The following is a 71,663-nucleotide window of genomic DNA, read 5'->3' on the forward strand; positions in this document are numbered from 1 at the left end:
GCCAACTATATTAGTCAATCATTTAAAAAATAAATAATTTAAGATGATAAAAAAGCTAAGTTTTAGCCTTGAACAAAGCTTTAAATTCAGGGGTTGTTTATGATTGGCCTGGTATGTCAACAGCATACCGTCCCTGGATTGGCTGCGCAAAACCAGACTCCGACCAATGAGAGTAAAGAGCGGGGCATGGAAGTAGCTCGACAACAACATCCGACCATGTCAAAAATCATTAGCTAGTTAGCCAACCAAATATATATTAACGTTACCAGCATATGAAAAATATTCTCAATAACTTGCTAGCTAGCTGACTCACTTTACTATGAGGTGAAAATGCTTGTTCTTGTTGCATACTAATGTTAATTGTCATAATCATGTCGCTAGGTGCGTCAAGTATGTGTCCCACTCAGAAAAGGACACTCTCGTGTCTGCTCGGTAAGTTGGCTAGCTAGCGGTAGCTTTGCACCACAACCCAAGGTTTTGAACTGGGTAGCTAGCTGGCTATCTCTACTACCCCATTCGTAGATGCGAACTGTTTTAGCGCCTATTGACGATAGTAGCGGTGCTAATTAGCTATCTGCGTCTCCAAATATTTGTGTGTAAACGGAAGACGGACGCCACCAACGTGTTGTCATCATTGTCACTGAAAAATACTGTTGACTGCAATGTTAAAATCCGAAATTATTTTGATGTGATATAAAAGTAGAGGGATTTATGTTTCTAGAATCGTACCGCAATTGAGAATCGATTGAGTATTTGGCTGTTTTGGCAAGTTTCAGAGCTAATTCGTCTTTATTAAACAGAACATGTAAGGTCATTGGACTATAAGGAGTAACGTTAACGTCACCGCAATAATGGACTACATTATACCCTATCTACTTGCCAGGTCTTCCTCTCTCCTCCCGTTCTATTCTAATCTCTTCCATTCTCTAGTTTATCTAACGTTATTCCGTAGCCTCAACTTGATCTTGACCCATGTCTTGACTGAAAACCCTAACCAATCCTTCATTGTCAAAGACTTTACCTGACTTACAGATTTTATGATGATAAAAGAACACAGTGTTGATCCTCCCACAGCAGGGCGTGTTGGGAAGAGGCCAAAGCAGGAGAATGTACAGGAGCTGCAGGAGGCAGCAGTCCAGCTTCTGAACAGACACCAGAACCTCTCAGATCTGTTTCTGGAGGTGGGGGTGAGTGAATGAGTCCAGTCTAGACTGGGATGGAGTCAGTGGACTGGTAGCAAGGGGCACTATAACATTTTGTGCCCTAAATTAGACCTGTCAGATTTAGACAAGTTACTTACTTTATCCTTCTTCTAGAGTCCAAATCCTTGCAATTTAATTTGCAAGGAGTACTCTGGACAGAAAAAAGCAGCCAGTGAAAGTCCCTCACCTACAATTGGGGGTTCACTTCTGGGTGAGTTTTCAGGATATCTCCTCCATCAAGGTAAATACTTTCAATGTGTCAGTGGTGTATGTACTAGAATGCACATACACCACTGAGTGTGTGTGAGATAATTATGTAGAAATTGATATGCGTGTTTTCAGTGAATGAGTTGAGGAGGAAGGCTGGGGAGCTGGGGGTCCCGGTGGCAGCCCTGTCAGTGAAGATGGTGGTAGAAAGACTGTTGGACCTGACCGGCCATATCAAAGGGGACCGAGAGCAAGTGTTGCTCAACTCCACTCAAAGGGTTTGTGCTGGGAATAATGTCTGGATATGCATCTATGTCGATGTTTGTTGTCCCCCACAATTAAATTGGCCGTCATTGTAAATAAGAATTTGTTCTTAACTGACTTGCCTAGTTAAATAAAAATTTACAAAAATCTAAAAATAGAGGGGTCTGTGGATCTGTCGCCGTACGAAAGTCATGCGATATCTCAGACAGTACTGGCTCAATTTTGACGAAACTTGGGTTAATGATGCGTCTTGCCATAGAGATTTGGCATTTACAAAATTACTCTGATTGTCCCAAGGTGGAAGCTATAGTAGTTAACTGAAATTTGTTAGTCACAGGATACCTCGATTGGCCCAAGGGGGGTGGGTGCTGCATCATTTGTGTGGGACGACATGTTTACTGTTGCCTTATTTCAAGTATGATTTTTCATCATCCAACATCTAGGCCTATAGGTAGGGGTGAAAGTAAGCCTGTCCAGTAGGGAGTCCCTGCAAAATAAATAGTGGAGGTTCAGTGTTCTGGTAAAACACAACCCTATCACAATAATTAAAACAAAGATGTCTGTGACCTAAGCGACTTTGAGCATGGTATGATTGTCGGTGCCAGGCACGGCGGATCCAGTGTCTCAGAAACAACCACCCTGTCATGGGCTTTTCGCGCACGACAGTGTCTTGGGTTTACAGAGAATGGTGCGACAAACAAAAAAACATCTGGTCAACGGCAGACCTGTGGGTGAAAAACAGCTCGTCGATGGAGAATGGCACGAATCATGCACGCTGACAGACGGAACACAAACAGACAAATAATGCCGCAGTATAACAGTTGCCACTATTGCAGCAGACGACCACACTGGGTTCTGCTCCTATCAGCTAAAAACAAGAAGCAGCAGCTCCAGTGGGCACGCGATCACCAATGCTGGATAATTGAGGAGTGGAAAAACATTGGCTGTTCCAACGAATCCCAGTTCCTGTTGCGTCATGCTGATGGCAGAGTCAAGATTTGGCCTAAGCAGCATGAATCCATGGCCCCATCCATCCTGGTGTCAACGGTACAGGCTTGTGGTGTACTGGTGTGGGGATTGTTTTCCTGGCTTACATTAGGTCCCTTGATACTAATTGAGCAATGGTTGAATGCCACAACATATCTGTGCATTGTTGCTGAACAAACCCAATAGAGCAAGGATGGGCAACTTTGATAAGGGTCAGTGCACTGTTGTAGATGCTGGATTTATTTTAGAATGGACAATCGTGCTCAGGTAGCCTGCTGTTTTGAAGTGATTTGTTTGACAATCAGATGAAAACATGCCACATTAAAAGGTTTTACAGTTAAATTATATGTATTTACTACTAGGACCATAAAAATAATTTGGTGGTCCCGTACCAGGAAGAAATTACATCTAGTTTCTCCCTTGCCTATAAGACTATTGTTTGAGATGTGTTACATAGCCTATGCCTTTAGGAATGTTCACTGTCCTCTGTCCAGGTCCAGCTCTCCGTGCTTTTCCAATCAACCCGTGAGCTTCTCTCTCTTGAAGCCTTCTGCTCTAAACTCTTCTGGCAGGAGTACTGGAGGGATCAGGTGAGTGTGTGTGCACACACCAGACTCTTGTCTTTATACTGCCAATGCCATACCTTCGGGTTTTGGCAATTTGAGCCTATTGTTGATTTTTTTGTTTCATTTATCTGTTTGTGTGTACCTGACAGTTGCTACAGTTTTTTTTCCATTAACTTGTTATTGTTGTTGTCAACAGTTAGAAAGTTTGCATAGAAAATAGATGCCAGAATTGCCTGTTACAGTGCGTTTCCATTGATCTGTCTTGTGTCGATTAAAAACATCTGGACGTAATGTCACAAAACAAAAGTTTCCGCAAAAACCTAGGACCCTGGAGTGTTGAATAAAAGTGTTTCCAATATCCATTTCGGCAAATTGCACATTAATAAATTGGTGACAGCCTGTATGCCCTCCCACCTATCTGATTAATGTTCTGCAAAAGCTAGCATGGATAGAAGGCAAGAATTGATTTGCCGAATTCTAATAATTCTCATGTGCCAATTATCGCCATGTCCGTGCCATGGGGTAACTTGCATCCAGAAAAGTAAAGCGAACCAATTCATTAATTCTTGAAAGTCAGGACAATCCTTGTCCTGCAAATATATATATATATATATATATATTTTTTTTTTATAGTTGAGAACTTATGTAGTAGGCATGTATAACTAATGTGAAGTCGAGCTTTATACAGTGCCTTGCGAAAGTATTCGGCCCCCTTGAACTTTGCGACCTTTTGCCACATTTCAGGCTTCAAACATAAAGATATAAAACTGTATTTTTTTGTGAAGAATCAACAACAAGTGGGACACAATCATGAAGTGGAACGACATTTATTGGATATTTCAAACTTTTTTAACAAATCAAAAACTGAAAAATTGGGCGTGCAAAATTATTCAGCCCCCTTAAGTTAATACTTTGTAGCGCCACCTTTTGCTGCGATTACAGCTGTAAGTCGCTTGGGGTATGTCTCTATCAGTTTTGCACATCGAGAGACTGACATTTTTTCCCATTCCTTGCAAAACAGCTCGAGCTCAGTGAGGTTGGATGGAGAGCATTTGTGAACAGCAGTTTTCAGTTCTTTCCACAGATTCTCAATTGGATTCAGGTCTGGACTTTGACTTGGCCATTCTAACACCTGGATATGTTTATTTTTGAACCATTCCATTGTAGATGTTGCTTTATGTTTTTATGTAGTTACGTGATGACATCACGTCTCCTGCGTACCTTCAGAATTATACAAAGAATTTTTTTGATTTTGTTTTTGTCAGAGAAAATATGTGTAGTGATGTCATGTGTTTTTTATTTTTTTTAATTGTAATTTATAATAGGTAAAAAAAAAACAATAAAATAATTTATCTTTAGAACATTTCTCCTATAGCTCCCGTTTCCATTACACATATAGCAATGTTATTTTTTTGTCACATTGACACAGTTTTACTAGACAAAAGCAATCAAACCTGCCTAGTGACTTCCTTCCCTGTTCCTTGTGTAGAAACAGCCCATGCTGGAGGTGGTGTACCACTTACACACTCAGAATATCCTCTCTCTGGAGTACATGTTGGAAAGGTATCTGAAGTTCTAGCTGATACAGTGTATTAGATTCTGTGTGTTGTGGGATTCAAAAGTATTTCAGATTGAAATGAGCTATGTGGGATAGAAACACAATCACTATTAATTGCTAGGCTATTAATCTTCATATTTCACATGGGCTCTTATTGCAGTGAGAATGGGGTGAGGTCATGGTTGATGTCTGAGTTGAAGGCTCTGTGTGGTAGGACAGCTACTGAGGAGGGAGATGGAGTACTTCAGCAGGTTCTCTCAAGTAAGCCTTTACAGTAGTGTCTCATTCATCACGGTGAATCAGTACTATGTATACACATCTATTCTTATCTGGCAATCACCTCACCTCAGTCTGCCAGTGTTGTGTCCATTTTTGCTCTTTCTATATGTGCAAATGTGTATTGTGTTGCAGCTGTGGTATCTGTGTTGGTGCGAGCTGTTTTTGAGGAAACACAGGACTCCACAGCAGCACCATGCAGGAGGCTCTCCCAGGTGTGCCGTTCAGTGCTGGATGACATGCTCTCCTGTGAGTATACAATCCCTCTCATTGCAGCTCAAAGCTGCGTTCAGTAAACAGAGGCTCTATCTTGTCCAACTGCTAAGATTCTTTTGTTAACCTTTTGTGATGTTTGTCCATTCTTTTTAAGGGGTACTGGATACTTTGAATTGCAAACCAACCCTGCAGTCTGGTGAAACAGCTGAATTATGGTAAAGGAGAAAAGGCTGCCAACCAAACGGAATTTTAGAACAGGAATAATAATCCATATTCACTCTTTTTATTCACTCTTTCTGTTTGAAAAGGGTACAGATGTTTGATGCTTCCTTGTGTGGTGTGTCTGTATCACCTGATGCACTGCGCCGTTTCTTCATCCACTCTCTCACACACACTCTCACCTACAGACCTAGACTCAAAGGTAAGATCACAGAACATATTATTGACATCTCTCTTTAATATAACTTCTCTTGTAAAACAGCCACCTATGTTGTCAAGTTCTATCTCATCCTGTCATCTGAGTGTTCTCCTCAACCTGTATTGTCTAGTATCTGATGCCATTGCCATGCAAAGAGAGTGGAGCTTTGCTAAAACCTGCAGACTGTTGACCTCCTTGTTTCGTAAGGTAAATGACTTGTACTCTGTTCTAAAGAATCATGTAAATACCTTTTGTACATGTATAAATAGATTAACCTGTCTGGTTAATGTGAGCTGCTTTTCAAAATATGTATTTTTTTATATAGTTATTTGTGTGGGTGTGACTGTACATCAGAACGGGAATGATAATATCCCTGTGGGTGTGATTTATGACATCATGGTATTTTCCAGGACATTGTGATCTTTTGTGAAAGTACGGTAGGATGTGTTCATTGTATTATTAAGATTGACATTTGAAACAATTTTTCCAATTCTATATTTATAGGTTTATTAGACAGACATATGCATATGGGGCGACAGACACGTACGTTCCTCTGAGAGGTTCATAGTAATCTGCCAACCTACTCTAGGGCAGGCATAAATATTCTTTCTTATCTGTTCGTTCTCCAAGTGTTCCAGACCCTTGCCTGATGACTCAGTGCAGTGGAAGAATTCAGTCTATATCTGCTACATACAGTGCCTTCAGAAAGTATTCACACCCCTTGGCCTTTTGCACATTGTGTTGTGTTACAGCCTGAATTTAAAATTGATTAAATAAATATTTTTTTTGTCACTGGCCTTCACACAAAAAACAATAATGTCAAAGTGGAATTGTGTTTTTAGACATTTTACATTCATAAAAAATGAAAAGCTGAAATGTCTTGAGTCAATAAATATTCAACCCCTTTATTAGGGCAAGCCTAAATAAGTTCAGGAGTAAAAGTGTGCATAATAAGTTGCAAGGCCTCACTCTGTGTGCAATAAGTGTTTAACATGACTTTTGAATGACTACCTCTTCTCTGTACCCCACACATACAATTCTCTGTAAGGTGAGTCAGTGAATTTTGAGCACCGATTCAACCACAAAGACCAGAGGTTTTCTAATGCCTCACAAAGAAGGGCACCTGTTGGTAGATGGGTAAAAAAAAGTTGAACAGATATTGAATATCCCTTAAAGCATGGTGAAATTATTCATTATACTTTGGATGGTGTATCAATACACCCAGTCACTACAAAGATACAGATGTCCTTCCTAACTCAGTTGCTGGAGAGAAAGGAAACCACTCATAGATTTCACCATGAGGCCAATAACTGTGACAGGAGAACTGAGGATGGATCAACAATATAGCAGTTACTCCACAATACTAACCTAATTGACAGTGGAAAGAAGGAAGCCTGTACAGAATCAAAATATTCTAAAACATGTATCATGTTGTCATCAAGGCACTAAAGTAATACTGCAGAAAATGTGGCATAGCAATTCACTTTTTGTCCTGAATACAAAGTGTTGTGTTTGGGTTAAATCCAATGCAACAGTGAGTATGACTCCAATTTTCAAGCATTGTGGTGGCTGCATCATGTTAAGGACTGGTGCATTGTTCAGGGTAAAATGGATTGGAGCTAAGCACAGGCAAAATCCTAGAGGAAAACCTGGTTCAGTCTGCTTTCCAACAGACACTGGGAGATTAATTCACCTTTCAGCAGGACAATAACCTAAAACACAAGGCCAAATCTACACTGGAGTTGCTCAGGACAGTGAATGTTCCTGAGTGGCCTAGTTACAGTTCTGACTTAAATCTGCTTGAAAATCTATGGCAAGACCTGAAAATGGTTATCTAGTAATGATCAATAACCAATTTGACAGAGCTGAAAGAATTTTGCACAGTCCAGGTGTGGAACGCTCTTAGAGACTTACTCAGAAAGACTCAGCTGTAGTTTAAAGCATGTTAGAACATTGATTCAGGGGGTTGAATACTTTATCTAATCAAGATATACGGAACAAAAATAAACTGCAGTTAGGTGAAGACCCTGGGGGGGATGACAAGCACGCAGATGAGCTTCCCTGAGACTTTCTGACAGTTCTATTTAAAAAATATATATATATTTTTACAAATGTTAGATTTTTCTTCCACTTTGACAGACTATTTTGTGTAGATTGTTGACAAAAATTTGACACCACCGATGACAGAATTTACAGCTATTTGCCCTTGGTCTCAGGGAGGTCAGGATTCCAGGTTAGGATACCAGGTTCTGCTTTTTGGCGATTCCTAACCTCTTGGAAGTCACTCGGGCTAAGTTCAGATTTAAGAGGGACATGGCTCCAGTCCATTTAGTAATTAACCTGTAAAACCGGTCTATAGAATAACAAGTGTAAACTTTTTATATTGGGGAGTTGTGACTTGACTGTCTCTGTGGTGTAATACAACATCCAGCCCTTTCTCTTTGTCTTAGTTGGCAGTGATATTCAAGGTAGAGGAGCTTCTCTCTCACCTGCAACAAGTACTGGAGACGCATGAGGTCAACTGGCAGCATGTGCTCTCCTGTCTCTCCACCCTGCTGGTTTACAATCCAAACACCCAGCCTAGCCTAAAAGGTACGCACAAATCAAAATAAAAGTTTATTCATCACGCGCACAGGATCCAGTGGGTGTAAATGGTACACTGAAATGCTTACTTGCAGCTCTTCCTTAACAGTGCAGAATAAATGTGAAGTAGCAACACACACACACACACACTTAAATGTCATAGGAGTGTTGTTGGAAATAATTATTTTTCTCTGTACCTCAGAGCTGCTGTCCAGGCTCCTAAGCTCAGCGTTTGAGGGGTATGACTTGGAGAACATGATCACTGCCTTCCTCCTGGCCCGTCAGGGTGCGCTTGAAGGGCCTGGTGTTTTCCCCTCCTACAGCGAGTGGTTTAAGGCAAGACCCCTCAGAGCTTAGTCAGTGGCTACTAGAATATAATTTATTGGTCCCCTATCTTCTTATGTTTGGCTCTTTTCAATAAAGTTGGCTTCTCTCCTGTCTTCCTAGATGTCTTTTGGCGGTGCTAGCAGTTACCACGGCAACAGTAAGAAGTCTTTGGTGTTCCTGCTAAAGTTCCTGTCGGACCTGGTGCCCTTTGACCCCCCACAGTATCTGAAGGTCAGGTGACAGACACTGTTTGGCTCTACTTTACTGCTGGCCTGGGCCCAAGTCTAAATGTTTCTGAATGCTAATGTCTCTGGATGATCTGGTCTCTCAGGTCCACATCCTCCATCCACCCTACGTGGCAGTGAAACACCGGGCCCTACTGCAGGAGTATGTGTCCCTCACCAAGACCAGACTGGCTGACCTGAAGGTAGGGCCTAGATTCGCTGAACCAGTATTTGATGGTACATAGACAGACTGAGAGACATAATACAGTTATTACAATGTAACTAACTCGGACTGGTTGACGTGTCATACCACAAACCCTCTCATTATGCAGCCCATTAATCTACTCTCCTCCAGCTGTATAAACAGGGTCGACATCTCTGTCTGCAGGTCTCAATTGAGGAGATGGGCCTTTATGAGGATATCTCTGGAGCAGGAACCTCAGTGCAGGTTAGAGTGCTTTCTGCTGATTTGTGTACTGTCCCTTTTCAATTGTTTTTTTTACATGTGCTCATGAATGTGTGTATCACTCTTTGTATTTGTTCAATATGCCTTCTCAGCCCCGGTGTCAGGCACGTCAGGATGTGGAGAAGGCAATCTCGTTGTTTGGGAGCACAGGAAGGATATCTGCCACTGTCATGGAGGCCAGGTACCCTACAACTACAGTATGCTACATAACTCTCACAAATCACCTATTGAGATCAATGTACTGCATGACCTACTTATCCTGTTGTCCTACACTGTCTTTATGTTTTACAACACTCATACTCTTTTCCTACTCCAGCATTTTCAGAAGGCCTTATTTCCTGTCTCGTTTCCTCCCTGCCCTCCTAACCCCACGTGTGGTAAGTCTTATGCTCTCTTGCTTTAGATGGAATGCATTTGACTGAATGGTGTGTTTACGTGGTCTGTCCAGATTTTGTATTCTTTGTCTCTGTCCATTTCAGCTTCCTGTGAAGCCTGACGCCAGGATGAATTTCATAGATTCTCTTAAAAAGTATTTTTGACATTCACACTCAGCCATACAACCACTCACCACACAGTTTTCTGTCTGTTTGAGGCTGATACAGATGTTTTTTGTATATTGATTCCAGTTTTGTTTTCTGCTCTCTACTAGAGCGGAAAAGATACCAGCTGCCCAGCACTCCTCCTACATAGAGTCATGTCAGAGAGAGAGACAGAGGCAACAGGACAGTGTGTACCATCACATTATCCCATGTTTAACACCCTACGCATTTTAATATAATCAAATATTTAATATTAGCTTATTCCACCCTAAGCACCACTGTAGTCATATCTCTGTGCTTTTGTCCATGTTTGAAGAGCTGTGTTTTACTTGTGTGTTATCAGGTAAAGGAGTCTCTGGGGTGAATGATGATGATAACCCACAGGAGGTTTTACAGGTCCAACTACAGGAACATAGAGCCCTGCTGACAGAGGGGGGCAGTGACGGAGGTGAGCAGACTGCGACACACACACACACACACACACACACACACCAACCAAAGCAAACTTAACATATCTTATTCTCACTGGCTTTACAGAGGTGTCAGCCCAGCTGGCCAGGATCTCCCACACTCTGAGTATTGTGTTCCCTGAACGTGCTGAGGAACTGGTCAGCCAGGCAGTCATCCAGCTTCATGTAGATGAGTCCACTTTCTCTGAGCTGCACAATAAAGTAGGAAGGAATGCGAGGAACCTCTGTATTTCTCTCTTTCTTCTACTGTTTTCCCTCTGCTGTGTCTCACCTTTTCGTTCCCTACTCTTTGTCTGTCTGTCGGGTTATTTGTGCTAGCCACGCTCACCGTCTCTGTCTCTTACACTGTCTGCTTATCTGTCCTGTCTTTGTTCAGGTGGTGAACATGATCCTGAGGAGCTTCTGCCAGAGCCTTTTGGACGCCTCCAGAATAAGCCCACCAAATAAGTGAGGAACTAATCATGTCACTTAGTAAAAATCTGAAAGATGTATGGAAGAGTGAGATCGTTTTAAAGTCTATCAAATCAAATGTTATTAGTCAGATTGTCGTGCGTATTATGGGCTTGTTTAAGGCGGTGTGTGTGTGGTCAATCTGACGTCTGCATTGGGCGTGCAGCATTTATAGTGGTACGGCCTCTGCAGAAGTCAGGGTATTCATACTTCTTGCGCTTCACAGAGCAGCGCAGAGCTGTTGAGCAGAGCTGTTGTGAAGGAAGTGAGTTTGTGTTTATATAGGACCTCCTGCCCCCACCTACCGTCAACCAATCATGACAAATGTCAAAAAATGTGTGAGGCACATGGCAATGCGGTACGGAGCTCAATTTGGCTTCTGCGTACCCCCGGACCACATTTTCAGATCACGCGTAAATGGGCTCTTAACCTCCACCAGTCAGCATAAAACACAAGTCCGCATAAAACTGCACTACTCTCATTTGAGTTTAATGTGACCTGTGACCCAAGACAGAGCCCCTGGGCATCCCAGTTTGTCAATATCCTGCTGGGACACAGACAGCTGCTCACTGCCCTCCTTCACCGCATGTGGGACCTGCTCCACAACCAGGTATCCATCTCTCTTCCCATTTAATTTTGACTGCCTCTTTCTTTCTCTCGCTCTCTCTCCTTTTTACCTCTTTCTTACCCCCCCCCCCCCTTTTCTAACTACAGTCATCTTCTGTCCTTCTCTATAGGGGGTATCATTGAGTGCTGCACATGTGCTTGGACTGGCAGCCTTTGTTGTGCACCTTCATGCCTCCCAGACCAAGAGCCCCAAGGTGCAGCTGTGCCCACCCCTGCTGCCCGGCCCTGTGTCAGTACTGGAGGCACTGACCACTGCTCTGCCCTGCACCACCCAAACCAACATGCTATTCTGTGTTAGGTGGGTGAGACTGGAGAGGGACCCTGAGCATCTAGGATTACATAAAATAATTATACAGTATATTATAAACCAAAAGGCACAGTTAACTTTAGTTCAATAGGACAGTGTTATCATAAGATGTATTTATGTGGACAGCTTTGTTTTTGTTTGCCAGGTTCTGCGTGGCTGCAGTTTGCTATGGTCTCTGCAGGAGTGAGTCACTGTGTGATCAGCCGCAGCAGTATAATCCCTGCAGCCTCTATAAAAAGGTATGCACGTTATTCTTTCAGTGTCACTGTAATTATGCTCTCTCTTATCACCCAGCCACACTCTGAGATGCCCTTTATGCAAGCAGCAGGGGTCTGGTGTTTGAGCAGAATGTCACATACACTAGGGCTGCAGTTGTACCTCTCTGCTTGCCTGCACAGATCCATGTCCTGCCTATTCCTGAGTGAGTGTGTGTGTGTGTTTTTTGTATTTGGTATTTGTAGCTGCTGTACCTAATTCCCAGACTAATGCCAGATATGAGGAGGTTGCCAATTGAAGCGAGTGGGGAATCGGAGTATGTAGGGGCAAACAAACAAGGTGAGGAGGAGAATCGTGGGTTGTGGAAGAGTGTTACTGACACAAATACAACCTGGAGGAAGTCAGCCTGGGCACTATGGAAACACGCCCCCTTCCGTCTCCTAGTAAAACTCCCAGAATACCAGGTGAGGAAAACTGTCTAAACATTGGTGTAAAGCACCACCAGCCTTCTCGGCACATTGACATGTCTGTTTCTCATTTTCTTGGAGAAGTTCTAATTTTCTTCTTTGTCTAGTTCTCATTTTCAGAGTGGCTGGCAGCTGAACTCAGAGTTCAGAGGAGTGAGGATGCCCTGTCTGACCCAGATAGGTGAAGCACATGCCTAAATATGCAGGCCATACACACATTAATATAAAAGTTTGGTATATGTTGATCTCTTTTTGGTATTTTATTAGGATCCCCATTAGCTGTTGCAAAAGCAGCAGCTACTCTTTCTGGGGTCCACAGGAAAAATGACTTAATACAGAACATTAATAGACAAGAACAGCTCAAGGATAGAACTACATACGTTTAAGAACGGCACACACAGCCTACATATCAATACATAGACACAAAATACACTACATGACCAAAAGAATGTGGACACTTGCTTGTCTAACATCTCATTCCAAAATCATGGGCATTAATATGGAGTTGGTCCCTCCCTTTGCTGCTATAACAGCTTCTGCTCTTCTGGGAAGGCTCTCCACTGGATGTTGGAACATTGCTGCTGGGACATGCTTCCATTCAGCCACAAGAGCATTACAGGCTAACTACACCGATCGCGTTGCAAAATAAATGTCAAAATCTTTATTATTCAGTTATTGCACCCACAGTGCTCGTGCGCGCCAACGAGTGTCTGTGTTGCCAGGGACTAAAATAGAAGTCAGTTCTATTTGTGACGCAGATCGCGCTGCAAGTCCTGCCTCTCCCATCTCCTCATTGGTTTATAGAAGCAGGTACCCACGTGCCATCTCGTCATTGGTTATACCCACGTGGGTGACTGAAAATGTGGATTCATAGGTGGAGTAGAGGACCTTGTGCATTTCAGGTAAAATAACAACTCAATGTTTATATCCCAGGACAAATTAGCTAGCAACAGCAAGCTAGCTAAATAGGACAAATTGGCTAGCAAGTGCAAGCTAGCTAGCTAAATTTGCATAAATGTTTAATGCTTTTCGACCTGTCCCCAAATTAATATAATTGGTTCAGAGTTTGTTTTGATATTTTAACCTGCGTGTCGTGATCGCGTTTGGTGTGGGGGGACAAAATACATTTATGCACGATGGCGCAAGCTCACAGCCGGTTTGTGTTCCGTGTTAGTGAGGTCTGGCACTGATGTTGAGCGATTAAGACTGGCCCGCAGTCGGCGTTCCAATTCATCCCAAAGGTGTTCGATGGGGTTGAGGTCAGGGCTCTGCAGGCCAGTCAAGTTCTTCCACACCAATCTCAACTAACCATTTTGCTTTGTTCACTGGGGCATTGTCATACTGAAACAGGAAAGGGCCTTCACCAAACTGTTGCCACAAAGTTGGAAGCACAGAATCGTGTAGAATGTCATTGTATTCTGATTTCCCTTCACTGGAACTAAGAGGTCTAGCCCGAACCATGAAAAACAGCCCCAGACCATTATTCATCCTCCACCAGACTTTACAGTTGCAACTATGTATTCGGGCAGGTAGCATTCTTCTGGCATCCGCCAAACCCAGATTTGTTTGTCAGACTGCCAGATGTTGAAGCGTGATTTATCACTCCAGAGAACACGTTTCCACTGCTCCAGAGTCCAATGGCGGCAGGCTTTACACCACTGCAGGCGACACGTGGCCAAATAACAAGTATCCCGTTTCAGGCTCAATGTATAGACAATTCGGACCAATCAACTTGCCACATGTAGGTATGAGTCCTGGACTGAAATTCCTCCCGTGTCCCTGACCCATTAATCTTCAGTTCCCCATTATAGGAAAAACAACTTTTTCCATATATCATTAATTCCCTCTTGACCTTTAGTCCTCTGCTGTTGTGTATTTATCTTTAAATATTCTTACACTCCCCCCTAGACCATTTTAAAAAGAAATATACTTAAAATGTATTTTTAGAAAACATGAAAAAATAGACATAACATTTTTTGTTGTAAGCATAAAATCATTCACATTAAAACTTGCGTTTCTATAAAACACAAAGGGCATATTTTACTTGCTTTTGCAATAAGAAATAGATTTCAAACCAAGTTAAAGAAAATAAGTATTAACAGATGTAATGATGATGACCCTCATAATTCCTACCACATCCTGTTTTAGGAGAACTGACAAGAAAAATAATTGTTTGCAAGACAATAATATTCAATCGTTCTTTTGGCTTGGTAATCAGTCCTTTAAAAGTGACCAGCTCTTCCACACCGGAAGCAGTCCGACATAGATAACTATTAGAAATGATGTTCTGACGGTAGTGAGGAATTATTCTTCCGTTCCACTGGTTGATAAGGGCCTCTTTAATGAACACTTCACCAGTGATCTTGTATTGTTTCAGGTACAGGCCTTGGGTCAAGGAATATTGCTGCAACTTCAGACGATAGATTCTCATAACCTGTAACGAAGGAAACAAAAAGTGAAATGAACATGTTCTGGTTTCAAGAAAAATAATATTTCACATAGATTTCCCTAAATAAGCATGTCCCGATATCACTATTGTTGACAATTACAACAATACTGAATTAACACTTTTATTTTAACTTAATATAATACATAAATAAAATCTATTTAGTCTCAAATAAATAATGAAACATGTTCAATTTGGTTTAAATAATGCAAAAACACAGTGTTGGAGAAGAAAGTAAAAGTGCAATATGTGTCATGTAAAAAAGCTAACGTTCAAGTTCCTTGCTCAGAACATGAGAACATATGAAAGCCGGTGGTTCAATATTCCCAGTTAAGGCGTTTTAGGTTGTAGTTATTATAGGAATTATGACGCGTCAACGATTTGTCTTTACCATTTGTATTTCATATACCTTTGACTATTGGATGTTCTTATAGGCACTTTAGTATTGCTACCCTAATCTCAGGAGTTGATAGGCTTGAAGTCATAAACAGTGCTGTGCTTAAGCATTGCTAAGAGCTGCTGAAAAACGTAGTAAAGTGCTGTTTGAATGAATGCTTACGAGCCTGCTGCTGCCTACCACTGCTCAGTCAGACTGCTCCATCAAATATCAAATCATAGACTTAAGTATAATATAATAAACACAGAAATACGAGCCTTTGGTCATTAATATGGTCAAATCCGGAAACTCATTTCGAAAACAAAACGTTTATTCTATCAGTGAAATATGAAACCGTTCCGTATTTTATCGAATGGGTGGCAACCCTAAGTCTAAGTATTGCTGTTGCATTGCACAACCTTCAATGTTATGTCATAATTATGTAAAATTCAGGCAAATTAGTTCAGTTTGCAACGAGTCAGGCGACCGAAACGGTCCCTAGTTAATATTGCCTGCTAACATGAATCTTTTAACTTCATTTGCAGGTTTTAAAAAATATATGATTGTGTATTGATTTTAATTAAGGCATTGATGTTCATGGTTAGGTGCATTATTGCAACGATTGAGCTTTTTTCGCAAATGTGCTTTTGTTAAATCATCACCCGTTTGGCGAAGTTGAAGTAGGCTGTGATTCGATGATAAATTAACAGGCACCGCCACATTGATTACTAGCAACGCAGGACAAGCTAGTTAACCTAGTAATATCATCAACCATGTGTAGTTAACTAGTGATTATGTGAAGATGGAATGGTTTTTTTAAGATAAGTTTAATGCTAGCTAGCAACTTACCTTGGCTCCTTGCAGCAACAAGGTCCTTTTGACGCAGGTGGTCAGCCTGCCACGCAGTTTCCTCATGGATTGTAATGTAATTGGCTTCCAAAAAGGCAGATTACCGATTTGTTATGGAAACTTGAAATCGAGACTAATAAATCAGCCCTAATCAGTCGACCTCTAATGACAACTCCCGTGTACAACATAGAAGCTTATCAGGTTCTGATCATCTTACTATGCTTCACACGAGATTGGCCCCCGACTGCTAATCAATCAGCTCTTTATTCTCCAGGCTCTGCTTTGTTATCAAAATGTACAATCTTGCAGTGAGTGACATGTATCCATTGTGATTTCCCCTGCTGACCTTTTTATGAGCAAAACTTGACAAGGACCTTCCCATTTTGGCCCTGATGTCTCTGTTAAATATATTTTTTTACCATCACCCATCCTTTCTTAGTAGAGTAGGCTTCTTCAACCCATCGTGAGAAACAATCAACAACGACCAGAACATCTTCCTTTCCTTTACATTTGGCTAGTGTGATGTAGTCAAGCTGTAGATGTCTGACGGGTCCTGGTGGGGGGAGGTGCTCGTAGTGTCTGTACTTTCACTCATCCCTTGGTGTTGTTTTCCATACAAATCTTGCAATTTGCCACAACAGCCTCAGCCTCTTTCTGCCTCAGGATTCCACCATTTGCCCACAAAATGATAAACTATCTTGTCCACACCAATGTGTCCCAAAGAGTGGTATGTGTCACCATGTCGGGTAAGCGTGAATTTGGCGCTACACATCTCAGGTTGTATTTCCACATACCTTCTTGATTGAGTTTGCACCCTGCAGCCATCCATTCCCACACTTCATCTTTTGGAGCACTGCTTTGCATGTCTCTAATGTGTTACAATGTATCCACGGTGTATTTCCTAATCAGTTTAGGTGACAGAGGTGTTCTCTTGGCAGCTGCATTGGCAGCTCTGTCAGCCAGGTCATAACCTTTACTCTTGTCTGTACAGGTTTTTTCCATGTGCTTTCATTTTCAAGATCGAACTTGTCCAGGTAACTGGAGAGCATTCAGTAGAGCCATCACCTCTGGTCTATTCTTCACAGGAGCTCCCAGTGATGTCATGAATCCTCTGGTTTTTTAAATAGTTTTCCAAAATCATGGGTAAGGCTGAAAGCATACCTTGAGTCTGTAGATATTAGCTGTTTTTTTTACTTCAGCCTGTTTACATGCTTCTGTCAAAGCCACCAATTCCGCCACCTGTGCTGATGTTCCTGCAGGTAACGTGCCTGTCACTATCACATTGTCCAACTCACAGCAGTTGTGTTCAAGTAATGTAGTATCTGGATTACATGGTGTGCCACGTTGATCACTTGTTCCAACGAACCGCTGCGACCTATGCAGCTCGATTCATTGTCAAAAGAGTGAACAGCATGTGGACACTTGATGGTAAGATGTTGGTCGAGAAGAAGCATTGCCACCGTCGACACAACGACGTAAGTAGCCCTTATAGCTCTGTGACAGGGACCCCATCCCAACTCCACATCATCCAGTTTCTTCGAATAGTAGCCTACAGGTTTCTCTTCTGCTGAATGAGTAATGTTTTTGGGTTCACTTGGAACCTGCACAACTCCGATAACAGCAGGTTTATTATGTTGATTGATGTCTCTATCCATTCGGGACAGCATGTCGATGATGTCGCCGCAGTTTTGTCTCCCAGTCAGTAGTTGTGGAAACAAAAGTTTTGCGCTAATCATTGTGTATGGATTGCATCAACTGTGTGATTGCCCCATTTTTGGAAGAGGTGAGTGCATCGCCATCTTTCATGATGGGTAATCCACTGTGTCTAACCTCTGCTCTGAACCTTTCTTCCCATTCAACAAACAGCTCTTTCTGTTTTTGAACACATTTGGTTATCTCTCCCCAATTGGTGGTAGAATTGGTCAGACCCTTAAGGAAAACAAGTATTGCTCTCCATCCATCGGCCACATCTTGCTCTTCACCACCCACAGCTCTCTTGACCATTTCTTCAAGTATGCCATGTTCACGGTTGTTCAAAACAAAGGCTAATAACTGTAACCCATCATAAGGATGTAGATTGTATAGTTTCTTATTGCTTTAAATGGTCTCACGTCTTCATACCCACATCTCGTGGATGCTTCAAAGTCTTTGACAACTCATCCAACTGTTTTGGAGATGCTGATTCATGTGATTACTGTCACCTGTTGTTTGTCTTTACTGCCTTTAACAGCCTGTGTTCTGGTTGGCATAAGACATTGTTTGTCACCGCTGTCAGAATCTATTGACTCAAAGCCAGGCAGTGCTGATCAGATGCTTGAAACCTGATCATCCTTGCGCAACTCAGCATGAGGGTAGATTGAGGGAACGAAGGGCCCACAGGTGGGGGCAAAATCTGCCACTCTTGCCTCCTGTAATTGTTGAATTTTGCCTTTAAGGTTTTTCTGTTCACCAAGAGACACTCTCTTTATCTCTCTGCAATGTCCTATCATGATTATGAAGAAATCATTTCTCATCTGGTTTTATTACTTTGTGTCCATCGTGTCGTTGTCAATGAGTTAGACATTCTGTATTTTTCCCCAAGCGTTTGTATATCAGACAGATTCCATGTTCCAGCTCTTGTCAACAATAACGGAATATTTCTTTATCTCTTGCCTACACTTCAATCCAAGGTAACGCCTAGTAATTTAGTCTCCTCAACTTGTTCAACAGCCACACCATTCATTACCAGATTCAGCTGAGGTTTAGAGCTTAGGGAATGATTTGTACCAAATACTCTTAGTTTTAGAGATGTTCCAGACCAGTTTTATTACTGGCCACCCATTCCAAAACTGACTGCAACGCCTTTTATTTATTTTTCTATTTTACCCCAATTTTCTCACATATCCAATTACGATCTTGTCTCATCGCTTCAACTCCCCAATGGGCTCAGGAGATGTGAAGGTTGAGTCATGCACCCTCCAAAACATGACCCGCCAAATCGCGCTTCTTAGCATCCGCCCGCTTAACCTGGAAGCCAGCTGCACCAATGTGTTGGAAACACTGTTCAATTTACAGCCCACCACCAGGAGTCGCTAGAGCATGATGAGCCAAGTGACATAGATTAGACTAGACATAGATTAAAGATGGGAGTGGCCAGATTTGTCAATGCCTGGAGGTTTGTCATTATTTTTTATTTTTTTAAACTCTGTTTATGAAGTTTTACACACACACACACACAGACAAGACAACACAAAGCAATATAAATAATATACTCAACTAGAAAAAAAATACAAATAAAAAAATAGCTTTAAAGATACCATACTTTAGACAAGTTAAACACACCAGGCAGAAGGCTACAAAGGTTAAAGGGCAATATATAGTACAGGGACAGAGCAAACACCTCACCATTGTTCCTGTAAACAGTCAAGGGATAAGGGTGGAGAAATGCAACCACTCACAGACAGTCATGGCCACAGACCGACCATCCACTGGACCAAAAATAAAGTTTACAATGCTTTAAAATAAAAAAAATAGAATGATTATTCATGTAGGTGTGAACAAAATGTAAAAATAACTGGGAAAAACAAGCTCACACTTCAGTCTCTGCCCGGGCAAGATGAACAAGGCATCCGCGGGTCACAATCAATAAGCACATGGACCTTAATGCCCCCCCCAGCAAAAACACAGAGAGAAGCTCCTCCAACCCTTAAGTCACAGGGGGGTCAAATACAGACTTAGTTTGAATTGGAATGCCATCAGAGGATGTACTGTTTAAAGTAAGACCGGAATGGAGCCCAAGCCTCATTAAACAGTTTGGGGTTCCCACGTGAATTTAATTAAATTTTTTTCTAGTTTCAGAGAGCACAACACATCTCACCCAATATTTATAAGATGGGGGAGCTGCCATTTTCCAGTTCTGTAGTATTAGCCGTCTAGCTAAAAGAGTTGTATAAGCAACAGTGTCCAACTGGATTCTTGATAGGGGGGTACCCATGGGCAGTACTCCAAAAAGGGCTGTAAGGGGAGACGAATCTATAACAGTGTCATATATATCAGAGACATTTTAAATATTAATTCCCAGAAACCTGACAGTTTATGACCGCCCCAAAACATATGCAACAGTGTGGCTGGTTCCACTTTACATCTGACACAGGTAGGATCAAAATCAGAATATTCTTCCAAGTTTGGCCCCCGACCAGTGGATACGGTGAACCACCTTGAATTGAATGAGGCTGTGTCTAGTAGGTTTGTCATTATTGATCAATAACAATAATGTTGTGTACTGGTGTGTAACAGAGCCTGCGTGTGTATCAGACAGGAGTATCAACAGTGGGCGTGTCAGCAGCTATACCTGCCATCTCCTGTGGACAAGGGGGGCTGTGCAGGAGACTTAAGGACAGCCTGCTCCCACATTCTCAACGCTGTCATGGACCAGAAGACAGTATGGTCAGCATGATTTGGCTTATGGCCTCCTGCACCTCAGATAATCCTGATTATTTGAATAATAGACATTGTTGAGTTGTTTAGTCTTTATCGCTTCTCTTTGTGTCCTTAGTGCTCCAACCCAGGAGAACACTGATCACAGACCCTCGGAGGCAGGCACCTGTCTCCCAGACATTTTCTCCAGACTTCAGGTACAGTACACAGGCCTTTTGATTGATATGTTAGTTTGTTTCTGTACATGATTTCCTGTTAATGCTTTGTATTTTCTGCATATGTTTTGCACTGATTTTCCTGTGTGTGTCCTTTGATGTCTTTATAGGAGATTGTCTATGAGATGGAGCTCACTAGTCGCTCTCAAAGGACTCAAGATAAGGGACATTTCCTATTGGATCTGATTTCACATAGATGCTCTGTGACCTCTGACCTGCAGAGTATCAGCAGTGAGCTTAGCATTCAGCAAACATTACATACATGGAACAGGTAATGTACAGACACACAGACACATCCTCTATACTAGGGCTTTGGCGGTCATGACATTTTGTCAGCCGGTTAATTGTCATGCAAAAGAAACATGACAAGGAGATCATGTATTTCAGAAGAACAATTTGAGTTGGCCTACTATATGTTATCTGGCTATGTGTCCTGCTGTAGGTTTGTTCACTTAGCAGATATGACAAGATATGCTTCCAAGTCCTGTGCCATGATTTTATAGTATGAATAAAATAAGAATATTCTTTTCCTCAGGCAGCACATGCTGTTCTCTCACCAATTTATCATATTTTCACCCATCAGATTATTCTCAATTTAATCTTGTCTTTACTAATATGTCAAATTTATTTCGATTTAGAATGGGAAAAAATAAATGTAATCAGTATGCACTCGAATAGCATTTAGAGGCCGCTTTCTTGACAGTTGGTTTTTCAATCATGCTGGGTAAGCTGGTGATTTCACTCCACACATCAACCACTGTTTGAGGAGCATGGAGCCTCTCGTGATATTTCGCCCAAACTCTGTATGCCATGGGCTCTCCAACCTTGTCCTTGCAGCTACCCAGGGCTTAATTTAGGAAACCAAGACAAATCTGTTTTGGAACATTGATAGTAACATGTTTTCAGAAGGCAACATATTACAATAAACTGTTGACAGCTCCTCTCTGTGTGCTGAAACAAATGAAGGAGAGAGGGGAGGAGATTGATATGTGCGGTGGTGAGATTTTCTGTAGCTAAAGGTAATGTGTCAGCATATTAATTATGAAAATATATAAATACCCTATTGCTAGGCTATTGAAAGTCAAATGCAAATTCACTATAATGGTAGACTAACTCTGTCAGCTGTCCGGCTAGACCAATTATGTACCAAAGACATCTTAAATATATTTTTGTAATGTTTTTTGGCCATGCATAATATGCGGAAGGCTATGTATTGTATAACGGCACAATCATTATTTGAATTCAGTTTTTTGGGGGGCGGGGTTCATGCATCTATGTGTATTTATAAGCTCTAATATGCGTATGGTGTTTAGAATTTATCATCACCTTAAAGAAAGCCCTGTCCATTTCGTTGTTAGGCTTTGAAACAACATACTGTACACAACGACCATGTTTTCCATTCAGTTTCAACCTGTTGTTGAACTTCTCTCTTCAAATTGATCAATCCCAAAGAGCACAATAGTCATGAGTCTTGCCGCCACTACTGTCACCGCAACAGCCCTACTCTATACCAGTGATTTCAACAGCCCTACTCTATACCAGTGATTCCAACAGCCCTACTCTATACCAGTGATTCCAACAGCCCTACTCTATACCAGTGATTTCAACAGCCCTACTCTATACCAGTGATTCCAACAGCCCTACTCTATACCAGTGATTCCAACAGCCCTACTCTATACCAGTGATTCCAACAGCCCTACTCTATACCAGTGATTCCAACAGCCCTACTCTATACCAGTGATTCCAACAGCCCTACTCTATACCAGTGATTCCAACAGCCCTACTCTATACCAGTGATTCCAACAGCCCTACTCTATACCAGTGATTCCAAACATGGTCACCCCAGGGTTGCATATTGTTGTTCTAACTTAACTCACTGAACTGATTTAACCCTTGATTAGTTGATTTAGGTGTGTTAGTGCTGGGCTAGCAAAAATATGCAACCCTGGGTGGGTCTGCTCTACACCATAGAGATTCACTGTACTACAGTGTGAACTTGTGCGTGTGTGTATATTAACTTTAATAAAACGTGTGTTTGTGTATCATAGGGTGATACTGGCACTCCCTGCAGTCATGTTGGTTACAGTGAAGACTGGAGGAGGGAAGAGGACTCTGGACTGTGAGACCCTCATGGAACATATCAACCAGTATCAGGTATGCCACAATGGGGGTTGAGAGAGGGAGGTTAGATTAATGAATCATTCATTCAAGCAAATTTATTGTAGCTACAGTCTGTGTGAATCGATCCGTAGTTCACTTCTCATCTTGACCAAACCACCTACTATAGATGCGTTTTCCCAGATTTGATCATTATCGTTATACGATATCTCTTTGTGTATCAGAGGAAGGGCTGTTCCCCAGCTGGACTGCTGCCCTATCACCTCACAGCACACTTCTTAAGAGTAAGTTCCACTCACAGATTATTAACTGCTCTGGGTTGACAGTGTTAACAACATATTGTGATATTTATCATATGAAGTCATTTCTCATAGGCTGTGCTCATGGCCAGTGTGAGCTGTGACTGTGCATCAGGAGAAATGAACAAGGCCATGTCCCTGATCAGTCTTCAATGTCCACTGCTCCTCGTCTCTGCCGGGGTACCGTACATTATACTTCCAGGATCACGTCTGATTTGTTAATCTGAGAGTTTTAATGTATGATGCTGACTGAGTGTAATTTGTGTGTGTGTGTTGGGCAGCACTGGTGGGGCCGTCTCTCCCCTGTATTGGTGTCTCTCTGGCATCGCCTCACTGACGGACAGCCCCTGCCTCAGCAGCTGCAGGTCCTGGCTGATTGTCACTTGTGGGTCTGCAGGTAAAACAGAATAATGCGTACATGCCTGTGTATATAGACAGCATTTACTGATAATACTCCTTTAGAAACTAAATATGTTGACTTTTATTTCTGTAGTTTTTTGGCACAATGATTGAATGTGTTTTTTGTCCTGTGTCCTTGGCAGTTCAAAGGATGGAGTGTCATGCCCTGTCCCCTCTGCCCCGCCCCTGCTCCTGGCAGCTTGTCTGCACTGTGTATGGGAAGGCCAGGCGAGTGGCAAGGGCATCAGGACAAGCCTGGAGATGTTGGGACAGCTGACAGAGCAGCACACTCAGGTAAGTACACTTCTCTTCCCTATCACCAAGTGTTTCAAACTCAACCTATATGTTTGTTCAAAAGGTTCACTAGCCATGTTTGTAAGCTTTGATGGAGTGGACACAACACCGCCAATTGAGAAAATCTATTTCACACCACATAAAGGAGGTCAAAGTGCACAGGGGAAAAAAAATCCCCATTTATGTAGGTTTCTTGGGATATATAGGTGTCTTGGAATATTATTGGAATTTATTGGCAGTTGTGACACATTAGTAAGACACTGACACTCACATGCTCAGAACTAACCTTCGGCCTCACACAAACACAGTTTCTTGTTCGTGATTTAGGAGTAGAGACACTCAGATGATTAGGGAACCAACTTAGCAGTTTTCTATTAGAGACGTGATCATTGTCACTAGGCTCCATTTTGTCATTAGTTAGTAGACACCAGGGAAACTGCCATGTAACCTAAAATAATTTGTGATGCCATTTGTCCCCAGCTGCTGGTGTTTCTGCTGTTCCTCTGTGTGACTGACCTCCTCACAACTTTTCTCACGCCCCAGGTACATTTACATTTAGCAGACGCTCTTATCCAGAGCGACTTACAGTTAGTGCATTCATCTTAAGAAAGCTAGGTGAGATAACTACATGACATAGTAAGTACATTTTTCCTCAAAACAGTATTTATTAGCCAAGTCAGTGCTAGTAGGAAAAGACAACTACAACTTTTTTTGAGGGAGAGGGAGGGGGGGGTCACTGGGATTTAGTCAAGATACTGAAGAGGTGGGTTTTCGGAAGATAGGCAGGGACTTGGCTGTCCTGACGTTAGAAGGAAGCTTGTTAAACCATTGGGGTACATCATTCCTACACCTTAAGGCCACGAGTGTTCCTGGCTAGGGCACATGGGAACTCCTAGCCCAGTGGTTCCCAAATGTTTTTGGCCCGCGACACCTTTTTTGAATAAATTGTTTTTGTTATCAACTGCCAATGTTTACTTTTTTAATTGGGGCTATGACAGTCTATTACAAATCAGTCAGACTGTACTTTTGACAGTATTTTTATCTGAAGGAAGTATGGTGACAGAAATGTATCAGAAAGGTATTGGCAAGTTCAGAAGATCATCAGGCAATAATTTATTAACTTCTGTGTAGAAAGAACATCATTGTTGATGTTCTGCTTCCTCTCCAGTCTGTTCTGAGTCCTGCGCGGCTACAAGTTCCTGGGAGTCTTATCTTTCAGTGACGGCCGTATGTTGTAGCTTAAACTGTTGAAAAGACAGAGCCACATTTGTAGGAAGAAAACAGAAACCGCTCTGTTTATTACAACTGCATCTAGCTGCTACTGGAGTGACGTAATCCCGGTTCTATGAACCAAACGTGTTTAAAAATATATATATAATAATTTCAGAGTTTCTCTTGCGATCCCATTTTCAAATCAGGCGACCCCTAGTTTGGGAAACGCTGTCCTAGCCCTACACACTCAACAGTGTAACAGTAACGTATTCAACAGACTAAAACAACTTTTCTGCTAACAAAACATCACAATTACAACGTTTCATACAACTTTTGTGTGACATGCTACATAGAGGGTGAAGGGTCTTCAGAGAGCTCAGGAACTCTGTAAAGATATCCTGACTGTCCTTGTGGACTCTGCTGACTGGCTGCTACTATTCAAGACACCATGCTCTGGTACAGTATATAACTTGCTTATTTACAGTAGCCTCTGGCTTTGAATATGTCCCATTTTGTGTCTCTGTGATGTAATATTTTGTTTTTCCTATTCAAGAAAAAGGGCTATACCAGCCTGTGGCCGTGGTAACATCCGATGAATACACAAGACTGATGCCTTTGGCCTTTTACAGGTATATTTACTTGGTGGTCAAACTGTCAGTGTTGTCATCCATTTTCTTGTTTATATGTGAGTTCTGTATGTGTATTGTGTTTCCCTGCCAGCCTGGTCCCCCATCTTAACTCTGAGATATTGGAGAAAACAGTGAAGGCCCCAGGGTTCCTCCACACTGCTGTGCTCTGCTACTCCTCCCTTATCAAGCTCTTTATGGACGGCCAGACTCCCTGCCCTGTGACCGAGCAACTGACTGACCAGGTGAGCTTATTTTGATATGCAGAAAAAGCAAAGATAATCATGTTTATTCATCAGACACGGTCACTGTGGTTGACTGGTATGTGGTCACCAAACTACTGACAGTGGCGTTTTTCTGAATCCGGGTTTTGGTCTCGCAGATGGACCTCTCATATATTTTGACTAGGGCCCAGCAGGTGCTTCTGAAGACTATATCTCTGACATCCCCAACCTCACTGTCTCAACATCAGCTGAACCAGGTAACACATTTGTGCACTGACCACCCAGAGTAAGGCTGATCTCAGTCTGTATTCCATAGAGTAGGACTGGGCTGTGTAGTACTGTGTTGAAATCAGATGGATATGATACATTTATTGGATTTTCACGAACATCACACAACTACAGCCTATGATTTCTTTCTGGGCTTTACCTCGCATCAGACTCTGTTTTTTACCAATGGCTCTCAAAACCCAAAATAATGATATACCCTGATACTTCCTTTTGAATTACACAATACCCTACTTGTGACCCTTTCTCTCTCCTGTTCCTAGCTGGAGGCCTTATGTGTTGATCTGGACCCGGAGGTGGCAGCAGCTCTGGTCTTTCACCTCAGCTCTTCCAGCCTCAGCCCAGAGCTGGACTTCCTGTGAATGGATGTATATGGGGCTACAGGCACACCACGGACTGTTAATGACACTAACTTGGCTTCCTTCATGAACAAGATATATAAAGATGATTAGTATGGGTGCAAGAGGACTTGGTCTTTGTCCTCCAATGAAGAATATACTTGGATAGCTACATTATAATGTTGCCTTTAGGTTATGTGGTTGGCAGTTGTATTTTAATTCTGTGTGTGTGGAAGGAATTGTGGTTTTGGGAGCGCAGTGTATATTCAGCATTGTAGAAAGATACCTGTACACAGAAGAGCCTGATCACTTGTATAGCTGTTTAAGTTTCACCAGCCCTTATGAATGTTGTAAGGAATAAACTTAATCAAATATCTTAATTTAAAAAAGCATTGATCTACACTTTCTCATCATTAATTTTCCACTATCAAGTATGTTGTGGGTTTAGAGCAGGTATGGGGAAAGTGGTGAAACCCCCCCCCCCCCCCCCATTTTTAGGAACTGTTGGGGTCTCAACATACTGAGAGTTAGAATAGTATTATACACAAAGTGCTATTTTGTAATTTGGTTGTGCATCAGCAGTTTCCCTAGTTACGTCAGTCACACAATTAGCCCATGTCAGCAAAAAATAAAATGTGCTAGCCGCTAGACCAATCTAAATGTGTGGTAATCATGGTCGAATTACCGACCAGGGGGCCACTGTTGATTTTGTTGCGCTACGCCCCATGGCAAAATGTGTAGAAATGGACAAAAGTAACTCTAAAACTTATATTTTTTGCATTTATGGATGTGGGTAGGCAGACATGCAAGTCACTGCGGCGGAAAAAGTATCCAAATCTCATATTTGATTAAAAGTAAAGATATCTTTTAATAGAAAATTACTCAAGTCAGTCACCCGGTATTTGGTTTTAAATATACCTAAGTATCAAAAGTACAAATAAACCAGATGGCATTCAAAATGTAACAAGTACTTTTGGGTGTCAAGGAAAATGGAGTAAAAAGTACATTTTCTTTAGGAATGTAGTGAAGTAAAAGTTGTCAAATATAAATAGTAAAGTACAGATACCCCCAAAAAACGACTTAAGTACTTTAAAGTATTTTTACTTTACACCACTGAGTTCATATTTTTCTGTGGCCCCAGTCAGTTGCCTATTCCTGGTTTAGAGCATGAACAGTACAAGTCAAATCAAATGTTATTGGTCTCACACATATTTAGCTGATGTTATTGTGGGTGTAGTGAAATGCTTGTGTTCCTAGCTCCAACAGTGCAGTAGTATCTAATACTTCAACAATACACACATCTAAAAGTAAAATTATGGAATTAAGAAATATATAAATTAGGAAAAGCAATGTCTGAGTGGCATTGACTAGAATACAGTATATACAATTGAAACGAGTACAACAGTATAAACATTAAAAGTGACTAGTGATTCCATGTCCTGTTCAATTAGTCACTGTACCCATGACCATTCTATACCAGACTCCTTATAGAGGCTCAAGGGACGTTGTGTTCTTTGCAGCTCCTTGTCAGTCACGGACCTAATCAAGTCTATCAACCGGTGTATGGGTTCAGCTCCCCTGTCTCTGATGGTTGGTTGTTGGAGGGGCTGTCAATGTTTCCTCTGACAGCTGCTAGTGTGAGGGGATGCACCGTGGCCGTTGAGGTTGTGGGCCTTCTCAAAGCGCTCCCCACACAGATCACATGCAAATTCCAGATCAGCCTCTGCCTTGTTTGGTCATCTTAAAGTAGACAAAAAGGCTTAGTGAGGGTGCCAAATACAAGATTACATTCTTGTGCCCCTATCCATCCCTTCCATTATTACAGACTCACCCAAATCATACCACATAATCAAAGGCTTGGCTAACTCCTGACAGACTCATCAGTGCTTGAGCCCCTCACAACACAATTCAGCAGAACCTTGCCACCTGAAATGAGCTTAATCTCCCCCTGTAGTGGCTTAACCTCTGAGTGGCACATCTGGTGCAGACAGGTGTTTCCTCTGCTTGAAGGTCTGACCACATTGGTCACAGATGTAGTTCCCCAACTCTATAAAAATGAGAATGGTCTAACTTAATACCAACACACTCTGGTAGCATCCCAAATGGCAACCTATTGCCTTCATAGTGCATTACTTTTGATCAGGTGACCAATCAGGCTTTCTGAAGTAGTGCACAATTTAAGAACTAGGACACCTTTTGGGACAGACACACATCTCTCCCCCCAGTAAAAGCGCTGTGTCCAGTCCAAACCTACCTGTGTGAATGAGTTGGACGTGTCGCTGCAGGTAGCGGTCAATCATGAAGACCTTGTTGCAGCCTATGTTGAGGGCAGGGCCGTTCGCAGACCTCTTCATAGTGCTCCTTAATGTGTTTCTGTACCCGAGACAACCGCACTCAAAAAACGGTAATGTACCAACAGACATGTTCATTGTCATAAGAGAATTAACAGTGCTGTAAGGAGGACTTGAATCTGACCTTTATGCCCTTTAGGGCATGTGACCCTGTGCCCCCTATGGGCATGACGCCTCTGGCTAGAACCCACATCAATCCACTCACTCCTTCTCTAGGTATGGCTCAAATAATTCATCAGAGGATACACTTTTCCTTTTCTCTACAAACTCATCCTCGCTGGACAAGTTCCTAAGATTTGACACAACAGCCTATAGTTTAACCAATCTTAACTTTCCAGCACTGTATAACTTGAACCATGTTTTTCATTGTTGATTCACCTGGCCTGTCCATGAGCAGGGCTGGTGCAGGAGAGGGTGTCTCCTCACCAAAGATAAATTCTAGGGACAAGAGGGTCAAACAAATTAATTTGGACTGGCAACAGACAATAAGATGGTAACCACCTGCAAAGAGCCATACATTTCAATGCAGTAAAGACCATACTTCAGTAAACACTGAAATTAAATACTGAGTGTTCTGTTTCCCAGGGTAACTTTGGCGGTACCAAAAGCTGTCTGACCATCTGCACTGGTGGTGGTAGCATCAGTGTGGACGGCGCTCTGAGTCTGGGGGGTGGCAGCTGTACTGGGCTGGGACATGGTGGTGTTGACAGGGTGTTGGTTCCCTCGAAGCTGCTCCTCACCTTCCAGTAGGGGATCACTCTCAGTGTGTCCAGGGTTTGCTCTGGGCTTTGTGGTCTGTGTGTCCATTCCGTAACTATGTCCATCCACACACCCCCAGATGGCACTTACTGAACCCCAGCACTGCCTCTCCAGCACTTCTTTCAGCTCAGGGCAAGAGCGGCAGTCCTCTGCATGGTGGTGGGCCCAGGACACCAGGCTGTGGAGACACTTGGGAAGGAGGGGATGGAGGGTGCTGGTAAAGGAGAGGTGGTTGTCAGGTTGGAGGTAAAAGAAATGGGACAATTGGTAACAGTGGTTATAAACATGAAAGCCATCTCTGCCTATCAAAATCTGGTAATCATCTTGTCCTGATGGAATGTATCCACTTACACAACAAGATTGGGTCCACCGTTCATTGAGAGCCCTCTGAACTCTTCCTGAAACCAAAATCAATATCATGTTATGGTTTCACTGCTGTTTTGGGCCAGATTTGCAGACTAGCTCATTGCTGACCCTCGTAGTTTTGCAATCGCCACTCTCTACATTGTGACATTACAATTGCTTGCAGTTTTTCTCACCTGCCTCTGGTGTGCACATTCACAGAGGGCAAGATGTTAACCCTCTGCATAAATATGAGCAGTATTGTGTGGCAGGTCTTGCAGACAAACTGAGTGACGTGGACCACGGTTCAGTGGCACTCCAACTAGGCCCTGAAAGTCTATGTATAAAAACAGTGGCGACTGGGCTGGCTCTGTCTGGATCCCCTGGCCACTTGTCGAAGGCATGCCGCAGCCTCCGAGGTGAGAACTTTCCATGACAGAATGCAATGCTGAATCTGCCCATACCTGTAGGATCAGACAAGGAAGTAGGTTGCATTTAAGAACGTTTAACAGCTGATACTTTACCTTATGGAGGTAAAACACCTGACAACAACCTATCATTGACCTCAAAATCTAGACTGCTTGTCAAGAATTTTGAAGGGGAATCACAGGATTTCTTTGATCTATGCTGTGGCTGCTCCTCCCCTTCTGTCGCCACAGCTGACACTGCTGTGCTCAATTGTAAAATTGTAGATCTGTCACTGATGGTGAAGTTATATTTGCAGCATTATTATTGGTTCTTCCTCGCCGCCCAAAATGTTTCTTGACCCCGGCAACTAACTGAGTCTGGCTTCTCTGTCCTGCTGCCACATCGGAAAACCGCGCACGGCTTACTCTCTTCTTCATAACACAGTCCTAAGAGAATACAGAGGATTCAAAGGAAAATCCTATCAATATAATGTAGCAGTAGCTTTCAAAGTAACTTGAGCCTTAAGTGGGAGCTATTCAGAAAGCTGTTTTTTACCAAAGTTGGTTTGAAAGCTGCAGCTGCGACTTCCAATGAGGAGAACACTATTCGCCTCAAATTATATCAGTCATATGTAGTTTAACCACTTCGTTGGTGGTTTAGTAAAATATACAGTCTTTTAAACAGTAACACAATATCGTTAAGCACGAACTGGTAACGGTTTATATTGTAAACAACAAAACCCGGAAGTAGTACAAAAATAATAAACATCAGAGAACCACCAGACCGGAGTGCATATCCGGAACATTGATTGGCCGCAGTTGGCGCTGCGTTGCAATGAAGCCCCTTCAAAATGCCATGAAAATGGCTAAAGTGGCTATACAACTGGACGCGGGGAACCGACAAAAGGTATTATAATGTCTATATTTCAACAGATTTACAATTTCAGTAGCAAACGAGTTATATAGCCAGGAGATATACGCTTTATCGTTGATGTAAACAACCACAAAATAGGCGGGGCTATCCGATGCCAGCTGCAGTCTATAGTGTGTGATTGCGGCCTGAAATTCGGAGGTTTCTTGCTTGTGGGCATTCCTGCATTTGCAGGAACTTCCTATTGGTTCCTGCTTGTGTTTAAGTAACTTTTTTTATATTCTAGATTTCCATGATAGTCCATGGGATTAAAATATGGGCCAAAAGGGAAATAAAAGTATTATCAAGAGTTTTTTTTCAGCTTAGGCTATGCCATCGTTGTATACATGTGCAACGTTTTATCTTAAAATGTATGTGTAATCTGATGCGATGGATAACAGATGGGTGCTTTTAGCAACGCGGGTGTATTTGCATACACTACTGTAGCCCATTCTAGATGCTTAGAATGCCTGACCCTAGATTTTTGCTTGTTTACACCTAGCTGCACTGGGGTCGGAAATGCAATTGTGGTTACATTAAAACACCTGTAATCAGATTACAGATACTTTTGAAGAAATAGATTACTTTATTTTATTTAACCTTTATTTAACTAGGCAAGTCAGTTAAGAACAAATTCTTATTTACAATGACGGCCTATGAACAGTGGGTTAACTGCCTTGTTAAGGGGCAGAACGACATATTTTTACTTTATCAGCTCAGGAATTTGATCTAGCAACCTATTGGTCACTGGCCCAACGCTCTAACCACTAGGTTACCTGCCGCCACTGAGGAAAAAATATTTGTTCCGCCTTAGCGAGGATGACCACAAGTCAGAGACCACTATGATTATGAGCAGGAATATCCTTTTGTGGGCTACAGTCCGAGATATGTCTTCCAATGGCAAGGGTGTGGCCTACAGTCGATACGGATATCAAGGTATTGATATCTGCATAGTGCATTGATGTGATTCACATTGCTGATCTTTCGTTTAGCTATTTGCGCCTTACAGATTGTGGTTGTTGTGGATGGCTGTAAATAAATGAATATGGGTATTTTTAACTAATAATTGTTGAATTGAATAAGTTAAAGCTGCCTATCAATATTTTTTTTTGCGACCAGCGCAATCCAATGAAAAATGACCTCTTGCAACAAGTTTGAGGGAGTTCAGCTCGGGTAAAACAATTTTGCTAATATACAAAGTATTAGTCAAAAGTTTGGACACACCTACTCATTCAAGGGTGTTTCTTTATTTTACTATTTTCTACATAGTAGACATCAAAACTATGAAATAACACATGGAATCATGTAGTATATTTGAAATTCTTCAAAGTAGCCACCCTTGATGACAGCTTTGCGCACTCTTGGCATTCTCTCCACCAGCTTTACCTGGAATACTTTTCCAACAGTCTTGAAGGAGTTCCCACATATGCTGAGCACTTGTTGGCTGCTTTTCCTTCAATCTGCGGTCCAACTCATCCCAAACCATCTCAACTGGGTTGAGGTCGGGTGATCTGATGCAGCACTCCATTACTCCCCTTGGTCAAATAGCCATTACACAGAACTGGAGGTGTGTTGGGTCATTGTCCAGTTGAAAAACAAATGATAGTCCCACTAAGTGAAAACCAGAAGGGATGGCGTATCGCTGCAGAATGCTGAGGTAGCCATGCTTGTTAAGTGTGCCTTGAATTCTAAATAAGTGTCACCAGCAAAGCACCACCATACCTCCTCCATGCTTCATGTGGGAACCACACATGTGGAGAGCATCCGTTCACCTACTCTGCTTCTCACGAAGACACGTCGGTTGGAACCAAAAATCTCCAATTTGGACTCATCAGACCAAAGGACAGATTTCTACTGGTCTAATGTCAATTGTTTCTTGGCCCAAGCAAGTCTCTGATTCTTATTGGTGTCCTTTGTAGTGGTTTCTTTTTAGAAATTCAACCATGATTCACGCAGTCTCCTCTGAACAGTTGATGTTGAGATGTGTCTGTTACTTGAACTCTGTGAAGCATTTATTTGGGCTGCAATCTGAGGTGCAGTTAACTCTAATGAACTTATCCTCTGCAGCAGAGGTAACTCTGGTTCTTCCTTTCCTGGGGGGCTATCTTCTGTGTACCACCCTTACCTTGTCACAACACAACTGATTGGCTCAAACGCATTAAGAAGGAAAGAAATTCCACAAATGAACTTTTGACAAGGCACACCTGATAATTGAAATGCATTCCAGGTGACTACCTCATGAAGCTGGTTGAGAGAATGCCAAGAGTGTGCAAAACTGTTATCAAGGCAAAGGGTGTCTACTTTGAAGAATGTCAAATTTAAAATATATTTTGATTGGTTTAACACTTGGGGGGGGGGGGGGGGGGGGTTACTATATGATGTGTAATTTCATAGTTTTGATGTCTTCACTATTCTACAATGTAAAAATAAAGAAAAACCCTAGAGTAAGTAGGTGTGTCCAAACTTTTGACTGGTACAGTACATCCATATTTCCAAGTCCTATTCTTGAATGTCAAGGGGTATTACATTAATTGGAATGACTGGAAATCTGACATACTTTTTGGTTTTTAATGTAATGTACCGGTACATCCTGTATATAGCCCCGCAATTGTTATTTACTGCGGCTCTTAAATTAGTTGTTATTCTTATCTCTTAACTGCATTATTGGTTAAGGGCTTGCAAGTAAGCATTTCACTGTACACCTGTTGTATTCTGCGCATGTGATAAATAACATTTGATTTGATAAAGATAAAACCTAATTGTATTATTTTCTGTAGTAGAAAGCAATGGGTTAGAACAAGCCTACATAACCACCCCATAAAGTAAAATGCAACATCCATTTATAGCCAGCTATGTGAACTCTAACATTGATTTATCCTGCAATAAATGTTGTTCAATTGGCAACATTCATTTGTCTTCTAATGCCTCTTAAGGGGAAAGTAATGAAAATGAACCAGAACTTTTGGATTACTCAAATTCAATAACGTAATGTTACTAATTACAATTTTGGACAGGTAACTGGAACGGATTACATTTAGAAAGTAACCTACCAACCCTGTATGCCACTGTACTCCAACTTTGACCTTTATCCACACTGCTCTATCGAGAAGATTGAAATACTGCTAGTTTGCCCTTTTCATCCTCATGCTAGCTAGCATTAGCCACAACAGCCGTTATGGAATTGCACATCGCGTTGAACAACAAAGGAGATGATTGGCTGTGGTGGTTACTGCTAGCTAGCACGAGGACGGAAAGGGCAGTTTTCCAGGAAAAATAACAGTATTTCAGTTTTTTTCTATGTATCAGTGTGTATAAAATGTAAATAGTCCAGGTGGATTAATTGTTCAGCTGATTTATGGCTTGGAGGTAGAAGCTGTTAAGGAGCCTTCTGGTCCTAGACTTGGCACTCCGGTACCGCTTGCCATGTGGTACCAGAGAGAACAGTCTATGACTTGGGTGACTGGAGTCTTTGACAGTGATGTACTGGGCCATACACACTATCCTCTGTAGCGACTTACGGTCAGATGCCGAGCAGTTGTTATACCAGGTGGTGATGCAACAGGTTAGGATGCTCTCGATGGTGAATCTGTACAATGTTTTGAGGATCTGGGGACCCATGCCAAATCTTTTCAGTCTCCTGGGGGGGAAAAGGTGTTGTCGTGTCTCTTCACAACTGTCATGGTGTGTTTGGACCATGATAGTTTGTTGGGGATGTGGACACAAAGGAACTTGATACTCTCGATCCGCTCAGTCCCATCGATGTTAATGGGGGCCTGTACGGCCCTTCTTTTCCTATAGTCCACAATCGGCTCCTTTGTCTCGCTCACATTGAGAGAGGTTATTGTCCTGGCACCACACTGCCAGGTCTCATCGTTGACGGTGATTAGGCTACCACTGTTGTGTCGTCAGCAAACTTAATGATGGTGTTGGAGTCGTGCTTGGCCACATCATTTGCGCCAACGTTTTGGAAACATAAGGAACCATGTTCCAGCACTTGTTTATGGAACACAGATGGAAGACAGTCCTGTGCTAATTAGCTATCTGCGTCTTCGAACATCTTTGTGTAAACTGAAGATGGACGCCACAAACGTGTTGTCACTGAAAAATACTGTCGACTGCAACTGTGTTAACCTTAAGTGTATATTTTGCCATCGTGAAATGATTTTGATGTGATATGAAAGTAGAGGGCTTTATGTTTCTAGAACCGTACCGCAATAGCGGCTGTGCATAAAATTGATGGCCCCCATGCACTTAACACAAATGCCTCTTTGGCTAATTTTTCCATATTACACATTGCTCTTGGTAACACTTTATTTTTATTTTTTTTGTGGACCTTATTCGTCTTTCAATCACCCACGTGGTTATGAGCCTAAAAACCAATGAGGCAGGACTTGCAGGGCATCTAAAATAGAACCAGTTAATTTTTTTAGCACCTGGCTACGCAGACGCTTGCGAGCATTTTGGGATGAAATTATTGAATAACATATGTGTACATTTATTTTGCAATGCTCGCGCAAGCAACACGGCTGGTGTGGTCAGCATGTAACGTTGACAAAACTGTGGGAAAGCAGTGCATAGCTGGTGGTGAAGGACACTGTCTACCGGTGTCCTAGCTAGCTAGCTACCGGTGTCCACCCCGTCTCCTGTCTGTGTAACGTTTCTGCAGCTCTAGCTAGCACTCAGTGACCGCGTTTACATGCACACAGTATTCCGGATACTAGCTCATATCCCGCTTATTCGGGATAAGCTGTTTACATGCACCTTTGATATCCGGCTCATGAGTATCCATGAACATAATATATTCCTCATAAGTACAGTGCATTCGGAAAGTTTTCAGACCCCTTTTTACAACTTTTTGTTTTGTTACAGTCTTATTCAAAAATGTATACAAACTTTTATTTTCTTCATACATTTTTCTTGGTCACTTCCCTTGGTCAGGGAGGTGACCAACAACCTGATGGAGCTCTGTCAGGGTGACCAGAGTTCCTCTGTGGAGATGGGAGAACTTTCCAGAAGGACAACCATCTCTGCAGCACTTCACCAATCAGGCCTTTATGGTGGCCAGGCAGAAGACACTCCACAGTAAAAGGCACATGACAGCCCGCTTGGAGTTTTCCTAAAGGACTCTCAGACCATGAGAAACAAGGTTCTCTGGTCTGATGAAACCAACGTTAAACTTTTTGGCCTGAATGCCAAGTGTCACGTTTGGAGGAAACCTGGCACCATCCCTCCGGTGAAGCATGGTGGTGGCAATGTCATGCTGTGGGGATGTTTTTCAGTGGCAGGGACTGGGATACTAGTCAGGATTGAGGCAAAGATGAACAGAGCAAGGTACAGAGATATCCTTGATGAAAACCTGCTCCAGAGCACTCAGGACCTCAGACTGGGATGAAGGTTCACCTTCCAACAGGGCAACGACCCTAAGCATACAGCCAAGACAGTGGAGTGGCATTTGGACACGTCTCTGAATGTCCTTGAGTGGCCCAGCCAGAGACCGGACTTGAACCCGATCGAACATCGCTGGAGAGACCTGAAAATAGCTGTTTTGCGAGGCTCCCCATCCAACCTGACAGAGCTTGAGAGGATCTGCAGAGAAGAATGGGATAAACTCCCCAAATGTAGGTGTGCCAAGATTGTAGCGTCATACCCAAGAAGACTTGAGGCTGTAATCACTGCCGAAGGTGCTTCAACAAAGTACTGAGTAAAGGGTACTCAATACTTATGTAAATGTAATATTTCAGTTTTTTTTTATTTATACATTTGCAAAGATAATAAAACGTCTGTCATTATGGTGTATTGAGTGTAGATTGATGACAAAAATAACAATTTAATCCTTGTCAGAATAAGGCTGTAACGAAACAATGTGGGAAAAGTCAAGGGGTCTGAATACTTTCCGAATGCACTGTATATGGGTTAAATGGAATAGTAACAGAAATATGGACACTGACTGTAGGCCTTTAACCTGACATGTAGCGTAATATATTATTAGCTCCTGCAGAATTATGCATTTCTTACAGTGAAATTATACAACAAAAATGTATTTTGTCTCAGGATAAGGAGTGGAGAAATATGATTTCTTTCTTTCAGCATCTCTTGCGACAATGCGAATGTGAGGGTAATGTGTTATCTTTGAAACTGCAGACAGTATTTCAACCACAAAATATGCACCCAAGATGAACTGCATTCTTATCAGAAATGTCTTGTCAATTTTCTCCGCTTTGCAATTTCTATAAAACCAGTCAAATTGATGACATTTTGCACAGGAATAATCTTTCTACTACTACTAAGATTATTGCGTTTTCTCCCCAGTCCCTAAACTAAACAGACAACTTCACTGGTGTTAATGGTGTTAACTATAGATTACTAATGCATTCATTCTATCGATGTAAGATATTATTCTGGTGAGCACTACTTTATTTAGTCTTCTAGGGCAGGTATTCCCAAACTGGGGTACGGATACGTGCAATGCTGTCGGGGGTACGCCAAATAAAAATGTAATTCCCATTAAAAATTTAAAAGTTTTCTTCACATTTTCAAACAAGCTGTCAGGCATTCCCTTGGCAGCAAGAGCCTCTCGGCGGATGCTGCAGTGTACCCAAGTGGCGTCGGGAGCCATGACAGGGATACATAGTGAAGTGGTAACGCTCGTGCAAGCAGTTGCTCCCGACACCACTTGGGTACACTGCAGCTTCCACTGAGAGGCTCTTGCTGCCAAGGGAATGCTTGAAAGATGTTTTGGACACTACAGTGAAAGTGGTTAACTTTGTTAAAGCAAGACCCCTGAACTCTTGTGTATTGTCTGCACTGCACTATAGGCACCGACCATATAACGCATAAGTTTTTTTTTTTTTAATTGAAAGATGAGCTTAACGTTTTCTTTACTGACCATTTTCACTTGTCTGACCGCTTGCATGATGATGAGTTTCTCACACGACGGGCCTATCTGGGTGATGTTTTTTCTCACCTGAATGATCTGAATCTAGGATTACAGGGACTCTCCGCAACTATATTCAATGTGCGGGACAAAATTGAGACTATAATTAAGAAGTTGGAGCTCTTCTCTGTCTGCATTAAAAAGGACAACACACAGGTCTTTCCATCATTGTATGATTTTTTTTGTGTGTGCAAATGAACTCATTTGATGGACAATGTCAAATGTGATATAGCGACGCACCTGAGTGAGTTGGGTGCGCAATTATGCCTCATCGAAATTGCAACAAGCGGTTCTGTGACAATTTAATCAGAAGTCACTACCAGATTTCTGGATTGGGCTGCGCCCAGAGTATCCTGTCTTGGCAAATCGTGCTGTTAAGACACTGATGCCCTTTGCAACCACGTACCTATGTGAGAGTGGATTCTCGGCCCTCACTAGCATGACAACCAAATACAGGCACAGACTGTGTGTGGAAAATGATTTAAGACTGAGACTCTCTCCAATACAACCCAACATTGCAGAGTTATGTGCATCCTTTCAAGCACACCCTTCTCATTAACCTGTAGTGAGTTATTCACAATTTCTGATGAACAAATAAGGTTTTATATGTAAGATGGTTAAATAAAGAGCAAAATGATTGATTATTTTTTGTTACCTGGTCCTATAAGAGCTCTTTGTCACTTCCCACGAGCCGGGTTGTGACGACAAACTCACCCTCATTCTTATGTTTAATAAATGTATCCTATAGTGTGTGGCAGGCTGGCAATGTTGGTAAAAAAAAACATTTGAGTGTGCTGACCCTGGTGCTAGAGGGGGTATGCAGCTGGAGGTTGAATGTTTGAAGGGGTACGGGACTATAAAAAGTTTGGGAACCACTGTTCTAGGCCAACAAAGTTATGACAAACACTAGTTGACAAATAAATGGCCGACCAAATGTCGGAAATTATAATATAGCTTACCAAATGTCGGAAATTATAAGCATAAACTTTAATTTAAATGTAGATAGATTAATTATGGTCTGCAAAATGATTATGGTGGATCGAACTGCACAGGTAATTGCGGGCTGCAATCACACCCTTCTCTGCAGTGGCAACATGTAACTATTTTTTTCACTGTGTCATCATCACTGTAAAATAAAAAAAATGAACTGCTGCAATATCATTTGTTACAGTAGTTGCCCTGTTGGTATTATGTGATAATGTTCTATCTATATGTTTTATTGCCCTGTTGGTATTATGTGATAATGTTCTATCTATATGTTTTATTGCCCTGTTGGTATAATGTGATAATGTTCTATCTATATGTTTTATTGCCCTGTTGGTATAATGTGATAATGTTCTATCTATATGTTTTAATGCTATTATGTTTCAACTGTTGGAAGTTTACAGCTGACTTTTTCTCTCTAGGAAGCTTACTGTGAATACTTGAGGAGTATCAATTTCATCTCCCACGCACTTCTGGAGGATGCTGAATCAAGGAGTAAGATGAGACCTGGACTATATTCCATTATGCAAAACTAAATAAAGGACAATTCATACATCTCCTTTCATTCAAGAGGTGCTCTGTAAATGAGAGTTGTTGTGATGCTTTCAAGATGGGACTGCAACTACATCTTAATGGCTGTGTTTATTGATCATTTCTTCACTAACTGCTATTTTATTTTCTCTTTCCTCACCCAGAGGAGGAGGAGATGGTAGCAGTAGAGGTGGAAAAGATGTTGAGGCTAGCTGAGCAGTGTTTGGAGAGAGTCAAGTCCTTCGTAGGAAAGAGAGATGAACCACCTACCCCTCCCTCTTCCACCACCACACCAACCAACTCAGCAGCACTCAGCCTGACCACAGCCTTAGCCCCATCTGTTGCAGTAAACCCTGGAAAGATTGGTAAATATATTTATCCTCAAATTTTGTTATGTTTTTCATATGACTTTTTCCCAGAATGTATCATCCTCCTGTCCCTCCTCCAGTTTTGCCACAACCACAAGAGAAGATTGACTCGGGGCCTAAATATAACCCCAGGCCTGGACACCGCAGAGTTCTCTCTGAGGGTGGAGGGGTGGTCTCCCTCTTCCTGCCCCCAGAAGTCTTCCAGAGGTTGCAGACAGTGGAGTCACAGGACACCAGGAAGTGAGTTATCATAGAAACTGAGGACTAAACAATCGGGGTGCAAATGGGAAATATAAATAGCCCTTCAGTTACAGCAGAAGGACTCTGTTTACAGTATTCATGAGACGCCTTCATCAGAAGTCAATTGGAGAATGGTTGTCAATGTAGAACTTTTTTACATTGTGAAAGAGGCAGGTGATTAAGTAATCTACATGTAGAATGTGACCCCCTTGTGGAACCTAAACGAATTGCAACAACAGCCTGAATTCAAACAATTCTCCCCTTCCTAGCTTTACTCCCCTCCCCCACGTTTGCATCTTTTTACTCTCGGTTTTGAATCACCAGTTTCAAACATCTGAAAATACAATATTTTTGGTTATTTAAAATATGTTTCACATCGGTTTAGATGTACAATGATTCTCTACACTTGATTCTCTCTTGCTTGTTTTGTCACAAACTGACATTATTAAAACCAGGAAATGGCAGAGCGAATTCTACTACCCAAGTCTACCATTGTTGATTCTGCTCCTGAGGAGATTACCAAGCTTCTGTGAGACACTGAAGGGAGGGTGCAGCTTTCCCATTTGACAACATCTTTTGTTGTCAAATAGGAAGGCTGCACCATCAAAATGCAATTTTCTATCGGTCCAAAATATTTGTTTTGTGAATAAAATTCCACTATTATTGCAGTTACACTGAGTGCACAAAACAGTAGGAACACCTTCCTAATATTGAGTTGCACCCTCTTTTTCCTTCAGAATAACCTAAAATCGTCAGGGTACGGACTCCACAAGGTGTCAAGCGTTCCACAGGGATGCTGGCCATTGTTGACTCCAATGCTTCCCACAGTTGTGTCAAGTTGGCTGGATGTCTTTTGGGTGGTGGATCATTCTTGATACACATGGGAAACGGCTAACTATTCAGACCCCTTCCCTTTTTCCACATTTTGTTACGTTACAGCCTTATTCTACAATGGGGGGGGGGGGGGGGATCCTCAGCAATCTACACACAATACCACATAATGGCAAAGCGAAAACAGCTTTTGGGATTCTATTTGCAAATATATTACAAATGAAAAACATCTAATTTACATAAGTATCCAGACCCTTTGCTATGAGACTCAAAATTGAGCCCGTCATGTTTCGATTGATCATCCTTGAGATGTTTCAAAACTTGATTGCAGTTCTACTGTGGTAAATTCAATTGATTGGACATGATTTGGAAAGGCACACACCTGTCGATATAAGGTCCCACAGTTGACAGTGTATGTCTGAGCAAAAACTAAGCCATGAGGTTGAAGGAATTGTCCATAGAGCTCTGAGACAGGATTGTGTCGAGGCACAGATCTGGGGAGGGGTACCAAAACATTTCTGCAGCATTGAATGTCCCCAAGAACACAGTGGCCTCCATCATCATCATCCTTCAAGTTGAAGAAGTTTGGAACCACCAAGACTGATCCTAGAACTGGCTGCCCGGCCAAACTGAGCAGTCGGGGGAGAAGGGCCTTGGTCAAGGAAGTGACTAACAACTCAATGGTCACTCTGGTAGAGCTCTAGAGTTCCTCTGTGGAGATGGGAGAACCTTCCAGAAGGACAACCATCTCTGCAGCACACCAATCAGGCCTTTATGGTAGAGTGGCCAGACAGAAACCACTCCTCGGTAAAAGGGACATGACAACCCGCTTGGAGTTTTCCAAAGAGTCCTTGATGAAAACCTGCTCCAGAGTGCTCAGGACCTCAGACTAGGGTGAAGGTTCACCTTCCAACTGGACAACCACCCTATGCACACAGCCAAGACAAGGCAGGAGTGGTTTCGGGACATATCTCTGAATGTCCTTGAGTGACCCAGCCAGAGCTCGGACTTGAACCTGATCAAACATCTCTGGAGTGTCTTGAAAATAGATGTGCAGCCGCGCTCCCCATCCAACCTGACAGAGCTTGAGAGGATCTGCAGAGAAGAATGGGAGAAACTCCCCAAATAAAGGTTTGCCAAGAAGACTTGAGGCTGTAATCGGTGCTTCAACAAAGTGGGCCTGAATACTTATGGAAATTTATTTAATTTTAATATAAATTAGCAAACATTTCCAAACCTGTTTTTGCTTCGTCATTATGGTGGTGTATTGTGTGTAGAATGAGGGAGAAACTATTTAATACATTTTAGAATAAGGCTGTAACATAACAAAATGTGCAAAGTCGAGGGGTCAGAATACTTTCCAAAGGCACTGTCTCAAGGCTTAAAAATCCTTCTTTAACTTGTCTCCTCCCTTTCATCTACATTGGTTGAAGTGGATTTAACAAGTGACATCAAGGGATTATAGCTTTCACTTGGAGTTACCTGGTCAGTCTCTCATGGAAAGAGGCGTCATGTTTTGTACACAGTGTATATTAAGATTTTTTTAAATTAATTACTTAAAAACAGACTTGGTTAGTGCAGAGTATTTTAATACTGCAGAACTGAAATGCACATAGTGTGCCCACCCCAGTTGTAGTCTTGATACTTTTTAAACCTTTGGTAAGATGTGACTAAATATTTCTGTATGTTTTTGTGTATATGAAAGGGAGCTTACACCCATAGAGGAGGCATCACGGTTGAACCAGAAGTTGAAAGCAAATTGTGAAGCTCGTCTGGCCCGACTGCCCCCTGCTCAGGCCCGTACACAGAAGACTTCTCTGGTCAGTCTTTGTGTTTGTGTGTTATTATGTCACTTATACCAAACAGACACCACACACCATATTCAGTTGAACAAAGTTTGTGTGTGTGTCAAACTTTTATGTAGTGGATATAACGTCTGTGTGGATATCACAAACTTTCTTTTGAGCTTTGTTCTACTGTAATATGACACACAGTATTAAACTTACTAACTAGTTTACTAACAAGTACCCTAAATTTATCACAATTGAAATGTCATCCAAAGTAAAGAAGAAAGGTTGTGAAATCCACACAGCTGTTATATTCACTACACATATTGTGCACGGGCACACACACACTTGAGTACCTGATGTTGGTATAAAATCAAAGATGGACCCAACAAGAGCTCAGGAGGGAAAATGGTGGAAGTGCAGGTTGATTCTGATGCTGCGCGATTGAATTAATTAATTGAGAATGAATGGAAGACGGAATGAATGGAAGACGGGAGAACTTCGGTTTCTGGTGGGAGTGCAATTCGTCAACAACGATCAATTTGAGGTCTCATATGTTAAAGGAGGCATTAAGAAAGGTAGTCAGAGGGACCAGGAGTGGTTTTGTTTTGATTTCCTTTGTCTCAAAAGAGGAGGAGGAGGAGGAGGAGGAGAAGGCATTGTAGCTCTATAAATGATCAGAATATGAAATGGAGAGCTTTTATTTTCGGCTCAATCAAATCCAATTTTATTTGTCACATGCTTCGTAAACAATGGGTGTAGGCTTACGGGCCCTTCCCAACAATGCAGAGAGAGAGAAATATTTGAAAAGTAATAATACATAAACAATGAGTAACGCTAACTTGGCTACATACACAGGGTACCAGTACTGAGTCAGGATGTGCAGGGGTACAAGGTAATTGAGTAGATATGTACATACAGTACCAGTCAAAAGTTTGGACAAGTTTTTTTGCATTGTTGTTTTCCTTTCCCTTTGTCTTTTGTTCATTTAGTTTGTTTTTGGTACATTTGGGGGGTCTTGGGGGTGGTGAATGGAAGTATGTATATTTTTAAAAAACATTCTCGGGGGGGGAGTGGTGGGGGTCTTGGATGGTTGAGGGGCAGCTCTTGAGGAACTGTGGGGGTGGGAATCTTGGAGGGCTGGCGGTTGGGAGCTTGGGCCAGTGGCTGATGGATCGCTGATTCGGGTCCCCGTTTTTGAACTTGTGGGAGATCCGTCGATGTGCTCTTGAGCAGGGCATTGACCCTTGTTGTTTCTGTGTGTCACTCCGGATGTGAGTCTGTTAGATGACTAATGTGATGTAGTTGTTGAGCGGCTTCACTGCAAGTATATTGTATGTTCTAAATATTCGATAAAAAGAGAGAAAAATATGAAATAAATTAGCATACACAAATATTTAAAGTAACTACATTGTAAAATAATAGTGTAGACATCAGTGTGCAAAACTGTCATCAAGGCAACGGTTGGTTACTTTGAAGAATCTCAAATATAAAATATATTTTGATTTGTTTAACACTTTTTTTCCCTTTTTTTTAGTTACTAAATGATTCCATATGTGTTATTTCATAGTTTTGAAGTCTTCACTATTATTCTACAATGTAGAAAACAGAAAAAGTTAAGAAAATACCTGAAATGAGCAGGCGTGTCAACTTTTTACTGGTACTGTACAACTAGGAATAAAGTGAATAGTCCACATGACAGAAAATTAACAGTAGCAGGAGTAGTGTATGTGATGAGTAGGGTGGGAGTCTTGGAAAACTTTTAGGGCCTTCCTCTGACACCGTCTGGTATAGGGGTTCTGGATGACAGGGAGCTCGGCCCCAGTGATGTACTGGGCAATACGCACTACCCTCTGTAGCGCCTTGCGGTCGATGCCATGCAGTTGCCATGCCACACGATGATGCAGCCAGCCAAGATGCTCTCAATGGTGCAGCCATATAACTTTTTAAGGATCTGAGGGACCATGCCAAATCTTTTCAGCTTCCTGAGGGAGAAGAGGCGCTGTCGTTCCCTTTTCACGACTACGTTGGTGTGTGTGGACCATGATAGATCCTTAGGGACATGGACACAGAGGAACTTGAAGCTCTCGACCCGCTCCACAACAGCTCTGTTGATCTGAATGGGGGCGTGCTCAGCCCTCCGTATCCTGTAGTCCACGATCAGCTCCTTTGTCTTGCTGATGTTGAGGGAGAGGTTGTTGTCCTGGCACCACACTGCCAGGTCTCTGACCTACTCCCTATAGGCTCCCATCATCGTTGGTGATCAGGCCTACCACCGTCATGTTGTCAGCAAACTTAATGATGGTGTTAGAGTCTTGAACTGCTACGCAGTCATGGGTGAACAAGGAGTACAGGAGGGGACTAAGCACGGCGGATGTGTTGTTGCCTACCCTCACCACCTGTTTGCGGCCTGTTAGGAAGTCCAGGATCCAGTTTGAGGGAGGTGATCAGTCCCAGGATTCTTAGCTTTGTGATGAACTTGGAGGGCACTATGGTGTTGAACGCTGAGCTTTAGTCAATTAACAGCATTCTTACATAGGTGCTTCTCTTGTCCAGGTGGGAAAGGGCAGTATGGAGTACAATCGCGAGAGCTTCATCTGTGGATCCGTTTGGGTGGTATGCGAATTGGAGTAGGTCCAGGGTGTCTGGGATTATGGTGTTGATGTGAGCCATGACCAGCCTTTCAAAGCATTTTATGGCTACAGATGTGAGTACATCGAGGTGATGGTCATTTAGACAGGTTCCCTTGGTGTTCTTCGGCACAGGCACTATGGTGGTCTACTTTAAACATGTAGGTACTACAGACTGGGTCAGGGAGAGATTGCAAATATCAGTGAAGATGCTCTGAGTACGTGTCCTGGTTATCAGTCTGTCCCTGGGCCTTGTGATGTTAACCTGTTTTAATGGTCTTACTCACATCGGCTACGGAGTACTTGATCACACAGTCGTCTGACAGCTGATGCTCTCAATTGGTTCAGTGTTGCTTGCCTCGAAGTGAGCATAGAAGGCATTTAGCTTGTCTGGTAGGCTCACGTCTCTGGGCAGCTCGTGGCTGGCTTTCCCTTTTGAAATCTGTGATAGTTTGCAAGGCCTGCCACATCTGACAAGTGTCAGAGCTGATGTATTAGGATTTGATCTTAGTCCTGTATTGAAGCTTTGCCTGTTTGATGGTTTGTCGGAGGTCGTAGCGAGATTTCTTATAAGCATCCGGATTAGTGTCCCGCTCCTTGAAAGCTGCATCTCTAGCCTTTTAGCACAGTACGAATGTTGCCTGTAATCCATGGCTTCTGGCTGGGATATGTACGTACGGTCACTTTAGGGAAGACGTCGTCGATGCACTTATTAATGAAGACTGATGTGGTTAACTCCTCAATGCCATCAGATGAATCCTGGTGCTAGTGAAACAGTCCTGTAGCTTAGCATCCGCTCCATCGGACCACTTCCATATTGAGCATGTCACTGGTACTTCCTGTTTTTTTTATTTTTGTTTCTTGTAACCAGGAATCAGGAGGACAGCGTTATGGTCAGATTTGCCAAATGGAAGACAAGGGAGAGCTTTGTATGCGTTTTTGTCTGTTGAGTAAAGGTGATCTACAAGTTTTATTATTATTATTTTTTTCCCACCTCTAGTGACACAGCTGACATGGTGGTAGAAATTAGGTAAGACAGATTTCAGTTTTCATGCATTAAAACCACCGGCCACCAAGAGTGCCTTTTGGATGAGTATTTTCTTATTTGCTTATTTCCCTATACAGCTCGTTGAGTGCGCCAACATCGGTTTGTGGTGGTAAATAGACAGCTACGAAAAATATATATAAACTCTCTTGGTAAATAGTGTGGTCCACAGCTTATGAGGACCATGCCTCAGGACTACCTGGCATGATGACTCCTTGCTGTCCCCAGTCCACCTGGCCGTGCTGCTGCTCCAGTTTCAACTGTTCTGCCTGCGGCTATGGAACCCTGACCTGTTCACCGGACGTGCTACCTGTCCCAGACCTGCTGTTTTCAACTCTCTAGAGACAGCAGAAGCGGTAGAGATAATCTTAATGATTGGCTATGAAAAGCCAACTGACATTTACTCCTGAGGTGCTGTCTTGCTGCACCCTCGACAACTACTGTGATTAATATTATTTGACCATGCTGGTCATTTATGAACATTTGAACATCTTGGCCATGTTCTGTTATCTCCACCCGGCACAGCCAGAAGAGGACTGGCCACGTCTCATAGCCTGGTTCCTCTCTAGGTTTCGTCCTAGGTTTTGGCCTTTCTAGGGAGTTTTTCCTAGCCACCGTGCTTCTACACCTGCATTTCTTGCTGTTTGGGGTTTTAGGCTGGGATTCTGTACAGCACTTTGAGATATCAGCTGATGTAAGAAGGGCTATATAAATAAATTTCATTTGATGAGGTATTCTAACTCAGGCAAGCAGAACCTCGAGACGTCCTTAATATTAGAGGTTATGCACCAATTGTTGTTAACAAAGACACACCTCCCCCTTGAGCTTACACGGCGCCGCCCTTCTGTCCTGCTGATACATAGACAAACCATCTAGATGTATATTGTCCTTGTTCAGCCATGACACTGAGAAACCTATTTAAAAAATGTTTCCGGGAGATTCCAGGAGTGGTTAAAGCATGTTGACTAAACCTTGTAATATATGGAGGAAAGTAAATCGGTTTTACTTCTTCAAACATCAGTATCTGCCTACTCGTGAAGCTGGGATATGTAAGATATGCAGTGAGAGCGTTTGTGAAAGCCGTTGCTGTGCCGAAATTGCAAAAGTCATGTGTGTTCATATGAAATCAATAGGCTGGTGAAGAATGTGATGATCTACAGAGTTGCAATTGTGGTAGGGCCACAAGCTCACAGAACGGGACCGCCGAGAGCGGAAGCTCATAGCCCATAAAAATAGTCTGTCCTCGGTACTACCAAAAAACTGCCTCTGAAAGCATCGTCAGCACAATAACTGTTCGTCGGGAGAAGTGTTGGCTCTGTAGCAGTGGAAAAGTGTTCTCTGGATTGATGAATCAAGCTTCACCATATGGCAGTTCAAGGGACGAATCTGGGTTTGGAAAATGCCAGGAGAACACTACCTGCCCGAATGCATAGTACCAACTGTAAAGTTTGGTCTGGGGCTGTTTTTTATGTTTCGTGGCTAAGGCCCTTAGTTCCAGTGAAGGGAAATCAGAATACAATGACATTCTAGACGATCATGTGCTTCCTACGATTCTGTGCTTCCAACTTTGTGGCAACCAGTTTGGGGAAAGCCCTTTCCTGTTTTAGCATGACAATGCCCCTGTGCACAAAGCGAGGTCCATACAGAAATGGTTTGTCAGGATAGGTGTGGAAGAACTTGACTGCAAAGAGCCCTGACCTCAACCCCATTAAACATGGGATGAATTGGAACACCGAATACAAGCCAGGCCTAATCGCCCAACATCAGTGCCCGACCTCACTAATGCTCTTGTGGCTGAATGGAAACAAGTCACCGCAGCAATGTTCCAACATCTTGTGGAAAGCCTTTCCAGAAGAGGGAGGCTGTTATAGCAGCATAGGGGGGACCAACTCCATATTAATGACGAACAGATGTCCACATACTTTTGTACTTTTTATATCCATGTACTTTAATTGTTCCAATGACGCGGTATGCACACTAAGAGATGTAGCACAGACTTCCTCGTATATACTCGCAGGGTGGTTAGTTCTCCAGTAGCCTACTCGAGTGCAATCAATGACAACCCTTAAACTATGACGTTTCATTGTTCAGACCCTGATAAGCCATATATAATGCAATCGGTCAGCAGTTAGCCGACCTCAGGCTGGTTGTAGTGTTGAGGTGATAATAACTTTTTTATCTTTACCTTTCAACAAGAATTCTGCCTCCTGGAAAATATTGCTTTTCTTATTTACTAATTACATTATATATGAGATATCTGACATGCATGCTTTTAACATCTCTAGAAAGGGTATAGAAATCCTAAATATTTATACATTTTCTTTCAGACTCTCTCTCTTCAGAGGCAGATGATGGAGAACCTGATTATTGCCAAGGCCAGGCAAGATGCAGTATCCTTTGTTTCTGATATTTAATGTGGACTTTCAGTTACCTGGCTACCCAGAGTCCTTGCTCCAGCCAAACACTAGGCCACGGACGTTAGTTTCTTCTCTGCAGTGAGTCTGGATCTGAGTACCTCCCCGACCCTTCATCGAATACGAACACATTCGGGACCGTCTGATTTGTGGGTTGGGCCGGAGCCAGAACACACGTGGGTAAAGCAACAGTTTGACATTGTCATTGGCTTTGATACTATGACTGGATAGAGACGATCCAATCGCTGATGACTTTGTTTTGTACAACGCCCCTCGTCATCACAAACACGATTTCAATGATGGCAATCTCAGACTAAAGTATGTAGCGAATGACAGAGCAGCGGAAGAATTTGGTGTGAGTTATCGACTCGTCAGGCTAGACTTTCGGGGTTAGTTTATTATTATTATTATTATTATTATTATTATTATATAAGTCTAGGGGTTATTGGGTAAGACTGTCCACTTGAGTAAGACCAGGATTCAAATGATGGTATCTTGGTTCAAGGATCCCTACGTGTGACCCGTGGAACACACATCCCAGACACCTCGTGCACTGGTGTACCGGACACCCCCGCAGACCATGCAAGGAGTAGCCTAAAGGGTTACATCATCAATTATAGTGATCGACCTATTGGTGTTTTAAAGGTAAACACCTTCTGAGATAATGAATGCTGTTGGTTGTCCATGGTGGTAGGCATATAGCTTTGGGGTGAGCTGCTATATTATGTTTAGAGCCAGTGGACATTTGGGAAGATTTCCTTAATGTCTGTGAAGCTCCAAAGGAAGATGGAGGAAAGGAGACTGAGGCTGCAGGAGGAAGCCAACAGGTGAACATTCATCCACCTAGACAGTAGAGCTTGTTACACATCACAGTACAAGCCTCACAGTTGTATGGCCTTACAGGCTAACAGCGTAAGAAATGTCGGAAGTATAACTGTGTAGGGATTAGAATCAGAACAGAAAGCTGATACTTGTGTGCTTGCAGTTAAGTATAGAATATTTCCAAACGATTACCCTTCATTGACCACTCAATCCAACCATGAATGAAAGTCAATGAATGGTGCTTGGAGCTGAGCTCCAGTTACATCCATATATCAGATTAGTAATCTGTCTGTGCTGTATGCAGGAGGTTTGCTGCGTCTGGAACAATTAATGGAGAAGAACAGGAACAACGTGTTCTGTACACAAATATTTTGGAATATGAACAAGATCATGTGAGTTCAGAGTTCAGTAACAACTTGACAAGCCTTTGTGTTGATAAGTGAACTTCAGTGTTTTCAGAGAATGTTAAGGTTATTGGCTAAGTGACTGTTGTCAAGTTGTGTCCTCATCCTGTGTATGTGTTTGACTTAAAGGACTGGCCCAAGCTTTGGAAAGCGAAACTCAAGAAAAATCCTGATGATGCCACCTTGGTCACTGGCCTTGTTTCATGTCTTCTCAGGTACTGAACACGAGGCAGCACAAGGCAGTCATATATTTTGCCAAACATAATGTTACTTAATTTCCATTTCAATAGAGGAGTAACTTGTTGTGTGCTCTGTGTATCCTAGCTGTCCAGACCACCCTGTGATTAAGCTACTGAAAAGGCTCCAGTACAGAGTTTACAACAGGCTTTATCCAATCGTGAGCAAGAGTCTACCTGCAAGTCCTGCCCTGCCCATGAAACCCTCCCGCAGCACTCAGAGCTTGTTGATCTCAGACTCTCATCAGAACGTTTCAAAATCTGGCACAGGTCACAGTCTGTCCTCCGATGCCTCTCTCAATATCTCCTCCTCCCATGACCATAATGCCAACGAGGCAGAGTTGGATAGTGATGGGCCCCATACTCTGGACAGGGAGAATTTGTTTGAGGATATGGAGCAGTTCCTGACACAGATGGACCGGGACCCCTCTCATAGGGACCCTGACATGATCTTTGAACCATCACAGTTAGATCAGGAGTTCCTCGTTCAGGACTTGGAGATGCATGCTCTCAAAAAGCACCTGAAGGCTATAGTGAAGGACATCCATATTGCCATTGGTAAACCTCACTTTGACAGGAAATGTGTTCTCTAATGGAAAATATATAGAAGAAATTATAAACATATTTGTTTGTGTTCCAGATCAACTGCTGTCTCTGTGTCTGCTCTCATTTGAGTGTCTGAACACAGCCAATTCTAAGGACCTGTGTGTGGCCAGCATAGAGGAAGCCTTCTTCACTCCCATCTGGAGCCCTCTGTTGACCCTCTTCAGGTAAAGCAGCTTCAGGTCTTAACCCCTCGTTTAGCTTTTTTACAATTTTCTAGTCTTTTAATTTACAGTCGGTGCTTATATGACTGCTTTTTATGGCCAATATACTAAAACCCAGTCCAACACTATGTATTTTGCTGCTCTGATCACATTTACATATTTTGTGATGATGCTGATGATGATGATTGAAACCTCCTTGTATGCAGAATGAGTCGGATGCCAGGCAGTGGTCAGTAGATGGCGTCAGGAGGCTACAAGTAGAAGCTGTTCCCTCTTCTCCTATTGTTGATTTATGCTATCAGTTTAGTGAGATGATTTCTAGACCTGTTACAAGGTTGTTGTGCAACCGTTCGTTGATCTATTCAGTCTAATGCTCACTTAGAAAGTAGTTCAGTATGACAGCTGCTGTCAGTCATGTCACAAAACCTGTTGATTATTCATGGTAACCCCTTGTATCTTTGTGTGTCCTGGACTATGCAGGAAGGTCCACAGAGAGCGGGAGCTGTCCTTTGAGTCCAGTATGAGGCTGTATCAGGACGCCTCACCTGGTGACGTTGGTGTCGCATCGAAACTGTACCCCCAAGACCATGTTGTGCTGCATGGTTCCTACCCCTATGAATCAGCAGTGCAGGAGCTTCGCTTGCTGTGCAGATATTGCTGTCCCCAGAAAAAGCTGGAGTGCATTGGTGAGTGAACCCCTTAAAACCATCACTGGACAATGATAGTGTGGGAAGTGTTCTTCACATTGCTCATACAGGGGAAGCATTTGATCTCTACTAGCACCACTGTTTATTGTGCTGAATGAATGAAATGGGGGGGTGGGAAATCCATGTCTCTCTGGCAAAATAACATCCAGTACACTTTATTTTAGACAGGCTGGAAGCTGAATTGACTTGTTTGGTCTAATTGTGTAATGTAATTGATGTTGTTTTCCATATCCCTATCTATTAGTCACCTTTTGTTTTTGCTTTCTGTTCTGTTGCAGTTCGGACATTGCGTCTGATCTGTGCTTGTGCTGAGGACTACTGCTGCCTTCATGAGGCGGATTCCAAAACAGCAGCTATGTGAGTCTAGTACTGCAACATTGCTTTTATGAACATGATCACGTGCTGGATCATGCTGATTTCCCTCTCAGGTCTCTCTCTCTCTTTCTCACACTGACTTGCACACATTTCAAATAGTGTTATTTATATTTCAATGTTTTTTCCCCTCATTCTTCTGTTTGTGCTTTTTAAAGACTAGGACTTACGATACAGAATCTTTTTTGGGAGGGGGGGGGTATCCTAATATAATTTAGGACCTCTTGCCTCAGTCAGTGGTCGACTTGTCAGACTTCATCAGGGCTCACTAAGGCCAGACACAGTAGGGGTCTGGCCAAGGATCACCGCCCCCTGCAGAGTGCCTCATCCTGGCCGACCCTCAAAGTGGGTCGCCTTGTCTGGAACTTACCCTGGCAGGTCCCAGCTGGCATAGGAGCCGTGGGAGGGAAAGCAGCTCTACTGAGTAGAGGAAAGAGCTATAGATCAGAGACCATCTGAAGGGAATACAGAGCATAGACGCTAAGGCATGCTTGAGGTTGGGGTTGGGGTTGGGGGCGAGTAATACTGGGTTGTTTGCTTGATTTAGGGGTCTGCTACTTGAGGATTTAATGAGGATTGCCAGTGTAGGCAGGAAACTGATGAGGTAGATCACAAACGTTTAAGAGCCAGTCCACAAGCTACCTAAATGACACCCAGTAAACGGCTGTCTGCATCGTAGCCCATTGCATGAGCTTATACAAGGCGCATTTAAAACTAAACTGTTAGAGGATTGTGGGCTCCAATTCTATGCTCCCACGCCCAACAAAACAAATCTCTTGCCCTCTCATTTTCTCTGTCTTATATTAATGTTTTAGGGGCATTCAGAGAAAAGCTCATGCTCTGTATCTGTCTCCTTGTATCGATGTAGTCTGAGCTGAATTCCACAAAGCCTGGTCTCTGCTCCACTCTGTTGGTGGAGTTCATCAGGAACTTCCTTCAGCATGGAGTGGAGTTTAGTCAGCTAGGTCTCGTCAAGATATTTTGGGGTGTGTGTGATGTTTGGTTTTGAACATGGCATACTGTTTCCAACAGTTTCCATTTTAGGGGGTAATATCTTTTCTCCATTGCTTCTTAATGTTCAGTGTGTTTCACTTTAAGAAAAATGTTGGCCACACTATTGAAAGAAGTGCTTCCTATTCTGAGGAGTCGGTTTGGGACTGTAGAATGAATGGCTTCAATGTGACCATTATTCTCACTAATTACTTTCTATTGTGTTCACATGAAAGTATGAATGCAGTACGCATGTGTGAACATTATCAATCCATTTTCCCTTTTTCCTTGTCACCTTAGTTTCCTTTTTACATACATACACACACACACACAGTCTGCAGCCAACTTCCTCATTCATTGTTCGTCTCATTCTTTCTTTTGTTTCTGACTAGGTGGGGGCTCATTTTGTCCTCTCTATCCTCTTTTGTCTGAACCAACTCTCATTTCAATGTATTTTTTTCCCTCACACTCCTCTACATCTCTCTTCACTTTGTCTTTTTCAATATCAAAAATGTTTTTCTAAGATTTTTCAGAACACTGTAATGTCTTTTTAAATATGTCAACTTTGTCTATGACTGGTTGCATTTTGACGCTTCATGTTTAACCCTGAATTTGAGATTTATGCTAAAACTGGAATTTATAGACACTAATTTGAAGTTTCTAGGAATGTATGTGTCTCTGTGTATTTACAGTTAAGGAGGGTGTGATTTAAAAAAAATTATCATTATTATTTTTGGTTTTGATTATGGGTGTGAAGTGTGAGCCCTGGCTCTCTGGGGTTATATGACACGGTCCACACCTCTTTAACTTGCATGCCAGGGATTTGGTTACCTCTGGCTGGGTCAGTAAGGCGACAGTCATCCACCTTCTCACGCAAAGAAGTCTGTGATTGCGGTTGATGGGTGATTTAATAAGGGTCACTGGACCAGTGGAGATATTATCATTCGTGAAAATGTGTACCACAACAGATTATATATATTTTTTTAACAATTGAATTCTAACACAACCATTTCAAATATTATTTGATTTAATTTCTTCTCTGTTTCTTTGTTAGTGGGGCAGATGACTTGTTGCCCATCCTCTCCTATGTGGCTCTGCACTGTGAGCTGCCTCAGCTGGTGTCAGAGTGTGCTGCCCTGGAGGAGTTCATTCATGAAGGGTAGGTCTCCAACTTACATACACACTTTTTTAACGTTCACCTCACAGAAAACATGTCCCCAACTCCATTGTACCTCTCCCCCTCTAATCTCAACTCTGGAGACTGTCAACCTCTGGCTTAGTCTGTATCAGTTTCCCTTTGCGTGTCAGCTCAGACCACACCCGAGAACTCTATTTATCTTAGTAAAAACAGCCTTTAATAGGCTGGTTAGATTGGCAGTGATAAAGGAATGTGGGGATATTCTGGTTTGGTTTTCCTTTCCAATAAAAATACAAATAAAAGCCTACTTGATGTTTATACAGCTCAGTGGTTTGGAAGAGCAGAGTGTAGGGAAGGCTGTGCTCACTGGGTCCAAGGCCCTACAGAGGCGGGCCCCCCATGTAGGAATTATTGCTGTGATTTCCAGAATGACACGTCAAAAAGTAAAGAGAATGGGGTGATGTTATTTACATGCCTGTAAAAGCACGCGCCCCCGGCCCACCCCCACCATAGAAGCTTATGGATAGATATCTTTCGATCTCTCTTTCTCTCACTCGCTCACTCTCTCACACACACAGCCCTGGCATGAGTTGCTCTCGTGTCTTGGTCTCATTAGCTTAAGGTCACCCAGAGTTGACTTGAGGCTCAGGCCTTTCACTGCTCCCTTGTGAAAACCTCCACCCTGCTTACTGTCCTGCCTTTTTTATCCTCCCCACAAATCTGCTCTTCCCTCCCCCTTTTATATACAGATGGGCCAGGAAAAAAACACTTGTTTTACTGGACCATTTGCCTTGTTAAGTCATGGAATGGTCTGATATGAGGAGGGAAGTTGTTGCATAAAACCATCTTTATGGTAATCCTCAGAAGGAAATGATGTGAGCGTTGATTTGTTGTTAAGGGCAAAATTAATAACATATCAGGTGTTGGTATTCAATCACTCAATCTACAATGATGATGAGGTTACAGTGGGCCAAAAAAGTATTTAGTCAGCCACCAATTGTGCAAGTTCTCCCACTTAAAAAGATGAGAGGCCTGTAATTTTCATCATAGGTACACTTCAACTATGACAGACAAAATGAGAAGAAAAGAAATCCAGAAAATCACATTGTAGGATTTTTAATGAATTTATTTGCAAATTATGGTGGAAAATAAGTATTTGGTCAATAACGAAAGTTTATCTCAATACTTTGTTATATACCCTTTGTTGGCAATGACAGAGGTCAAACGTTTTCTGTAAGTCTTCACAAGGTTTTCACACACTGTTGCTTGTATTTTGGCCCGTTCCTCCATGCAGATCTCCTCTAGAGCAGTGATGTTTTGGGGCTGTTGCTGGGCAACACGGACTTTCAACTCCCTCCAAGGATTTTCTATGGGGTTGAGATCTGGAGACTGGCTAGGCCACTCCAGGACCTTGAAATGCTTCTTACGAAGCCACTCCTTTGTTGCCTGGGTGGTGTGTTTGGGATCATTGTCATGCTGAAAGACCCAGCCACGTTTCATCTTCAATGCCCTTGCTGATGGAAGGAGGTTTTCACTCAAAATCTCACGATACATGGCCTCATTCATTCTTTCCTTTACACGGATCAGTCGTCCTGGTCCCTTTGCAGAAAAACAGCCCCAAAGCATGATGTTTCCACCCCCATGCTTCACAGTAGGTATGGTGTTCTTTGGATGAAACTCAGCATTCTTTGTCCTCCCAACACGACGAGTTGAGTTTTTACCAAAAAGTTATATTTTGGTTTCATCTGACCATATGACATTCTCCCAATCTTCTTCTGGATCATCCAAATGCTCTCTAGCAAACTTCAGACGGGCCTGGACATGTACTGGCTTAAGCAGGGGGACGCGTCTGGCACTGCAGGATTTGAGTCCCTGGCGGCGTAGTGTGTTACTGATGGTAGGCTTTGTTACTTTGGTCCCAGCTCTCTGCAGGTCATTCACTAGGTCCCCCTGTGTGGTTCTGGGATTTTTGCTCACCGTTCTTGTGATCATTTTGACCCCACTGGGTGAGATCTTGCGTGGAGCCCCAGATCGAGGGAGATTATCAGTGGTCTTGTATGTCTTCCATTTTCTAATAATTGCTCCCACAGTTGATTTCTTCAAACCAAGCTGCTTACCTATTGCAGATTCAGTCTTCCCAGCCTGGTGCAGGTCTACAATTTTGTTTCTGGTGTCCTTTGACAGCTCTTTGGTCTTGGCCATAGTGGAGTTTGGAGTGTGACTGTTTGAGGTTGTGGACAGGTGTCTTTTATACTGATAACAAGTTCAAACAGGTGCCATTAATACAGGTAACGAGTGGAGGACAGAGGAGCCTCTTAAAGAAGAAGTTACAGGTCTGTGAGAGCCAGAAATCTTGCTTGTTTGTTGGTGACCAAATATTTATTTTCCACCATAATTTGCAAATAAATTAATTAAAAATCCAACAGTGTGATTTTTCTGGATTTTTTTCTAATTTTGTCTGTCATAGTTGAAGTGTACCTGTGGTGAAAATTACAGGCCTCATCTTTTTAAGTGGAAGAACTTGCACAATTGGTTGACTAAATACTTTTTTGCCCCACTGTATGTTGATTTTATTTTGTTGATCTGTCTGTAAATTGTACAGCGATGGTGCAGAGAGTTCTAACAGTTCTTCTCTGTCTCAGGTATCTGATTGGAGAGGAAGGCTACTGCTTGACATCTATGCAAAGTGCTCTGCAATATGTGGAGTCATTGCACACAGGAGGTTTTCAGTTGCACAACACTAAATTGGCCTGATACAGGTAATATACATCCAAGATGATCAAACGTCACACTGAGTACAAACAAGATCTTTCGCAAATATATCCTTGTTTAGAGGAAATTCTTCAATATTATTTAGTTTTTAATCTCAATTGTTTTGATGTTACCCTATACAATGTTAAAATGAAATGAAATGTTAAGTTGAGAATTCTATGATAACATTGAGAAAGGGCCCAACTAGAAGTGATTGAACTGATTGGGGTTGGAGGGTTCATTGTTCTCAGTATCTATGAAGTTGGATGAGTCATATAGTATAGTGGGCCATTGAGCAGTCTTCCCAGAGCTGGAGAAGTTACACAGGGATTAATTATATATGACATCATCAAACAGTCCCACCTAAACTCCCGGTGACATAATTAATCCATGCTAACTAAACATTTGGCTTAAAAGTGTGCTCTGTCTGCAGAGCTGTCAGTTATGCAAGGCTGTTCAGTTATGAGAAGGACTCCTCTGTTTCACATTTCAGATGGAATAACAGATTTAGTTTAAATGTCAATCCGATCTCCTCCCAATTCATGCGTCCTAAATGGAACAGTCCGTTGTCGCCATGGATATAAAGGGGGGTGATTTGGAGTGTCCCTGTAGCCTTTTCTTATTGAGTGGCCAATCAATGTTTTACAGAATTTAATCAAATAATTTTATTGGAATTTGGGGATTATTGACATTCTTAGTTCAGCTCCTATTGATCCGAAAAGATTCTGTAGAACTACACACATGGGCTCTGTACTGCACTTCTACATAACATGGAGGTGCAGGCTAGTGCTGTAGTCTGATTCTCTCCCCTTCTCTCTGAAGTGTGGACTCTTTCACCCCTTATGGATGTCAGAAGGAATGGACTGGTGTAAAAGGGAAACTCCCTAGACCATGCTTACACTAATCCAATGCTTTTAACTCCATGAGGGTGTGTAAGCAAGTGTACACTTTAGGTAGAAGGGTAAAGGATCAGAATGCAACCCTGGACCAAGTGAATAGCAACTTTTCTACACCTAAGAACATTCAACCCACAAGTTCATTGATTGAAAGGGCATCCATTAAATACAGTAACGGGACACTTGAGCACATTGTTGGTCTCACATTGTGTATCTGGGTGTTGGGTACCAATGAATTGAGTGCTTATTGTTTGCTTTTTCAGGGTGCTGCTTTGAAATGGAAACCTGTATTCCCCCTTGTTGCAGTGCTCTGGAGTGACAGTGCCTGTTAGCTGCAGACTGGACCACCATTCAACTCAATTCAGATATTCTGCGCAAGAAAGGATCCTATACTTCGGCTTTCAAATACATTTTCTTTTTTTAAAGTGATCCCTATTGAACTGTAGTTTCTATGCAACAATGGTTCTGATGGGCTGGACATGATTTCCAAGTTCTGTTTGTGTTCAGCCAAGTGATTTGACATGGCCTGTTGACTGTTACTTGGACTAGCTGCAATGTGGTATGGTCTGGATGGACTACAGCGTCTGTGGTTATGAGTCCACTTATTTGAGGGGCATTTAGGTCAAGTGCTTGAAGCTTTGTCATTAATCACTGAAGTCTGGAAAATATTTTCTTGCTATTGTCCAATATTGCTAATTTTTAATGCTTTCATTTATGAACTGACCCTGTCATTTAATTGAGTTCATGTCTGAAAAAGCACTATTTACCACCATAGAGCAAAATGTGTGTATTTTTGAAACTCTAAAAAAGCATGGATTGATAAATGATTGTGTAGATGCTTACAGTATATTATGATAAATGATTCTTATTTTAGGAGAGGAGGTGGAAATGAAGACCCGTATGCCTTTAGATGTATTTAGATTCTAGTTTCATTTTAATCCTTGCATTCAGGAGATGTTTTAGGATCATTCTAAAGAAAATAACTAGGTTGGTATTTATTGTGCTACCTGGGAATGTGTGTGCGTGCAATAATGTGTGGGATCAATTCCTCTGTGTAAAAGTACATGCAAAATTGAGATATGGGGCCCCCATGTGACCATGATTAAAACAAATTTACTGTTGAAATTAGTTGGTAATAACTTGTTGGCAGATATTTAGAAGTAATCTTTTGTATTTTGTGCACTTGGGTGGATGGTGTTATAGAGGGGATTCACAAGGGAGGGGGGGGGGTGTTATTTGCTCTTTAGGAGCATCTTAGAACAGAAATTGATAATACTTACATTTTAATTTAATTATAACTGCACTTTAGGTTTGTCCCACTTCTGAAATCCCCATCACAAAATCACTGTAATAGTGTGCGCGCAAGATATGGAAGGCATTTTGACATGTTTTCACAACAATAGTGTTTTATACTTACAGAATTTAACATGAATTTATCACGAACTGGTGTTATTACAGTATAAAGTTGAGGCATGTTAATTAAAGAGTTTTATAAAATTTTATTTGGCACATGTGCCGACTACAACAGGTGTGGATCTTACCGTGAAATGCTTACTTAAAAGCCTGTACCGAATCAATGTACAGGGTAGTCAAGGTAATTTGTACACGGAGGTAGGGGTAAAGTGACTACACATAGATGATAAACATCGAGTAGCAGCAGTGTAAAAACAGGGGGGGCTCAATGTAAATAGTCTGGGTGGCCGTTTGATTAATTGTTCAGCAGTCTTATGGCTTGGGGGTAGAAGCTGTTAAGGAGCCTTTTAGACCTAGACTTGGCGCTCCAGTACTGTTTGCCTTGCAGTAGCAGAGGGATCTATCTGTCTATTACTTGGGTGACTGGCGTCTTTGACAATTTTTTGGGGCCTTCCTCTGACACCGCCTAGTATATAGATCCTGGATGGCAGGAAGCTTAGCCCCAGTGATGTTACATTCCCCAGTTTCTGTGTTTTGAGTTTATGGATGTGTGTATTTCAGGAAATGGCTTCCTGAAGTCCAAAGCAGCTGATTGGTCGGCCCCATTTCAGATTGGAGCTCTGACCCCGCCCTCTCGTCAGGAGATACAGCTGTCGGCAATTACAAACTCCTCCCCAGCTGGATAAAAGCCAGTGTTCCTTTGTTAGGAGAGAGAGCTTCTTGGTGTGTTTTGTGTTTTGTTGTTGGTCTGTATAATTGTTGTGAAGTATTTTGTAGCCGGTCCTGCAGACGTATGTGCATATCAAAAGGACTTTTGATTATTGAAATGTTTCACTTTACGTTAGTAATTATTCTATTTTTGTTTCCAGGGGGGGGAGGGGAAGGCACCTTGGGAGTGCTTAAGCAAGAGGCCTGCAGGAATACATATTTCATAGTTCAGGCCCTAGCCTGAACTATGAAAAACAGCCCCAGACCATTATTCCTCCTCCACCAAACTTGACAGCAGGCACTATACATTCGGGCAGGTAGCATTCTCCTGGCGTCTGCCGAACCCAATTTGTGTGTACATACAGTTGAAGTCGGAAGTTTACATACACCTTAGCCAAATGCATTTAAACTCAGTTTTTCACAATTCCTTACATTTAATCCTAGTAAATATTCCCTGTCTTAGGTCAGCTTGGATCATCACTTTATTTTAAGATTGTGAAATGTCAGAATAATAGTAGTGATTTATTTCAGCTTTTATTTCTTTCATCACATTCCCAGTGGGTCAGAAGTTTACACACTCAATTAGTATTTGGTAGCATTGCCTTTAAATTGTTTAACCTTGGTCAAACGTTTCGGATAGCCTTCTGCAAGCTTCCCACAATAAGTTGGGTGAATTTTGGCCCATTCCTCCTGACAGAGCTGGTGTAACTGAGTCAGGTTTGTTGGCCTCCTTGCTCGCACACGCTTTTTCAGTACTGCTCATAAATGTTCTATGGGATTGAGGTCAGGGCTTTGTGTTTGGCACTCCAATACCTTGATTTTGTTGTCCTTAAGCCATTTTGCCACAACTTTGGAAGTATGCTTGGGGTCATTGTCCATTTGGAAGACCCATTTGCGACCAAGCTTTAACTTCCTGACTGATCTCTTGATGTTGCTTCAATATATCCACATTTTCCTTCCTCGTGAAGCCATCTATTTTGTGAAGTGCACCAGTCCCTCCTGCAGCAAAGCACCCCCACAACATGATGCTGCCACCCCCGTGCTTAACGGTTAGGATGGTGTTCTTCGGCTTGCAAGCTTACCCCTTTTTCTTCCAAACATAACGATGGTCATTATGGCCAAACAGTTCTATTTTTGTTTCATCAGACCAGAGGACATTTCTCCAAAAAGTACGATCTTTGTCCCCATGTGCAGTTGCAAACCGTAGTCTGGCTTTTTTATGGCGGTTTTGGAGCAGTGGCTTCTTCCTTGCTGAGCGACCTTTCAGGTTATTTCGATATAGGACTCGTTTTACTGTGGACATAGATACTTTTGTACCTGTTTCCTCCAGCATCTTCACAAGGTCCTTTGCTGTTCTGGGATTGATGTGCATTTTAAGCACCAAAGTATGCTCATCTCTAGGAGACCGAACACGTCTCCTTCCTGAGCATGTCTGATGGCTGCGTGGTCCCATGGTGTTTATACTATTGTTTGTACAGATGAACGTGGTACCTTCAGGCATTTGGAAATTGCTCCCAAGGATGAACCAGACTTGTGAAGGTCTACAATTTTTTTCCTGAGGTCTTGGCTGATTTCTTTTGATTTTCCTGTGATGTCAAGCAAAGAGGCACTGAGTTTGAAGGTAAGCCTTGAAATACATCCACAGGTACACCTCCAAATGACTCAAATTATGTCAATTAGCCTATCAGAAGCTCCTAAAGCCATTACATAATTTTCTGGAATTTTCCAAGCTGTTTAAAGGCACAGTCAATTTAGTGTATGTAAACTTCTGACCCACTGGAATTGTGATACAGTGAAATAATGTTGATAAGGTGGCAGCATAGGCCTCTTCAACACTGCTCCTCTCTCGGAAATTATTCAGACACCTTGGATTTTTCCACATTTTTCCTTTACAGCCTCATTCTAAAAATGAGGAAAACAAATTTACTTATCTACGCACATTGCCCCATAATGACAAAGTGACTACATTTTTAGAGTTTTTTTGCCAATTTCTTGAATAAAAAAATATACCTTATTTAACTAAGTATTCAGACCCTTTGCTATGAGACTCAAATGAACTGAGGTGTTTCCTGTTGTTTCTACAACTTGATTGGAGTCCACCTGTGGTAAATTCAACCCCATAGGATTACTTACCCTTTTGCTCTTTTGCATCCCAGGATCTCTACTTGCACATCATCTGCACATCTACCACTCCAGTATTAATGCTAAATTGTAATTATTTTTGCCTCTAGGGCCTATTTATTGTCTACCTCCCTACTCTTCTACATTTGCACACACTGTACATAAATAGATTTGTCTTTTGTGTTATTGACAGTACGTTTGTTTGTAACTGTGTTGTTTTTGATTCACTGCTTTGCTTTATATTGGCCAGGTCGCAGTTGTAAATGAGAACTTGTTCTCAACTGGCCTACCTGGTTAAATAAAGGTGAAATAAAATAAACTTTTATTTATTTTAATTCAATTCATGAACATGATTTGGAAAGGCACACAACTTTCTAGATAAGGTCCTACAGTTGATATGGCTTGGTTTTTGCTCTGACATGCATTGAAGTCGAAGGAATTGTCTTCAGAGCCCCGAGACAGGATTGTATTGAGGCACAGATATGGGGAAGGGTACCAAAAACGTTCTGCAGCATTGAAGGTCCACAAGAACCTCCATCATTCTTAAATGGAAGAAGTTTGGAACCACCAAGACTCTTCCTAGAGCTGTCCGCGAGGGAAATCGAGGGAAAGGGACCTTGGTCAGGGAGGTGACCAAGAACCTGATGGTCACTCTGACAGAGCTCCAGAGTTCCTCTTCGGAGATGGGAGAGCCTTCCAGAATGACAACCATCTCTGCAGCACTCCACCAATCAGGCCTTTATGGTGAGGGGCCAGACAGAAACCACACCTCAGTAAAAGGCACATGACAGCCCGCTTGGAGTTTTCCAAAAGGCACCTAAAGGACACTCAGACCGAGAAACAAGATTCTCTGTTCTGATGAAACCAAGATTGATCTCTTTGGCCTGAATGCCAAGTGTCACATCTGGAGGAACCCTGTCACCATCCCTACGGTGGAGCGTGGTAGTGGTGGCATCATCCTGTAGGGTTGTTTTTCTGCAGCAGGGATTGGGAGACTATTCAGGATTGAGGGAAAGGTTGAACGGAGCACAGTACAGAGAGAGGCTTTGATGATAACCTGCTCCAGAGCACTCAGACTGGGGCAAAGTTTCACCTTCCAACAGGACAACAATCCTTAAGCACACAGCCAAGAAATTGCAGGAGTGGCTTCGGGACAAGTGTTAATGTCCTTCAGTGGCCCAGCCAGACCCCGGACTTGAACCCGATCAAACATCTCTGGAGAGATCTGAAAATAACTTTAGTGAGGCTCCCCATCTAACCTGACAGCGCTTGAGAGGATCTGCAAAGAAGAATGTGAGAAACTCCCCAAATACAGGTGTGCCAAGCTTGTAGCGTAATACCCAGGAAGACTCGAGGCTGTAATCGCTGCCAAAGGTGCTTCGACAAAGTACTGAGTAAAGGGTCTGAATACTTATGTAAAATGCGATATTTCTGGGGGGTTTTTAATACATACTCTAAACCTGTTTTTGCTTTGTCATTATTGGGGCATTGTGTAGATTGATAGAAAAAAAACACAATTTAATCAATTTTAGAGTAAAGCTGTAACGTAACAATGTGGAAAAAGGGGTCTGAATACTTTCCGAATACACTATTGCAGGAAAATGGTACAACCAACTCTTAATACCTGGTTAATTTACTGAAGTTATTTTTGTATTTTTTTCAATGTAATTATTTTTATGTTTCCAATGTGTTTGACATACTAAAATAGTTGTGCCACCTACTGTCAGGATTCTGTTTTTTGAACTATTTATGTGAGGGAAAGTATGGGATGTAATGTATGCTGTTGTATTTCACATAGTACATGAACCACTACATTGACTTGTATTTATTTTTGTATTTGGCTCTTGAAGCCTTACGAACATGTGTTTTAGTTTGAGTCGGAATCAATATGCTATTTTATTGGAGAAATCACAATAAACCTTCATCTTAATTTGTGTGGAGCGTCTTCGACTGGGTGGTTATGAATGTGTGTGTGTGTGACAAGTCCTATACAGTCGTGTCCAAAAGTTTTGAGAATGACACAAATTAATTTTCACAAAGTCTGCTGCCTCAGTTTGTATGGTGGCAATTTGCATACAGTGGGGCAAAAAAGTATTTAGTCAGCCACCAATTGTGCAAGTTCTCCCACTTAAAAAGATGAGAGGCCTGTAATTTTCATCATAGGTACACTTCAACTATGACTGACAAAATGAGGGGAAAAAATTCAGAAAATCACATTGTAGGATTTTTAATGAATTTATTTTCCAATTATGGTGGAAAATAAGTATTTGGTCACCTACAAACAAGCAAGATTTCTGGCTCTCACAGACCTGTAACTTCTTTAAGAGGCTCCTCTGTCCTCCACTCGTTACCTGTATTAATGGCACCTGTTTGAACTTGTTATCAGTATAAAAGACACCTGTCCACAACTTCAAACAGTCACACTCCAAACTCCACTATGGCTAAGACCAAAGGGCTGTCAAAGGACACCAGAAACAAAATTGTAGACCTGCACCAGGCTGGGAAGACTGAATATGCAATAGGTAAGCAGCTTGGTTTGAAGAAATCAACTGTGGGAGCAATTATTAGGAAATGGAAGACATACAAGACCACTGATAATCTCCCTCGATCTGGGGCTCCACGCAAGATCTCACCCTGTGGGGTCAAAATGATCATAAGAACGGTGAGGAAAAATCCCAGAACCACACGGGGGGACCTAGTGAATGACCGGCAGAGAGCTGGGACCAAAGTAACAAAGCCTACCATCAGCAAGGGCATTGCAGATGAAACGTGGCTGGGTCTTTCAGCATGACACTGATCCCAAACACACCGCCCGGGCAACAAAGGAGTGGCTTCGTAAGAAGCATTTCAAGGTCCTGGAGTGGCCTAGCCAGTCTCCAGAACTCAACCCCATAGAAAATCTTTGGATGGAGTTGAAAGTCCGTGTTGCCCAGCAACAGCCCCAAAACAAAACATCACTGCTCTAGAGGAGATCTGTATGAAGGAATGGGCCAAAATACCAGCAACAGTGTGTGAAAATCTTGTGAAGACTTACAGAAAACGTTTGACCTCTGTCATTGCCAACAAAGGGTATATAACAAAGTATTTAGATAAACTTTTGTTATTGACCAAATACTTATTTTCCACCATAATTTGCAAATAAATTCATAAAAAATCCTACAATGTGATTTTCTGGATTTTTTTTCTCATTTTGTCTGTCATAGTTGAAGTGTACCTATGATGATAAATTACAGGCCTCTCATCTTTTTAAGTGGGAGAACTTGCACAATTGGTGGCTGACTAAATACTTTTTTGCCCCACTGTATACTCCAGAATGTTATGAAGAGTCATCAGATCACACGTGCCGTCATCATTGCTTTGCACAAAAAGGGCTTCACAGGCAAGGATATTGCTGACAGTAAGATTGCACCTAAATCAACCATTTATTGGATCATCAATAACTTAAAGGAAAGCGGTTCAATTGTTGTGAAGAAGGCTTCAGGGCGCCCAAGAAAGTCCAGAAAGCGCCAGGACCGTCTCCTAAAGTTGATTCAGCTGCGGGATCGGGGCACCACCAGTACAGAGCTTGCTCAGGAATGGCGGCAGGCAGGTGTGAGTGTATCTGCATGCACAGTGAGGCGAAGACTTTTGGAGGATGGCCTGGTGTCAAGAAGGGCAGCAAAGAAGCCACTTCTCTCCAGGAAAAACATCAGGAACAGACTGATATTCTGCAAAAGGTACAGGGATTGGACTGCTGAGGACTGGGGTAAAGTCATTTTCTCTGATGAATCACCTTCCCGATTGTTTGGGGCATCCGGAAAAAAAGCTTGTCTGGAGAAGACAAGGTGAGCGCTACCATCAGTCCTGTGTCATGTCAACAGTAAAGCATCCTGAGACCATTCATGTGTTGGGTTGCTTCTCAGCCAAGGGAGTGGGCTCACTCACAAATTTGCCTATGAACACAGCCATGAATAAAGAATGGTACCAACACATCCTCCAAGAGCAACTTCTCCCAACCATCCAGGAACAGTTTGGTGACGAACAATGCCTTTTCCAGCATGATGGAGCACCTTGCCATAAGGCAAAAGTGATAACTAAGTGGCTTGGGGAACAAAACATTGATGTTTTGGGTCCATGGCCAGGAAACTCCCCAGACCTTAATCCCATTCAGAACTTGTGGTCAATCCTCAAGAGGCGGGTGGACAAACAAAACCCCACAAATTCTGGCAAACTTCAAGCATTGATTATGCAAGAATGGGCTGCCATCAGTCAGGATGAGACCCAGAAGTTAATTGACAGCATTCCAGGGCGGATTGCAGAGGTCTTGAGAAAGAAGGGTGTGAACACTACAAATATTGACTCTGCATCAACTTAATTTAATTGTCAATAAAATCCTTTGACACTTACGAAATGCTTGTAATTATACTTCAGTATTCCATAGTAACATCTGACAAAAATATCTAAAGACACTGAAGCAGCAAACTTTGTGGAATATTTGTGTCATTCTCCAAACGTTTGGCCACGACTGTAGGTTCTAACTATAAAGAAGTTGAGTAAAAATTGTTCCTTTTTGAGAATGTGTTCTTTCCCGTTCAAACTCACTTGTCCTGATACGATATTCCCAATCAAAATTTGAAAGTCAGCCAAATCCTTACATAGCCCTTCTACATGCCCCTCCCCTCTGCACAAAGTGTGTCGACTGACTCCAGAGTCTCATGCAATAGGATGATTTGTTTAGAAAAGGAAGACTTAGCCCCAGAAAGAGTGGTTGGGGCAGTGTAAACCTGACGGAACTGTGTGCTGGAGGTTGGGCAGGGAGAAGGAGAAGACGTAGGCTCTGTCGGGCAGATGGCTGGACTGTTCAGAGAGTTTCCGGACAGAGGAGAAAGCATGTCACTCTGAATCAGGAGGAGTCCGTAGACAACCTCCCACAAACTGGAATACCCTCTCACTCGCCTGTGGAGAACATTAATAACTTTAATGCAGATCTCTTGCTCACTGCAAGTCCTGTTGAATCTCTTCCAGTCCACTTACCTTGTCACCTACATAAAATCTGAAATCCCTGTCAGAGCCCGGGTCCTATCAGGGCCCATTATGCCATAACAGACTGAACTCAGTCCAAGCCTTCTCTCCTTGCAAGACACAATCCCTGCACCATTCCAACAATCACTGCTCCAACATTTTGGCGGCCCCCCTCTTGACAACGGAGAGGGAAACAAGGTTTTGGAGTTAATTTCCTGCAATCCCACATGTTTTGCAATGGGGCTAGAGAAAATGTTGCAGTTTTAACGGAAGTTTGATGTAAATCTACAGATTTTGCCAATGGAGAGAAGATTTTGCAATTTTATTACAGATTTCATGCAATTCTACAGATTTGGCCATAAGCGGGAGAGAAATGTGTGCAGCTTTTAAGGAAATATCCTGCAATTCTACACATTTTGTCTTGACTTATGCCATTCCTTTACTTTAGATTGTTTGTATCGTTAGATATTACTTATTAGACATTACTGCACTGTTGGAGCTAGAAACACAAGCATTTTGCTACACCCGCTATAACATCCGCTAAACACGTGTATGTGACAAATAAAATTGGATTTGAGTGAGAGTGACTTACAAAATCAATGGGGGCCTCCTCGGTCTGTAATTTGACCATGTATACTAGAAATTCAGATAGCTGGCTAGACTAACTTACCGGTCTTAAAAATATTAGCTGACATGGGCTAATTAAGTGACTGACATAAGAGAAACACTGCTGATGAAGAAACACATTTCTAAATTGCAAGTTGTGTATTCTACTAACCCCACTGAGTTAATATATATATTATATGTAACTCAGCAAAAAAAATAAACGTCCTCTCACTGTCAACTGCGTTTCTTTTCAGCAAACTTAACATGTGTAAATGTTTGTATGAACATAAGATTCAACAACTGAGACATGAACTGAAGTTTCACAGACGTGTGACTAACAGAAATAGAATAATGTGTCCCTGAACAAAGCGGGGGTCAAAATCAAAAGTAACAGTCAGTATCTGGTGTGGCCACCAGCTGCATTAAGTACTGCAGTGCATCTCCTCATGGACTGTACCAGATTTGACAGTTCTTGCTGTGAGTTGTTACCCCACTCTTCCACCAAGGCACATGCAAGTTCCTGGACATTTCTGGGAGGAATGGCCTTAGCCCTCACCCTCCGATCCAACAGGTCCCAGACGTGCTCAATGGGATTGAGATCCGAGCTCTTCTATGGTCATGGCAGACATGCCTTGCGAAAGTATTCGGCTCCCTTGAACTTTGCGACCTTTTGCCACATTTCAGGCTTCAAACATAAAGATATAAAACTGTATTTTTTTGTGAAGAATCAACAACAAGTGGGACACAATCATGAAGTGGAACGACATTTATTGGATATTTCAAACTTTTTTAACAAATCAAAAACTGAAAAATTGGGCGTGCAAAATTATTCAGCCCCCTTAAGTTAATACTTTGTAGCGCCACCTTTTGCTGCGATTACAGCTGTAAGTCGCTTGGGGTATGTCTCTATCAGTTTTGCACATCGAGAGACTGAAATTTTTCCCATTCCTCCTTGCAAAACAGCTCGAGCTCAGTGAGGTTGGATGGAGAGCATTTGTGAACAGCAGTTTTCAGTTCTTTCCACAGATTCTCGATTGGATTCAGGTCTGGACTTTGACTTGGCCATTCTAACACCTGGATATGCTTATTTTTGAATCATTCCATTGTAGATTTTGCTTTATGTTTTGGATCATTGTCTTGTTGGAAGACAAATCTCCGTCCCAGTCTCAGGTCTTTTGCAGACTCCATCAGGTTTTCTTCCAGAATGGTCCTGTATTTGGCTCCATCCATCTTCCCATCAATTTTAACCATCTTCCCTGTCCCTGCTGAAGAAAAGCAGTCCCAAACCATGATGCTGCCACCACCATGTTTGACAGTGGGTATGGTGTGTTCAGGGTGATGAGCTGTGTTGCTTTTACGCCAAACATAACGTTTTGCATTGTTGCCAAAAAGTTCAATTTTGGTTTCATCTGACCAGAGCACCTTCTTCCACATGTTTGGTGTCTCCCAGGTGGCTTGTGGCAAACTTTAAACAACACTTTTTATGGATATCTTTAAGAAATGGCTTTCTTCTTGCCACTCTTCCATAAAGGCCAGATTTGTGCAATATACGACTGATTGTTGTCCTATGGACAGAGTCTCCCACCTCAGCTGTAGATCTCTGCAGTTCATCCAGAGTGATCATGGCTGGATCTTGGCTGCATCTCTGATCAGTCTTCTCCTTGTATGAGCTGAAAGTTTAGAGGGACGGCCAGGTCTTGGTAGATTTGCAGTGGTCTGATACTCCTTCCATTTCAATATTATCGCTTGCAAAGTGCTCCTTGGGATGTTTAAAGCTTGGGAAATCTTTTTGTATCCAAATCCGGCTTTAAACTTTTTCACAACAGTATATCGGACCTGCCTGGTGTGTTCCTTGTTCTTCATGATGCTCTCTGCGCTTTTAACGGACCTCTGAGACTATCACAGTGCAGGTGCATTTATACGGAGACTTGATTACACACAGGTGGATTGTATTTATCATCATTAGTCATTTAGGTCAACATTGGATCATTCAGAGATCCTCACTGAACTTCTGGAGAGAGTTTGCTGCACTGAAAGTAAAGGGGCTGAATAATTTTGCACGCCCAATTTTTCAGTTTTTGATTTGTTAAAAAAGTTTGAAATATCCAATAAATGTTGTTCCACTTCATGATTGTGTCCCACTTGTTGTTGATTCTTCACAAAAAAATACAGTTTTATATCTTTATGTTTGAAGCCTGAAATATGGCAAAAGGTCGCAAAGTTCAAGGGGGCCGAATAATTTTGCAAGGCACTGTATATATAAATATATATAATATATATAGAGAGAGAGAAATGTCCTTGTTTTTTAATATATATATATATATATATATATATATATATATATATATGTAAGTGACCCTGAAATACTTATGTATTTTGGGGTCACTTAGAAATGTCTTTGTTTTTGAAAGAAAAACACTTTTTTCTCCTTTTAAAATAACATCAAATTGATCAGAAAGACAGTGTAGACATTGTTAATATTGTAAATGACTATTGTAGCTGGAAACGGCAGATTTTTTATGGAAAATCTACATAGGCGTAGAGCCCATTATCAGCAACCATCACTCCTGTGTTCCAATGGCACATTGTGTTAGCTAATCCAAGTTTATAATTTTAAAAGGCTAATTGATCATTAGAAAATCATTTTGCAATTATGTTAGCACAGCTGAAAATGGTTGTTCTGATTAAAGAAGCAATAAAGCTGGCCTTCTTTGGACTAGTTGAGTATCTGGAGCATTAGCATTTGTGGGTTTGATTACAGGCTCAAAATGGCCAGAAACAGATGACATTTTTCTGAAACTCATCAGTCTATTCTTGTTCTAAGAAATTAAGGCTATTCCATGCCAGAAATTGCCAAGACACTGAAGATCTCGTACAACGCTATGTAGTACTCCATTCACAGAAAAGTGCAAAGCTGGCTATAACCAGAATAGAAAGAGGAGTGGGAGGCCCTGGTGCACAACTGAGCAAGAGGACAAGTACATTAGAGTGTCTAGTTCGATACCTCACTGGTCCTCAACTGGCAGCTTCATTAAATAGTACCCGCAAAACACAATCTCAACGTCAACAGTGAAGAGGTGACTCCTGGATGCTGGCCTTCTAGGCAGAGTTCCTTTGTCCAGTGTCTGTGTTCTTTTGTCCATCTTTATTTTTTATTTTTATTGGCCAGTCTGAGATATATATTTTTGCAACTCTGCTATGGAACCTTTTATAGACAGGTGTCCAATCAATTGAATTTACCACAGGTGGACTCCAATCAAGTTGAAGAAACATCTCAAGGATCATCAGGGTAGCCTAGTGGTTAGAGCGTTGGACTAGTAACCGGAAGGTTGCGAGTTCAAACCCCCGAGCTGACAAGGTACAAATCTGTCGTTCTGCCCCTGAACAGGCAGTTAACCCACTGTTCCCAGGCCGTCATTGAAAATAAGAATTTGTTCTTAACTGACTTGCCTGGTTAAATAAAGGTAAAATAAAATAAAAAAAATAAAAAAAATCAATGAAAACAGGATGCACCTGAGCTCAATTTCGAGTCTCATAGCAAAGGGTCTGAATACTTATGTAAATAAGGTATTTCATTTTTTTATTTTTTATGTAAGGAAGTAACGTACCAAAATATGGAAAAAGTCAAGGGGTCAAGAGTTTGGACACACCTACTCATTCAATGGTTTTTATTTATTTTTGCAATTTTCTAAATTGTAGAATAATAGACATCAAAACTATGAAATAATACA

General features: G+C 42.1%; 2 protein-coding genes and 1 pseudogene across 5 annotated transcripts; 2 read left to right on the top strand and 1 right to left on the bottom strand.

Annotated features, from left to right (window-relative positions):
* Window positions 1–210: 210 nt before the first annotated feature.
* LOC139370911 (Fanconi anemia group A protein-like) lies at window positions 211–26,856 on the top strand. Of its 2 annotated transcripts, none has more exons than XM_071110797.1 (42): window positions 211–432; window positions 1,075–1,187; window positions 1,317–1,413; window positions 1,545–1,687; window positions 3,155–3,250; window positions 4,716–4,789; window positions 4,945–5,045; window positions 5,196–5,309; window positions 5,431–5,491; window positions 5,585–5,697; window positions 5,825–5,901; window positions 8,145–8,286; window positions 8,480–8,613; window positions 8,725–8,835; window positions 8,936–9,031; window positions 9,217–9,276; window positions 9,387–9,475; window positions 9,611–9,671; window positions 9,774–9,823; window positions 9,944–10,020; window positions 10,177–10,281; window positions 10,371–10,516; window positions 10,680–10,750; window positions 11,264–11,363; window positions 11,491–11,678; window positions 11,833–11,926; window positions 12,149–12,367; window positions 12,478–12,551; window positions 20,335–20,466; window positions 20,576–20,654; window positions 20,783–20,943; window positions 22,721–22,826; window positions 23,015–23,074; window positions 23,165–23,269; window positions 23,371–23,486; window positions 23,632–23,782; window positions 24,263–24,325; window positions 25,348–25,450; window positions 25,548–25,623; window positions 25,715–25,865; window positions 26,003–26,101; window positions 26,393–26,856. In XM_071110797.1, the coding sequence occupies exons 1-42, from the start codon at window positions 354–356 to the stop codon at window positions 26,489–26,491; spliced, it is 4,386 nt and encodes a 1,461-aa protein (XP_070966898.1). In that variant the 5' UTR covers window positions 211–353; the 3' UTR covers window positions 26,492–26,856. The 2 variants fall into 2 exon arrangements, with proteins under 2 accessions (XP_070966898.1, XP_070966906.1); XM_071110805.1 differs by having other exon boundaries at window positions 10,371–10,504.
* Window positions 26,857–29,687: 2,831 nt separating this feature from the next.
* LOC139370941 (zinc finger protein 276-like) lies at window positions 29,688–30,772 on the bottom strand (annotated as a pseudogene).
* LOC139370925 (VPS9 domain-containing protein 1-like) lies at window positions 30,707–59,208 on the top strand. 3 transcript variants are annotated; one of them, XM_071110817.1, is made up of 16 exons: window positions 30,707–31,233; window positions 39,577–39,649; window positions 39,850–40,050; window positions 40,134–40,293; window positions 42,830–42,944; window positions 48,914–48,976; window positions 49,775–49,827; window positions 50,127–50,214; window positions 50,356–50,441; window positions 50,551–51,020; window positions 51,103–51,232; window positions 51,710–51,915; window positions 52,215–52,293; window positions 54,353–54,457; window positions 57,079–57,195; window positions 58,347–59,208. In XM_071110817.1, exons 1-15 carry the CDS (start codon window positions 31,162–31,164, stop codon window positions 57,188–57,190), a joined length of 2,013 nt encoding a protein of 670 aa, XP_070966918.1. In that variant the 5' UTR covers window positions 30,707–31,161; the 3' UTR covers window positions 57,191–57,195; window positions 58,347–59,208. The 3 variants fall into 3 exon arrangements, with proteins under 3 accessions (XP_070966918.1, XP_070966927.1, XP_070966936.1); XM_071110826.1 differs by having other exon boundaries at window positions 31,058–31,233; window positions 58,390–59,208; XM_071110835.1 differs by having other exon boundaries at window positions 31,122–31,233; window positions 39,581–39,649.
* Window positions 59,209–71,663: the final 12,455 nt, after the last annotated feature.

Source organism: Oncorhynchus clarkii, chromosome 2 (assembly GCF_045791955.1).
Source record: "Oncorhynchus clarkii lewisi isolate Uvic-CL-2024 chromosome 2, UVic_Ocla_1.0, whole genome shotgun sequence".
Taxonomy (NCBI): Eukaryota; Metazoa; Chordata; class Actinopteri; order Salmoniformes; family Salmonidae; genus Oncorhynchus; species Oncorhynchus clarkii.

Bases quoted from the DNA above. Each gene is read 5' to 3' on its own strand.
- LOC139370911 (XM_071110797.1), top strand. From the start codon at position 354: ATGTTAATTGTCATAATCATGTCGCTAGGTGCGTCAAGTATGTGTCCC. The intron at 5,046-5,195 runs GTAAGCCTTTAC...ATTGTGTTGCAG, and splicing joins ACTTCAGCAGGTTCTCTCAA to CTGTGGTATCTGTGTTGGTG. The intron at 10,517-10,679 runs GCGAGGAACCTC...GTCTTTGTTCAG, and splicing joins ACAATAAAGTAGGAAGGAAT to GTGGTGAACATGATCCTGAG.
- LOC139370925 (XM_071110817.1), top strand. From the start codon at position 31,162: ATGAAGCCCCTTCAAAATGCCATGAAAATGGCTAAAGTGGCTATACAA. The intron at 39,650-39,849 runs GTAAGATGAGAC...TTCCTCACCCAG, and splicing joins GGAGGATGCTGAATCAAGGA to AGGAGGAGGAGATGGTAGCA. The intron at 54,458-57,078 runs GTAGGTCTCCAA...TCTCTGTCTCAG, and splicing joins GAGGAGTTCATTCATGAAGG to GTATCTGATTGGAGAGGAAG.